At 39.4% G+C, this 72089-nt stretch overlaps 2 protein-coding genes and 2 pseudogenes across 2 annotated transcripts; 1 reads left to right on the forward strand and 3 right to left on the reverse strand.

Moving 5' to 3' along the window:
- Positions 1-6879: 6879 nt before the first annotated feature.
- On the reverse strand, positions 6880-7898 carry LOC101547369 (olfactory receptor 10Q1). The gene has a single exon (XM_004620460.2). It carries the CDS (start codon positions 7840-7842, stop codon positions 6880-6882), a length of 963 nt encoding a protein of 320 aa, XP_004620517.2. The 5' UTR covers positions 7843-7898.
- A 17795-nt stretch (positions 7899-25693) lies between these two features.
- On the reverse strand, positions 25694-26641 carry LOC101547634 (olfactory receptor 10W1-like). The gene has a single exon (XM_004620461.2). The coding sequence runs from the start codon at positions 26639-26641 to the stop codon at positions 25694-25696; it is 948 nt and encodes a 315-aa protein (XP_004620518.2).
- An 8013-nt stretch (positions 26642-34654) lies between these two features.
- LOC101556493 (dynein light chain 1, cytoplasmic-like) lies at positions 34655-34923 on the forward strand (annotated as a pseudogene).
- A 2715-nt stretch (positions 34924-37638) lies between these two features.
- On the reverse strand, positions 37639-54119 carry LOC101547907 (olfactory receptor 10W1-like; annotated as a pseudogene).
- Between the last annotated feature and the right edge of the window lie 17970 nt (positions 54120-72089).

Genomic DNA, 72089 nt, shown 5'->3' on the forward strand with positions numbered 1-72089 from the left:
CCGTTTATTCCATTCTCTCCACGTGCCTGTTCCAGTCTCTCTGAGCTCCCCATTCCTCATCTCTCCTCTGTCTCCCCCAGCACTCTTCCTTCCTAGCTCCTCATTCCTGCATCCCAGCTCTCTGGATTCTCCTCCTGCTCCACTAGTCTCTCCCCCTACTTGTCTCTCTCCACCTTGTCCTCTAGGCTACACATAGGCTGGTAGCAAAATCAACATAAGAAAGCCCTTCCTGAAGGCCGCCAGGTTCAAAGGAAACACCACCTAGGAGCATTCCAAAGCCCTTCCTGAGGGCAAAATACCTCTTAACCTGTTTTTCTCCTTTCCTCAGTCTAAAAACTCCATCAACATCTCAATACTAGTTATTTTTGTATGGACACAGTAAGAGATACATTGAGGCTTGCAGGGCTGCTCTCCTGGGAACATCTTGCAGACTCAGAGTATACCGCTCAGGCCAGATTAATCACTCCTAACCCTAGCAGGGTCCGAATCTAGTGATTATATTTTGGATCATGACAGCATTTGTCCATGACCAAGCTCTTAACTTATAGTTAAGCATTAGGCACTTTGGCCAGACCCATCTCGATGCCAGGGTAGCACATAACTCACTGCTTGCCCTGGGTCCATCCCGTCGTCCCTCGTCGGGACCCTGCTTTTGGGGTTGCTAGGAAGTAAGGGCAGCTGAGGCTTAGATGAAGAGAGAACAGATGCCCAGGAAGAAAATAACATGTAGAGTCAAATGACTCCCAGGTTACAAAGCATAGCATTTGCTACAGTCTTCCTGTGCCCATAGAAAAGGACATGGCTCTGAATAAACTATGCAAAGGACTCAAGGAGAAGAGAAAAACAAGATTTACAGGTCAACAGAACACTAAGAAGGAAATTACAAATAAACATAGAGGAAAGTTTCCAATGAACCTAAACTACCTGAGGCTATGTTATCCTACAAGGGCCTAGCTTTTTTATGGAAGAGGGAGGACATGAAGAGGAGAAGGAAATACATTGACCTAGTGACAGAACTACTTACTAAAATCCCTGAAAAAAACGGAAGATTTCCAAAATCATCTCACGACATGTGTCAAATTACCCACGCTGCCTGATTTGGGGTTCTTTCATGTTTCCTCCTTCCTCTGCAGGTCTCCATGCTACCTGAGCTGAGGAGGGATGATGCATGCTTTGAAGGATGTGATACTGAAATTTTAAGTTGGGCTGTTCTTTAGAATTTATGTAGGTGGGTCTTTGATACTAATGAAAATTTGTTTTTCTGTCATAGAGGCAGGTTTCAGGGGTAGTGTGGTAATGGTGGTGGTGTGTGTGTGTGTGTGCGGGGGTGGGGAGGTAGTGCGGATGAAAGGAAAACTGGCGACATTGGTGGTGGGAAATGTGCCTGGTGAATGGATGGGTGTTGGAACCTTGTATGGCTGAAACTCAATCACGAATGACTTTGACACTGTATATGTCACTGTGAATCAGTTAAAAAAAAAAACAAACCCAAAGTGACCAGAAAGCTATTGGGACCTCCCACAATATTACCCAGAGGTGTGGAAGTGTAAATTAGATGGAAGCTTGCTTTCCTGGTGGGGAAGAACTTTTTTCCAGCCTGAAAGAACATTAGCTTGAGAGCCCAGGAGTGTGGTCTTCCTACTCTTCCAGACATGCTTCTCTCTCATTTATTCTCTCTTCTACTTGTCTCCCAAGTCATTGGTCTCTCAAAAATAACAGATTCAAGTCCTTAAATAGTTGCCTGTCCAGGAAACAGGAAACACACCTGGGATTCTGGATACTTGAAGGGTAGTGGATACTGGAGTTGGAGTGCTGGACTTATTTTGTCCTTTTTTTTTTTTAAAAGCCTAGCTTGCAAATCAGAGAGAAGGGGAAATAGATGTAGAAGAGGGACTCCAAAAGAAAATTAAAATGAAAAAAAAAAAAGAAAATTAAAATGAGATAAAGAGCTAGACTTATGTATATCTAAATCTCAGGCCAGGATTTATTTTCACTTTAGATACTTCTATGATCTCTCAGACCTGGACTGATGTGCAATTGACTAGAAAGGGAAACTGTAGTTTATCTTAATTTTTATTTATCTGAAGATTTTTATTTATATTTTTATTTTAAATAACTTATGATTCTTTTATTGATTGAGAGTCTTTGGCTTGCAATATAATATGCAAGAACTCTATTTTTAAAACAATAATGCCAATATTGTTATTATTATTATTTTGAATGTTCAAGGCTGCTTCATTTTGTCCTTGAGCAGATTGTCAAAGTCCCTCCACCTTTGCTAGATCCCTTTCCCTCACCCCCTCAACACAGTTCTGTTGGTCTTATAGTAGGCTTGGAAAACTGTAGTTTTTAGCTGACAGTCTTTAATCTCACCTTCTTTTCTACTCTCTTTTCTATCAGCACAATTGTTCTGAGTCCCTGAGACCCCTTCTTACCTGGTTAAGTGCAACATTAACATCTTTTTTTTTTTTTTCCTCTTTGGGTCACACCTGGCAATGCACAGCGGTTACTCCTGGCTCATGCACTCAGGAATTACTCCTGGTGGTGCTTGGGGGACCATACAGGATGCTGGGAATTGAACCTGGGTCAGCCTTGTGCAAGGCAAACATTCTATCACTCCAACCCCAACAACATTAACATCTTAAAAGGCTCACCTCCAAAAGCTGGTGGACTCTGGAAGTTTCTGGAATTCAGACTCATTGGCTCCCTTGTTTCCTGACGAGAGGGTAGGTAGCAATGGGAGTCTGAGAGCGGTTCTTATGTGTTTTCCAGATCAAGACTCTCTCCCCAAGCACCAGAGTTAATAGTCATGGTACTGAGCTCAGATAGGATATTTAGCTCTTTCTAAGTCTCTTGAGATAATATCCCCACAGTGTTTTCCTCAAGACACAATTGTTTTCACATCCTCAGATTCAATGAGGTAAATGGGGAATAGGCAGGCAACTCTGAATTTTTTTTTTCCCCTCTCTTTTTTTCTTTCAAGTGCCTCTTTGGTTAAATTCCTACACTCGGGATTTGGGCTCCAGAGAGAGGCTGTTTCCAGTGGAAAGGGATCTTGAGGGCCTCCTGTCCTCAAGAGCATTCATCCAATGCCGACATTCATTTAAATGAATGAATAAACTTTGGCTTTTTAATTTGTAAAAGATATCAGGCTGTTCACAGATCTGTAGGGAAGGCTGGAAAAACAAACCAGGAATAAGAGAAGTGAAAAATTCTGTACAGTCAGAGATAGAGTAAAAAACAACACATCCCTTCTGATGGTTACATTCGAATGCTACGAATATGCCCACAAGGCAGTTTTCTACTATATGGTCTGAATGTATGTGTCTGTCCCTTCTTTATCCACGTATTTATAGCTAACTTCCTGCAGATGGTTTTGGAAGGTCGAGCCTTTGGGATGTGATTAGGTCTTGAGGAAAGATACCTCATGAAGGGGGGCTGCAGCAATAGCACAGTGGGAGGGCATTTGCCTTGCACACAGCTGACCTGGGTTGGGTCCTGGCATCCCATATGGTCCCCTGAGCACCACCAGGAGTGATTCCTGAGTGCAGAGCCAGGAGTAACCCCTGAGCATCGCTGGGTGTGACCCAAGAAGAAACAACAACAACAAAAAAAACAAAACAAAAAAACCTTCTTGAATAGGATTAGTACTGAGAAAAAAAAAAGTCACAAGAGTTTCCTTGTTCTTTTCCACTATGAGGACATAGAAGAAAAGAACTCAGGAAATGGGTGCTAATCAGATACTGAATCTTCTAGTGTCTTGGTCTTGATCTTGAACTTCCAGGCTTATTAGATTTTTATGGCATTTTGCTTAAAGGGACAACAAATACTGTCTTAGCCTGGGTCTTCTAAGAAAGCAGAGCTTAAAGCAAACATTTAAATCAATATTTTATTTTGGTTTTGTTTGGGGCTCACACCCAGTGGTGTTCAGGACTCCTAGTTCTGTGCTCAGGGATCACTCCTGGTGGTCTTGGGGACCATATGGGATGTCGGAGATCAAACCTGGGTTGGCCCTGTGCAAGACAAACACCCTACCTGCTGTACTATCACTCTGGCCCTTAAATCAACATTTTATTTGCAAAGTAATAATAGATAGGAAGTAGAGAGATGGGAATAGCAAAAACTGAGAGTAGGCTAGATGCACAACAATACAACGTAGTGCCTAAGTGATAGAGTGATGTTAGAAGCAAGCATGGATGGGTTAAATGCTTATATACCCAGCACACCTGAGCCTCAGTTTAAACCACTGTGAGGTTTGATTGCTTATTTGAATTTTGTTCTTTTTCTCCCATGTAAGTGGTTTATTCTATGAACTTCCTTGTTTGTAGTGTGTCCTACATGAGCTGAAAAAAATCACATCTTTATTCTTGTTTCCAGACATTCTCACTTATCCAAGAAATGTTTAATAGTAGGTTGTTTAGTCTTTGCGTTTTACACAGAAGATATTCAGCTTTCCTTTAATGGATAATTTCTACCTTCACTGCACTGCACTTTGAAAAGATCTCTGATATGATTGAAATCTTTATAGCTTTATTGACTCTTGTTTGCGCCCCAGCACGCAGTCTATCCTGGAGAATATTCCATGTGCACTGGAGGAGAACGTACATTTGGCCTTTTGGGGATAAAGACCCTATAAGTGACTATTTAGCACAGTTCTTTCAACTCCTTATTGATTTTTTATCTTGTTGTTCCAGTCAATGAAAAGAGTGAGATGATGAAGTCTCTTACACTGCTGTGCTCTTGTCCATGTCTCTAGTTAGGCCTGTTGAGTTGCTTTATAAATTTTGATGCTTCTTGATTTGATGCATGTATGAATAAATTGGACTGGACTGATAGCACAGCGGGTAGGGCATTTACCTTGCACGTGGCAGACCCGGGTTCGATTCCTCCGTCCCTCTCAGAGAGCCCGGCAAGCTACCGAGAGTATCTCGCCCACATGGTAGAGCCTGGCAAGCTATCAGTGGCATATTCGATATGCCAAGAACAGTAACAACAAGTCTCACAATGGAGACGTTACTGGTATCCCCTCGAGCAAATAGATGAACAATGAATAAATTGAGGCTCCCATAACCATGCCTCCAGACTCCACACTAGAGGCTGTTTCCACTCAGGGTGCCTGAAAGGGGGGCGTGTGAGAGCCCTTCTTGCCCCAAGGGACCCAACTCTGGCAGCTGACTTCTAGTACCCAATCATCTCCACGCTCCAGGCTGCTTTCCACATGCTCGGACCGAGCCTCACGCATAAATGAACATATTTCTGGACACATCATAAGACGCTTCTTACCCATTTTCCATAAAATTATAGAGGGAAATATATATATATATATATATATATATATATATATATTGCCTCTTGGAGAGTTCAGCAAGCTACTGAGAGTATCGTGCCTGCGCGGCAGAGTCTGGCAAGCTCCCGTGGCATATTCAATATGCCAAAAATAGTAACAATAACAGGTCTCATTCCCCTGACCCTGAAAGAGCCTCCAATCATTGGGAAAGACGAGTAAGAAGAGGCTGCCAAAAATCTCAGGTCTGGGACGAATGGAGATGTAACTGGTGCTCGCTCGAGTAAATCAATGAACAACGGGATGACAGTGATAGTGATATAGTGATGACTATTGTGTTCTTGATGTATAAAAACCTTAATCTTGATGTCATAAAACCCTGCTTATGACCATTTCTTGAATTACTTAATTTTTTTTCTGATATAGATAATATAGCCATTCCTGCCTTTTTCATATCATTTGTCTAGATGATCATTTTTCCTTCTCTTCCTCACTGGAAACTCTGGGACACACACACACACACACCACACACCACACACACACACACACACACACACACACACACACACACACACACACACACACACACACGTGCAGCAGCACTGGGGTTTAACTTGCAACCAGGCAGTTACTGTGAAAACACATTAAAGTACCACTGAACCATCTTCTGGGCTAGTTTTCCGGTCCTTATATGATCATTTGTTAACTATTGGCCTTGAGCCTGTACTTAGCATTGACATTCCAGTCAACTGTGAGCGCCAGAGAGGCGAGCTTACTCTCCTTGAGGGTTCACGCGTGGCCGCTGCCCAGGTATGGAAGCCAGACTGTCCTGAGATGGAGCAGTGGCGCCACCTGCTGAAGGCACCTAGGAGCAGCAGTGATAAAGAACCTGCTGAGTCAAGACTACAAAAGCCAAGTCAATTCCCTAGCATAGTCGGCACACAGTAGGTGCTTAGCCAGCGAATATTAATTCCAGACCGTTTTCTGGCACTCTGAGTGAGAGAAACTAAAACTGCTAGTTGGGCTGGAATTAATGATAGTTGGGTTGGAAAAGGACAGAAATGGATACCTTTTTTTTTTTTGCTAATATAATTTACACTATTTCCAATAGGATAAAAAAACCCAGATGTTTTACTTTTAATGTGATAATAGAGACAGGCATACAGGTGTCTCATTTGAACAAAGCAGGCACTGGTATATACACACAATATAATACGACTTTCTTTTTGGCCATACATGTACATCTAAAACAATACCAAGATCTACCCAAGTAAAATATAGCTTTATAAACCGTCCTTAAGGCCCATTTCAGAGGATGGAATTTGATCACGGTCCCATCCCTGATCATCATCACGGATGCAGGAGGCAGAGTGTCTATGAAGGTGACGGTGGTCGTTCCGATTGAGCAATTTCTAAGAGCCTCGCCCAAGTTTTCACATCCTAGTCAGGAAACTGAGTATAGAGGGTGTTGATAAACGTGGCCAAACGCGCGGTATCAACCGCAGAGCGCGGGCAGCGGAGAGCATCCTAGATTTATCCTTTGGAGCACCTCCTTGTCAGAGCAAGGAACTGCCGGGTGCCCGCGGCTCGGCCCCTCAACGCAGGTCAGAGGCCGCTTTGCCCACGACCGCGTTCCTGAGCGCGCCTTTGACGTCCTTGTTCCGAAGGGTGTAAATCAGGGGATTGAGCAAGGGGGTGACGAAGGTGTAGACCAGGGCGATCTGGCGGTCCTCATCCTCCGTGGCGCTGGAGCTGGGGCGCAGGTACACCAGGCTGCAGCAGCCGTACTGCAGCAGGACCACGGTGAGGTGCGAGGAGCAGGTGGAGAAGGCCCGGCGGCGGCCGGCGGCCGAGCGGATGCGCAGGATGGCCGCGGCGATGAACACGTAGGACACGCAGATGAGCAGGAAGGGCAGCGTGAGCACCAGGATGCCCACGGCGTAGAGCACGGCCTGGTGCACGCGCGTGTCGGCGCAGGCCAGCCGCAGCACGGGCGGCACGTCGCAGAGGAAGTGGTTGATCTGGCGCCGGCGGCCGCAGAAGGGCAGGGTGAAGATCAAGGCCGTGAGCTGCAGGGAGAGGAAGAGCGCCAGGCCCAGGGCGCCCGTCACCAGCTGCACGCACAGCCTGCGCGTCATCAGGAGCGTGTAGTGCAGCGGGTGGCAGATGGCCACGTAGCGGTCGTAAGCCATGACGGCCAGGAGGAAGCAGTCGGTGCTGCCCAGGGTGACGAAGAAGAACATCTGGGCCCCGCAGCCCGCCAGGGGAACGGGCTTCTGCGGCCCCGAGAGGTTGGACAGCATCAGGGGCACCACGGCGGTGGTGTAGCAGATCTCCAGGAGCGACAGGTTGCACAGGAAGAAATACATCGGGGTGCGCAGGGAGCTGTGCGTGCAGACCACCGCGATGATGGCAGTGTTGCCGCACAGGATCAGCAGGTAGAGCAGGAGGAAGAGGAGGAAGAGGAGCGCCTGGAATTCGGGCACCAGGGTGAAGGGGCGGAACACGAACTCGGTGGGGCCCGACTGGTTGAGGAGGGCAGGACTCCGGGCGAGCATGTCTCCTGCGAGCCAAAAGCCAGGACAGGGCTCAGGGGACCACACAGGATGCTGGGGATCAGATCCAATTGCTTGCTGCCTACCTGGTCTGGTCGTGTGTGTGTGTGTGTGTGTGTGTGTGTGTGTGTGTGTGTGTGCGCGCGCGCGCACGCGTGCATGCGTGTGTGTGTTTCAAGATAACAAAATAATCCTAACAATTTTCTTTTCAAAAACATTTTTGAAAGAAAGAAAAGGGAAAAAGAAAAAAAGACAAAAGCCAGGAAAAGGCAGAGCTGCTGGGATCGGGAGCTAGATTCAGGGATTTAGAATTTGAATTTGGAAGGAGCCTACCCAAATTTCCAAGAGCGATATAGTTAGTCTCCCATCGCAGTGCTGGGGAAATGAATTGACCTTGGTATATTTTTCCATGGTCAATGATCTTCAGGAATTGGAGGAAGGCGCATCTGAAAATGTTTCCGGTTCTAGTGGAAGGACTTTTTCACTTTTTAACATATTTCCCCCCCCCCCATCCACCCAATTTGAAACTTTTGTATTTATTTGCGTGTTTTAGTCTACTGTCAGTAAGATCATGTGTCATAATTCTGTTGGCATGTTTGGTCTCGGTGTACACGTTTTGGCATTTTTAATCCAAATAATAAAGCCTAGATCTTTATTTGTATTTGATTACATTAAAGAGCGTACATATTTTCAAATGGATACATGGATGTATTTTTTTTGTAAGCAGAACTGTAACATGCAGCTAGAAACGTAAGGATGTAACTTACTTATTTTCTACACAGTTTAATTATATATATTTGTCTCTAAGCTTTTTACTTTAATTTTATTTGGACTTACAACAAAATTAGGCCAATGCCTCATTTCAATCATGTCTGATATGTATTCATTATATATTCCCTCACATTTGAATACTGTTTTCTAAATTTGCAACCATGAGCCTACAGTTGAGGACCTGAACAAAATCATGAGAAAACTACTAGGAAGGCAGGTAAAAATTAAAGTGGCTCAATATTAGATAAGAAGAGGTAAAGGATGCTAAAAATGATATAAAAGTAGGCATTAAATAAATGGCCTAATAAAAGTTTTGTAAGCACCTTAGAAAAGAAAAAACTTTAGTTTCAGCATAAAAATCCAAAAAACAGTAAAGCAAGATCTTCAAAGTAATAAGGAAAAACACGTTCTTGTGAAAGCCTGCTACATATAGACTTGAGTGATTTATGTTTCAAAGCAAAAGGAGATATTTTCTCATTTACAAGGGCTTAGGAAATAGATTATTCTAAGTATGCCAAAAGCAATTTCTCAACAAGGAGTAATATTAGTGAATTGGGAAAATAGTAAATACAGCAAGAAAAGCATTTGCTTTGCATAAAGCTTACCTGGTTTTGATAACTTGACCCACATATGGTCCCTTTGGGAAGCACCAGGAAGAAAACCTGAATACCACTGGGAGTGGGCCCAAACCAAAATAAAAAAATTAATAAAATTAAAAGGAAAGTTGATACTATGAGATGGGTATATGATATGGTAATGTATTTTAAAGAGGTGTGAAATGGACTCCTATAGTCACAGTCTTATTAACTAACATTACCTCAATAAAAAAATCAATAAAATTTGCTAGATGATCAATTGTAGGATATACAATTCAAGATTGGCAAAGTTGTGATATAAAATTTTATATGAATTATCAATTCAATCTCGATTTAATATGAATTTGCAAAAAGCAAAAGTATTCAAGAACAATTCTTAAAAACATGAAATATGAAAGTTAAAATTAAAAATAATTACACATAGTGATAGTACAGCGAGTAGGGCATTTGCATTGCACGAGGCTGACCAGGGTTCAATTCCCAGCATCTCATATGATCCCTCAAGCACTACCAGGAGTAATTCCTGAGTGCAGAGCCAGAAGTAAAGGGGTAACCCCTGAGCATCGCCGGATGTGACCCCCAAAGCCAAAAAAAAAATTACACATATATAAAAATCACAAAACTACTTAATTGGGAATCCGGGAAACTTATAATGGAGAAAACTGCAATATATTCCTCAATCGATGTAATAAAGGATTCAAGAACTATCTAGGTGGGACTAATAAATTGTTAACAAAATGAAGCATAGCATGAACATTTCAAATGATATGTTTAAACATATTTATATAACACAAAGGGCAAAATGGTGAAAACAAAGGAAAGGATGAGCAGGAATATAAAATACAGTGACAAAATAAAGAAAGAAAAGTAACTTTTTATCATGCCATTTGCTGCAACCTGGTTAGAATTGGAAGACATAATGTTGAGTGAAATAAGGCAGAAGGACAAACACAGGATGATCTCACTTATTAGTGGGATATAGAGTAACTAGACAAAGAAATGTAATATTGTAAAGGGGGAAGTATAAATTATCCTTGACTCCAGAATATCGGGAGGACCAGGACAGAGAAGGAAAGAAATCAAGGGGAGAAGGAAGGAAGGGAAGTAATTAGGAAACAGGGTTAAGGGGAATTGGCTATACCAGTGTGGTATAGCCATAAATCCAAAGCCCAGACTCAACAACACTGAAAACATGAGATCTACACTATAACCCAGAACTGTGCTGTCAAGGTGGGGTGGGTTGGGGTGGGGTCGTGGGAACACTGGTGGATGAAAGTTTACACTGGTGGTGGGATTGGTGTTGAGTTTTAGTTTCCCTAAAACCCAACTATTAATAACTTTGTAAATCATGGTTCTTTAACTAAATAGAAATTAAAAAATTCAAATAATTTATGGCAATTGACTTGGAATAATGTGTGAATTTCATGCAATTGCCATGAAAATTCCTAGAAGAATAAAGAAATAAAAAGACAGAGAATTTTTTTTTTTTAAGATTGCTGCAATGGAGCACAGCTTGCAGCTTGCACTCAGACAAAAGTATATAATGAATAGTTTATATTATAAAATATATCATAAAATGGGTTTTATGTATTTTACAAAATGTATTTTATAAAATAGAAACAGATTTATAGCACACTAGAACAGAATCTTTGTTGATGATTATTCCATAATAATTATCCAGTCAGACATTATTCTATGCATTTCATATTTATTAACTCATTCCATAATGACATTCTAAACAATAACTCTTTTTTAAGATTTTATTTTGTTTTTTTGGGTCACACCCGGTGATGCCCAGGGGTTATTCCTGGCTCTATACACAGGATTTACTCCTGGGTGCTTGGAGGTTCATATGGGATGTCAGCGATTAAAACTTAGTCAGTTGTGTGCAAGGCAAATGCCCTACCCACTGTACTATCACTCTGGTTCCCCAAATATTAATTCTTAAACTTGTTTTATGGGTGAGAAAATTGAGACACAGAAGTCAGGTAACTTGGGACTTGAGAGATAGTACAGCAGGTAGGGTCCTTGCCTTACGTGCTACCAACCAGGATCAATCTCTTGCATCGCATATGGTCCCTGGAGTAACACTAGGGGTGATCTCTGAGCACAGAGCCAGAACTAAGACCTCAGCACAGCTGGATGTGGCCCCTAAACAAAAATGAACAAACAAACAAACATCAAGTGATGCTCAAGATCACACAGTTAGCAAATTTTGAAATGGGAATTTGAACACAAGCAGCCCATCTCTAGTCTTTTCTCTTAATCACCATATTAAGTTGTCTGTCTACAATGCACACTGATTTTATTATCTATAAAATGGAACCAAAAATACATGTACTTACCTTTTAACATGAGACTTAAATCAATTTGTGAAATTGTGAAATTGTTTAGATCAGAGTATGCATCCAATGTCTATTAACTATTGTCACTATCTTAAACCAATGAGAAAGAGTCAGTTTCCTAATTATGGCAGTAAGATAAGACATATCATTAAAAACTTAGCTCACTAGTACACTATATGTCTAAATTTGTCTCTGAACATTTAAGATTAAAATACTATTCAAGGTGAAAGAAAATGAAAAGACAGTATGTGAATATTTTTTGAGATCTGAGGACATCACCAAATGCTTTGCAATCAAATGAGCAGAGTTCATTCAGTTGTTAATATTTTGAAAATAAACCACTTAATTTACATGGATTAAAAATGAAATAAGAGACTGGAGTGATAATAAAGCAAGTTGGCCTTCTAAACCAATTTAGATCAAATTGGTTTTGATCTCAGTATGGTCCCTTGACCTTGCCAGGAGTGATCCCTGAATGCAGAATCATGAGTAAGCCCCAAGCATCTCCAGGTGTGGCCAAAACAAAAGAAATGCCCAAAACAAAAACCTTAGAAAATAATATTTTACAATATGCAAAAAGTAAACTGATTTTTAGAAAACAAAGAATCTGAAAGAACAATTTAAAAATCAAATATATAAAAGCAAATGACTACAGAGAAATCCAATGAGTATCAAATAAATATGACATTAAACAAAACTGAATATTTTTTGTTCACAAAGTGACAAGAATAGAAATATTAAGGTTAAAGCATTAAGAAGAGGCATATTTCCAATGTTGCTTGTGGAAGTATAACATGCCATAAAAATTTACGGCTTATATTATAACACTGGAGACTACAACAACCAAACTCAAAAGTGTCTGCCACATGATGGGAGAACTGACCTATGCAATTGAGTGTGTGGTGAAGTGTGGTGGGGTGTGGAAGGAGAGGGAGGGGTGTTGGAGGACTTGGTGGAGGGAGATGGGTACCCTGGTTATGGGTGTGGTATAGAAATTATATACATGAGAAACAATTATGGATAGTATTATCAATTATTAATGAATGAATATCAATGAAAAAAATGTGCCTGCTAAGGAGGCAAGCTGAGTGGTGGAAGGCAACCTGGGGATACTGACAGAGGGAAGTTGACATTGGTGGTGGGATTGATGTTGGAATGGAACACTGTATATCTCAAAACTCAGCTATCAATACTTTGTAAATCACAGTGTTTCAATCAAATTAAAAAATTATGGGTTTATAATCTGGCAGCATGCATTAAGAATGAGATATGCGGACTTTATTCAGCAAAATTGTCTTAAGGACTATCTTATTACCAAAAAATTAGCAAGAGGCTGGAAGATAGTAGAGCAGTTAGGGCACAAGCCTAGCATGCACTGGACAGTGAATCCCTGGTACCCCATAACTCCTGAAAACCACCACCACCTTTAGCCCTGGAGGCCCCTGAGTATTGCCAGGTTTGGTTCTTATGGTCCCCTAAGCACTATCAGTGTGGTCCTGGTGGGCTGTGGCAGCACCACATCCTTGGACTCTAGAACTGAACTACCAGCCGGTGCGCTGAGTATGCAGGATGTGGACCCCAGTCCCCCTGAACATTGTTTAGAAGGCTACTCCTTAAATGACAGTAAGTATATACATAGAACTTTTTTTTTTTCTTTTTGGGTCACACCCTGTGATGCACAGGCTTTGCACTCCTGGTTTTGCACTCAGGAATTACTCCTGGCGTGCTTGGGGGACTGTATGAGACAATGAGGATAGAATTCAGGTAGGCCATGTGCAAGGCAAACGCCCTACCTGCTGTACTATCACTCCAGCCCCTATACATAAAACTTTTGACAGGAATGTTCATCATAGTTTGCAATGCAATGAAAAATTTAGGTAGAAATTTGATCTATCTAAATATCAATAATAAGAAAGGGCATAATAAATTATTTCTACTTATATGGGATGGGACAAAGCAATGAGAATTGTCCTCAAAGATGTTCTTTTAATAATGTTGCATAAGTAGACTTAATAATATCTGGAAGGTTCATGAAAAGTATATAATAAAAAGCGTTAATTATAGCATTTGTAAAAATTATATCTACTCACAACATCCTGGGGTTGAGATCTTCAAGCCAGCTTGGATTGGGATTGGGCCTCTTCCACCCAGATACCCCATTTTCCTGTAGCTAGGCAGTCCCACCCACAAACTTCCCCAGGTGCCATGTAATCCCATCAATGGCCAACATCCAGAGACTATAAAACCAAACTCCCAGAAGCATCTGATAGCCTAGTTCTCCCTTTCAGAGAACCTAGCAAGCTACCGAGAGTTTCTTGCCTGCATGGGAGAGCCTGGCAAGCTCCCCGCGGCATATTCATATGCCAAATACAGTAACAATAATGGGTCTCATTCTCTGAAAGAACCTCTTATGAGGTATTGTTGGGAAGGACGAGTAAAGAGAGGCTGCTAAATCTCAGGGCTAGGATGAAGGAGACGTTATTGAGACCGCTAGAGAAAATCGACGATCAATGGGATGATAGTGATAGTGACTCACAATATACCTCAAAATATTGCCATTAGGTATATGGGTCAGTGAAATTTAAGATCTTTTTTATTTGTGGCTTGGGTATGTCTTGCAGTGGTATAATAAATTTTGTAATAAACTATAAATAAATATACTAATGTTCTTTATCCTTTGGAATTTTAGTATAGTATTGGGAAGGAAAGATAGTAAGATTTAATCCCTTGATTTTTTGTAGTTTCTTAGATCTGGGTTTGATAGCTAGTCCTCTCATTTGCTGAGGTTTTCTATTAATGATGTTATATAATAAATCTGGACTTTATGGCCTATGATTAGAGATGTGAGCCTGATAGGGCATTTCTGGAGATTAAATTTTTCAAAAATGCAATATGCCCAGGATTTAGCAGATGTCCAATAACCATAGTCATAACTTTCTGCATCTCTTTTTTTCTCACCCTAGGGAGTTCCCTTGGATATTTACCCTTCAGTTCTTAAGTTTTCCAGAGCAGACAATGAGGATAATTTCTCTGGAGTTGCGTCCTCCGTCACCTTGTAACTGCTTTGCTAAACCTTATATCAAAAAAGATTAAAAAGACAAGGAAGAAATTTTTTTTAAATGAGAGGTTTCAGTAAACTAATTGTAATTAAATATCATCAAAATAAGAAATTCGGGAAAACATTGAAAAATGATGCTGTCTTATTGAGCATCAAATGAGTGCATAAGTGTCAGTAAGACTGTAGGATAGAAAATGGGCCAGAGCAGGGAGGGCCTTTCCCTTGCTTGTGGATGGATGACCTGTATCCCATACGGTCCCCCGACCTGCATTCCATACGGTTCCCCAAGCACTGCCGGGAGTTTAATCCTGGTTGCAGAGCTAGCAGTAATCCCTGAGCATTTCTAGGTGTGGTCCAGACATTAAAAAAAAATCAGAGGGCAGAGCAATAGTACTGTGGGTAGGGTGTTTGCTGTGCACAAGACAAATCAATTTTCCACACCGGGAACCCAATTGGGTTCCTGAGACTGCTAGGAATCCAGTCAAGAATAAGCCCTGAGAAGCACAGGGTGTGACCCAAAAGCTAATCAAATATAACAAACAAAAAACCAAAAACAATCAAATAAAAAGAAATAAATTCTTGTGACACCCCAGAAACGAAAGCTTTACAGTCAGGTTTGAAAACCTTGAAACATTTCTCAGGAGCAGCAAGTCACAGAAACCCAATAAAGTTCTGAGATCATTATATAAGCAGACAATTTAATTTTCTGTATTTTTTTCAAAAATGATGTACCTTGAAAAATGCTTTTTTACATTATCACATGATTCCATTAAACTGCTTATGATACATGAAAAAGAAATCCTGTGACTTTTGGATAGATCAGTGAAAGAAAATTGAAAGAAAAGGCAAAAACTCCAAGTTTCACCCCAGTTTTATACTGATATGATATTTTATGGTGTGAAATTTATTTATTTATTTTTTATGGTGTGAAATTTAACCATTTGATAGATTTCCTTTTTCTCTATCTATGAAAATAAAGAATAATGTCTATCATCTACTCTATAACTTCTGTTTTCTTAATATTGACATATTAATATTTTTATCTAATTAAAAAATTAAAGCACCATGATTTAAAAGTTATTTGTATTTAGGTTTTAGACATAGTATGTTCTAGCTCTAATCCCACCACCATTGTCTTTCATCCTCCAGCTTCCCAGGTTTCCCCTTCACCCCCCAATATCCAGCCTGCAACCTTGATAAGCACCTTTTAAATTTTGAAGTTTGGATCTCTTGTTTTCGGTGTTGGGCTGGAGCAATACCACAGCGGGTAGGGCATTTGCCTTGCACTCAGCCAACCGGGTTTGATTCCTCCGTCCCTCTCAGAGAGCCCAGAAAGGTACCGAGAATATCCCGCTCTCACAGCAGAGCCTGGCAAGCTACCTGTGGCATATTTGATATGCCAAAAACAGTAACAAGAAGTCTCACAATGGAGACGTTACTGGTGCTCACTTGAGCTCAATGAACAATGGGACGACAATGCTACAGTGCAGTTTTCAGTATTGTTGTTGACTGTGTAGTTAGGATATTTAGCTATAACCTTCCTCTACACCATCCATATATTCAGATCCCCAGGGTCCCCCTGTTCACTCTTGTTTTCTGTCTACTTCTCTCCCCTGCCCCACTGACTTTTTTCCTTCTCTTCTATCCCCCTCCCTATACTATTTTCCCCCAATTTTAAAGCATTACAAAACATTTTATTTTTACTGTTTTGAGAAATAAAAATAAAACCCAAGAAATGAAATCTCTTTAGATGTTCCCTTACCATCTTTGAAATTTTGTTCATCCCATCAGCCACCTAAGGAAATTCACTATGGAGGAAGTTAACTTTTTTTAAAAATGAGATGCTGATTTCTGTCTTCAGGAAAGAGAACTCATTGAACCTTACAGACTGAAATAGAACAAGGGTTGATGAAGTTCAGTATCTCTAGGAAAGGCCAAGAAGATAGTATAACCCCATACTTCCAGGCGAGAAAGATTTAAAAAAGTGTTCTTTGCTAAAATTCAGAAGAGACACCTCTTAGAAAGTTGTCATTAGGCAGAATAGTGTGAGAGAGAATTAATTTGGAAAGATGATAATATATTTTAGTTCTAATTCAAGTTCTGAATAAGAAGACCAGTCTTTTCCTTAGCAATAGAAGACAGATTCAGATATATCCACCTAGGGTCCAGTCTTTCCTGATTTAGTAAGAACATTGAGTGTCCTTTATGAAATCTCTTAAAAATAATGAGTCCCAAAAGATGGGCGATTTCCCTAGTGGTTCTCCTTAAACTGAACTCAGTTCGATAAAATATTTGAGAAAAATTTCAAGATAATCAACTAAGCAATTTTAACAGGCAGCCTTGTGTGGTCACTGTAAATAATGATATCAGGGAATTCCACTTGGGTCTCCTAATTCCTTTCCTAAACCCAGCAGGGGTGGGTTTTGTTATTGTGTTCCAGACATTCTCCCAGTGAGTGTAGTTGAAGATTCATTTAAGTTTGAGCTCATGGAAAATTTGTAGTGAACCAACTTAGGAATCTGTAGCTCTGAAGTCTAATTATGGCTCTGCCATGTCATAATTGCTGAAGCAAAGCAAGTTGTGAAGCTTTTATATGGACTTGTCATCTATGTTCTTATTACAATAAAAACATTTTGAAAGTGAAGCAAGATATGAATCTTTAAAATATTAAGGTAATGTTTCGAAGAATCAACTTTGAGAAGTTCAAGACATAAATTTGCCAATGACAGCATCTAACCAACTCAATTATTATAATGCTAAATAAATGATCATTACAAACTTATTATTACTAAGATTCCATGACTAAATCCTAATTCCTTGTGTCCAGCAAAATTAGTCTTGACAAGTTCAAAAGTTTTCTCACCAGTAACTGCAGTGACAACTAATCTGAGCCTAGTATCAGAAAGACTACTGTCATCAGTAATTACAAATCAGTGATTTCAATAACATTGCTAATATTTTTGGAGTGGCTAATCTATGCCAGGTAATTGCAATCATTTAAAATATATTAAAAACCACAGTACTAAATGAGATTACTTTTATGGCTTGGATTCAAAGGTGGCATAATGTGCAAGTGATTATAAAACCTTTAATTTTGTATGCTATTTGTTGATGTGACATTGAAAAATACAAATTCAGAATTGTGGAGGATTGTAAAAATGGATATGAATAGTAGGGGGGAGTTTTATTTGAGAGAACACTACCATAGCAATTTAATTTTGTTTTCTTTTAAAATTATTAATTTATTAAATTGTATTATATTGGAGCCATAGCACAGTGGGTAGGGCATTTACCTTGCATGTGGCTGACTTGGATTGGATTCCTTCGTCCCTCTTGGAGAGCCTAGCAAACTACGGAGAGTATCCCACCCACACAGCAGAGCCTGGCAAGCTACCTGTGGTGTATTGGATATGCCAAAAACAGTAACAAGAAATCTCATGACAGAGACGTTACTGATGCCCGCGCGAGCAAATCGATGAACAATGGGACGACAGTGCTATAGTGCAGTATTATAGCTCAGGAAAATATGGTTATGATAGTGCTAAAGTATATAGTATTTCTGTGCAAAATTACTCTACCACCACCAAAGTGGTGATCCCCTTCCATTCTCCTTATTATCATAATTTTCCTAGCCACTGTCCCCATTGTCACTTGTATCACTTGTCATCCCGTTGATCTTTAATTTGCTCGAGCGGGCACCAGTAATGTCTCCATTTGTCCCTGTCCCGTGCTAGTGTAGCTGCAATGGTATCTGCTCACTCCAGGAACAGGTAGAGCCTCAAACCATTCATTTAGGGTTTTGATGAAGAAGTCTGACCATCTTGTAGGTGGGTGGCCACGCAGTCTTTTGACATTCTGTGGAATCCAGTCGGTTACAGCTCTAGTCCAGCGGTCATCTCAAAAATTGCATTAAGTGTCCGGCAAGTCTGAATCGCATTACATGCCCAGCCCATCTGATTTTCGATGCCTTGGCAAATGAGACAGCATCCCTGATTCTTAACCATTGAAGAAGTCGGAACTCTGGATTCCTTTTCTCACTTGAGTGAAATGTGATACTCCAAGCATAGCTCTTTTGATTCCTCTTTGGGAGACCCGAATGACGTACTCATCCTATTTTCTTAGGACCCAGGTCTCTGAGGCATATGTTAGTGCAAGAAGAATGGTGGAGTTGAAAAGATGTGCCCAGAGCCCGCAGTTCTTTGTCCTCTTAAACACTTCTTTGACGCTCTTGAAGGCTGCTATTTACCTCCTGTGCTGTTTTGGCACCAAGTCATTCCTCATGTTGAGTTCTCGACCCAGGTACACAGAGCTGTTGCATTCGGAGATGTTTGTTCTGTTGAGAGCAAATGGAACATCAGGAACTAGTTCATTTTTCATGAGCATTGTTTTGGTGAGATTCAGCTGCAGTCCGACCTTTCCATACTTGAGGTCGAAGTCGGCCAGCATTTGTGCTACTTGGCTAATGTTTGGTGTTATTAGAACGATGTCATTAGCAAAGTGGAGGTGATGTAGTTGCCGACCATCTATCTTCACTCCCATTGCTTCCCATTCCAGTTGTCACATGATGTTCTCGAGGGTGGCACTGAAGAGTTTCAGTGAAATGGTATCACCCTGCCCAACCCCTCCCTTCACGTCAATGATCACTTCCTTGTAGAATGATGAGATCTTTGTGGTGAATCTGTAATACAGTTTGAGGAGGATCTTGATGTACTGAGTTTGAACGCCCTGTTTGGCTAGGGCTTCTATGACTGCTTCAGTCTCAACAGAATCAAAGGCCTTCTTTAAATCGATGAAATTTAGACAGAATGGCATCTTGAACTCTCACAAAACTTCAATGAACTTGGTCACTGTATCACTGTATCACTGTCATCCCATTGCTCATCGCACTGTATCACTGTCATCCCATTGCTCATCGATTTGCTCGAGAGGGCACCAGTAATGTCTCCATTCGTCCCTGTCACGTTCAGGGTTGGGGAATGAAGCCCATTATTGTTACTGTTTTGGCATATTGAATATGCCATGGGTAGCTTGCTAGGCTCTGCCGTGTGAGATTCTGCATCGCTCCCCAGTTTTCCAATAGTTTGGCAGTCACACCCACAAACTGCCTCCAGCGATTGGTCACCATGTGGATATGGTCGATTTTGCTGAATCCTTTTCAGAACTCGGCTTGCTCGCATGGTTGTCCTTCGTCTAGTGTTCTGCCTATTCTATTTAGGATGACTCGAGTGAACAACTTGTAGACGAGGACAACAGGCAGCTTGGGCGATAGTTGCCAATGTTGTGGATGTCTTCTTTCTTGTACAACAGAATGTTCCTGCTGGTTTTCCATTGGGATGGAAACTTGCATTCAAACCGGTAGCGTGTGAAGAGCCGAGCCAGTGTATTGATGAGTACTGGCGGCAGATTCTTCAGGTATTCGCGTCTGACCTTGTCTGGACCGGGTGCTGTACTTGTCTTTACTGAAGGAATGGCGTGTCAGATTTTGGAAGGGAGGACATTGGGAATGACATATTCATCCTGTGGAATTTGAAATGTGAGCAGGTAGATGTGGCTGTCAAAGAGATCTGAGTAGAAGTCGTGAATAATCCTCTCCATTGCCCTTCTGGAAGATGTGATAGATCCATCAGGACGTTGGAGGGCAGTCGTCTTGATCTTGTAGTTGGCAAAGGACAGGCAAGTGTTACGAATACTTTTCCTGTCTTCTGCTGCATCGGCCAATACTGTTGTTCTTCTCTCTTTGAGGTCTTCCTTTATCACTTCTCTGCACAGCTTTACGAGCTCGAATGTTAGCTTGTGGTTGCCTGAGGCTCGTGCCAAACCACGTTGGCAAATGAGCTCAAGAGTTTCCAAAGACAGCCGTCTGTTTGTGGCTTTCCCACTCTCAGCATTCTTCGAAGTCATGGAGGTGCTGAACCAGTCAATCGTATTTTCCTCGTTGATGTTGTCAATGACAGCATCTTCCCACGTTGTCGCACGCAATAGTGCCAAAGAGCTCCCAGTTGGTGGCCATTCTGGGAGTTCTCTTCTTAAACTTAAAGTTTGCCGTGCTTTCTCCCTGCTCTGTGAAGTAGAATTTTGCATGAAGGAGATGGTGGTCCGATCCCGTTTGGAAGTTTGGGACAACAGCTATATCGGTCAGGCAAAACCTTCGATTGAATATGATGTGGTCAATTTCATTGTGGAGCTGTCCACCGGGAGACTCCCATGTCCAACATTTAGATTCGGCCTTCTGGAACCGTGAGTTACCATGGATGGTCTTGGTCAACATGATGAACTCAGATAGTCTCTCACCCTGATCGTTCCATTCTAGGCCATGGGACCCAATGTGGAGTTCTTTGGGCAATCTTCTATCTTGGCATTAAAATCACTGACAATGATCTGTAGAAGGTGTGGTCTTCTTTATAGAACTTCTCCAGCTCCATGTAGAACTTCTCAATTTCTTCTTCGTCATAGTTGGATGTTGGTGTATAGACGACGAAAATAGAAACTGCTGGCAGTGAGCCACATCTATTCATGTGTAATCATCCAATTCGGGTTGTTATGCATTTGAATGAATCAATGCTTATTGCCAAGTTCGTTTTGACAAGGACACCGACACCACAGATACCTCTGTTGTCGCATGTTCCAAGGAACAGTTCTTCTCCAGTGTCGAAATAACGTGATGTGATTGATGCCTTCTCATTTCGGTCAGACTAATGATGTACTTGATCTTCTGCGCTTGCACCATCAGGTCCTCGATAGATGCTTCCGATGCCAGAGTACATGTGTTGAAAGTACAGACAGTTATTTTAGTCTTTCTTTGTTTTGGCAGTCTAGTTCGTCCCTGAGATTTTATCAGCCTCTCCTTGCTAATCTTCCTTAATGCTGCCGTATTGGGGGCTCTATCGGTGTCAGATGGATGAGGCCCATTGTTAATGTTTTTTAATCCAAGGTCAAGGGTTGCCATTGTTTGATAATGTCTATTACCTTGCATTTTTCTCTCTATTTTATAGACGGTGAGATCAACCAGTATTTGTTCTTCTCTTATGGATGAATTTTTGCTACATCCATGTTGCTATGAAATGCATTATGTTATCTTTTCTTATAACTGCATATTATAGCAACTTTAAATGAATAAGTATGACTATTTTTATTTATAGAAGACGCGATCATGCACAGAGAAAATAAAAAAGAATTTTCAAACAAACAGAATGAATGAATGAATTTATATATCCTGATAGAATGCAAATGAAAACTAAAACAAAACATATATTTACTGTAGTATTTAAAACTCCCAAATCACCTGTGGGGCAGAGAGATAGTACAACAGGTTGGGCACTTGCTTTGCATGTGGCAGACCTGGGTTTGATCCATGGAAACCCATAATGTCCTTTGAGTCTGCCAGGAGTGATTTCTGAGTGCATAGTCAGGAGTAATCCCTGAGCATAGCTGGTTTGTGGCCCCAAATATATTTAAAAAAACATAGCATGCTGTTATACATGTAATGAAAGACTATAAGATATAATTATACAAAATTATGACAAGTTAATACCACTAATAAAATGCATTATGATAATGCATTAAAGTGTCAATATTATTAAGATAGCAATTATATTTCAATTTGTCTCTAACGAATGAATGAACACTACCAGAACCAGAGTGTTTATGACCCCAGAAGCAACAGCAGAGGTGAGGGCGTTGGTTGGTGATCCCCTTGGCAGAGGGGTTGAAGAGTGGAAAGATAAGTGAAAATTTACCCAGACCTATAGACTAGAGATCTTATTGCTTTTCATTGGCTCCAGGTCCTACAAGGAAAGACATCCATGACTAGGAGGAAAAGTTAAAGACTAAGATATACAGAAGGAACATGCTGATTACTATCTGGTCTGTAGTCAGCAAAATGGTTGACCACAAAATATTTGGGCTGTAGACATACCAAACTCCAAAGGCAAAACATACATCCAATCTGTTTTGTTATAACCCTCTTCTTTCTTGGAATATGCTTCCAAATATAGCCATGGGGGCATTTCTGGAAAGAGGAAGCAAAAACTTGTGCTACTGTGCCAAGTTATGGGATAAAAAAAGATCTCTAGTTGTCAACTTGTTGAACTGATGGAATAAAAATCAACAAAACTTTACCTAAATAGAAAAATTGTTCATTACTTCAAACACACTAGCAGTTGCAGATCTCAGCAACATCATGGAAAAATCATGCTACTAGGGTATCAGCAAAAGAAAACGACAGTTCTGCAGCAACCAAACTCAAAGTCATCAAAGATCACAATCTAAACAGTCAGAGAATTAAGAAGAGGAGTTATGAAGAAATCTGGCAAATTACATAGCAAACAAATAAAAACGAAAACTCCTTAAAAGGGCAATTCAATAAAATTAGAAATTAAGCTAATAAGTTTATGAGAAGAAACTGTACTCTCAAAATGAACCAAATAGAACCTCTAAAGATGTAGCAGTCAATAAATGAGATAAAAATTAATTGAAATGTTATGGAAATGGAGTATATAAGATGGAAGACATGACAAATATTACAGAAGACAGGAATCTAGAATTGATTCAGATTAAAAAGGAATCAGAGCAAAGATTTATTTTTAAGTTAAGAGCTTTACAACATTAATCAAACTCCATTAGGAGAGCCAAAAGAAGAATAATACGGATACCAAAAAGAGAAGAGAAGGGATTGGAGGAGTTACTAAAAAAAATAGGAAAATAGCTGAGAATATTTCAGTACTGGGAAAAGTCCCCGAAACGAACAAATCGATGATCTCAGTGTAAACAGGCTGTTTCAGAGATACATTATGGAAGCCATTAAAAGTCAAAATTGAAAACTCGGACGATTGACTATATCAGAAGACCTAAATAAAAAATAGAATTAAAAATTGACAGCATGCCAATTATCTCCCCTAACTACAGAAGACACAGTCACATGGAAAATACTCCATGTTCATGAATCAGAATAATTAATATGATTAAAATGTTCAGATTACCCAAAGCTCTCTATGAACTAGTGAAATTCCCATCAAAATGTCAAACACATTCTTCTAAAAAAGAGAAAAATAATCATAAAATTTGTGTGGAATAACAAAAGATCTGAAGTATCCAAAGTATGCACAAAAATAATAGAACAGTACTGAATCATGTTTTCTTATTTCAAACTCTACTACAACGGTAGAACAAAAAGCATAAAAATGGGCGTAAGAAAGGGAACATCTATGGAACACAACAGAAAACCCAGAATATGGAGTAGAATAGAAAACCTAGAATTAAATTCTGACATGGATGGCCAACTTGAAAATGGAGAAAAAAAATTCAACAGGGTAAATAGATTCTCTTCAACAAATGTAAAAACAAGGATATTTCACACCACTAGCAGGAGTTGTTCAAAACGGATCATATATAAACATAATATCTGATAATAAAACATTGTTAAAATTTAGCTTTTGGAGCACACTTTACAGTGTTCAGTCATTTCTCATAGCTCTGTGCTCAGGGGAGAGCTTGGGGTACCATGTTGGATGCTAGGGCCTAACCCTGATTTGGCCACATGTGAGACAAATGCCCTACCCACTATAATATAACTCCAGCCCCATGAAATCATCATTTTTATTTAGAAGAACGCATGAGAAAAAGGTATAAGAAAAAAACTTATTGATATTAATCTTGGCAATGAATTATTTTGGAAATGATGCAAGAAGCACAAAGAAAGTAAATATCAGCAAATGAGACTTTTGTAATATAAAACAGTCACACAGATTTAATGTACAGTATATTGAACATCATCTACAATGTGTAATAAGTATATAACATGATCTATTACTTCAAGAAACATTATAATATTTTAATATATCAAAGCAATATGCTGAATACATCAAATTTACACAATTCTACTTTTCAAACTTATCCAATAAAAATCAATTAAATAAAATCCAAAGTAATTGAACTTACTATATCCTCACTTTTTAGATGAATTTTAGGAATAAATAATATGACTTCTAGTGGCAATATCATAAACTTAATAAAATTTTGGAGACTATATTTTTAGATTCAAAGTCAGAAAAAAAGTTATACTAGTTTAGATAGATTCTTGTTGCTACACTAAGGGAAAAAATCATCAGTCAACTGAAAAAATTTGCAGAGCTCTCTTTTACACACATATACACACTCTCTCTTTCTCTCTCAACTTCCATTAATTAAAAAAATTCAACATTAAAATTAAAATGTGATGAACAATTAACACTGAAGGAACTATATGTAGTGTATAAAATGAGACTAGGTCCTAAAATAATAATGCTTTAGAAGAAAGCATAAAGCAGTCCACACTTAGTATGATAGCCAGGTTGTGGAAACAACTCAACTGCCCAACAAAAGATGATGGATAGACAAACTGTGGACTATTTACACAACTTTCTTATGTAAGACAAGATCTTTTAGCTTGCTACATTTTTTTTATATATATCTAGTTCTCGTTGGTCATAGATTAATAAATAATACTGTATCCACATTTTGAGATCTAGGGGTAATAATGCTTTCCTGAAAGTTTTAGTATGACGTGCATTGCCATATAAAATTTTAGTATGATGTGTATTCCCAATAAGTGTATGCATTCATACCTGTGTTCATAACTCATTATTGTGTTTTATTTCCACTAAAGCCTACCAAATGAACATGAGTTTCCAGAACATACTTGAGACATCTTATACTTTACAAATGTCAATCAGAGTGTGCTTATTTGTTAGTTTTCTCTCTAGAGAGAGATCACTGAGCAAAAATGGTATAAGAATAAGTTCCCTGAAAACATAAAGAGTATACAGATTGTCTGACCATTAAAATTTTATTTGATTTTTTTTTGGGGGGGGGATGGAGGAGTTGGGGCCACAACCAGTGGTGTTCAGAGGCTCTTTCTGGCTCTCTATTTAGAGACCACCACTTCTGGCATTATTCTGGGGATCCAATCAGCTTCAGTTACAAGCAAAGAAACTCTCTCTTCAGCCCTACCCCATTTTCACAGGCTCAGTTTCCACATTGGATGACAGAAATCCAAGTCGCATGGGGAGTTTAATGAGCCGGAAGCAAAGCTTAGTTTGGACCCCCACCTACTTGTCCTCCTGGGAGACAGAATTCTTTGTTAGAATCTTCCCCAAGGTCCCCTTCATCTCGTTGTTCCTCAGAGTATAGATGAGCGGGTTGAGCAGCGGGGTTCCCAGCGTATACACCAACGAGATGAACTGATCCTGCTTGGGGTTATAATGGGAGTTGGGGCGCAGGTACATGAAAGCGCAGCAGCCGTACTGCAGCAGGACCACCGTGAGGTGGGAGGAGCAGGTGGAGAAGGCCCGGTGGCGGCCGGCGGCCGAGTGGATCTTGAGCACAGCGTTCACGATGAAGGCGTAGGAGGTGGCGATGAGGAAGAAAGGCACGGCGATGGCCAGCGTGGCCGCCACCAGCACCGAGAGCTCGTGGAAGTGACTGTTGGCACAGACCAGGCGCATCACAGGTGGCACGTCGCAGAAGAAGTGCTGGATCCCTCGGGCCTGGCAAAACGGCAGAGAGAAGATGAAGGCCACCAGCTGTAAGGACAGAAAAAGGCCAATGACCACCGAGGCCACCACCAAGCGCACACAGAGGGTCAAGGTCATGATGAGAGGGTACTGCAAGGGGTGGCAAATGGCAGCGTACCGGTCGTAGGCCATGGCTGCCAAGAGGAAGCAGTCGGCACTGCCAAGGCCAATAAAGAAAATCATCTGCGTGGCACAGGCCAGTAAGCCGATGGTCTTCTCTGACAGTAGGATGTTGGTCATGATGTGAGGCACCACCACTGCTGTGTAGCATATTTCCACCCCTGAGAGGCTGCCCAGGAAGTAGTACATGGGCGTGTGCAGGCGAGCTTCTGTCCACACGGCCACCACGATGAGGACATTGCCGGTGATGACAAACATATAAACCAGCGTGACTCCTAGGAAAGACAAGACACACAGCTCTCGGTTGGAGGGATAGGACAGGAACACAAATTCCAGCCACAGCGAATGGTTTTCCCAGGTCATTGGCTCAATAGCTGGTCTCTGTTGAGTTAGAGACAGAAGGAAGAATCAGATCGACAGGTTCTGGCTCACACTCATGAATCAGATGTAATCAGAACTGAAGTTAGAAAGCAGGAAGATCAGCAAGGATTGATTATTTGAAATTTGGCTTGGGCCAAGTTTCTACAATACGAATCTCACAGTATCCCATCTAAGAATTGGGCCAAATTATTTAAGAAATGACGGATCATAAGAGGCTGAGGGACTTGGTGCCATTCAGCAATTATTTTTCAGAAGAGGAATTAAAATTAAGTTCTCTCAGTGAGTTCACAAGAAATTATCAGGAAGCTTTTGGAATTCTTGGGAGCCGAGGTCATTTAGATAAAATTAAAAGTTATTTAAACTTCTTCTTTCTTCCCTTCTCTTTTTTTTTTAACTGACTCTCCACTTTTCTTTTTTCTATTTCATACTTATGCAGAATGTTTTCTTGTGTACTAAAAACTTATGTAAAACCGAAGGGATAGTAATGCGATTTAAATTGAAGAGAAAAGCAGCATCCCAAAGCACAGAATTTATAAGCACCTAAAATTGACTATATTTTTTAAAAAAGGACTCAGAAACAAAACCCACCAAATTCCTGGTTTCTCTACCCATATCCGATTAGGGTAATATGGATTTTGAGCATCAGGGCTCCTGTCGACTTTGGGAGTCTTGAGATCTATGTGATCATAAGCTGAAAGTCTGAAAACCCTTCCTGTGAGTTTGAGGATTATTCAAAAAGACCAAGCCAGTTCATTTATTTTCCTCTTCTGAGGTGCTCAAGTGACATCCTGCAAGGAACCTAGATTCCTTGAAAGCCTTGTAATGAATAGACACACACTTGACAGGACCCACTCTACTATGATGAGATCATCTCAGCTTCAAGACGCTGGAATAGAGGCTACGATGACCTTGTTTAACTTGTTTAATTCTCAAATTTATTCTTCAACATGCTCCTTGAGAAGAAATCTCTATAATAAAGCAACACTTCTAAAAATCACTCACAGAAACCCACTTCAAGCTTAGGGAGAAACATGATTAGATGTTAAGAACAAAATGTCACAAAATTTAAGAACATTGAGGACAAGTGTAGACATCTGCGATCTTTCCAATTGCTAAAAAGTGATGTCCGTTTTACTCACTGGTTTTTCCTCTTCCTACTTTCTTTTTTAAAAAATTTTTTTAATTGAATCTCCGTGAGATACAGTTACAAAACTTTCATGATTGACTTTCAGTAATACAATGATATCTCTTTGAATTTTCGATAACACTTTGAATTATTTCTAATGTCACAGCACAGTCAGCATCTTATAACACACCAAGGGTCAGCGTATTACTGTGAAATCAGCTTTGAAAGAAATAATATTTGAATAATCCCACCTCCTGATTCTGTGAAGCTAGTTAGATAATATGTAATATCTGAGTTGCAGGTTTTTTTAAATTATTATGAACAAGTAGGGATGATAATATTACTTCAGAAATGGAATAAAGGGTTTTTGTGAAGTTTAAATGAAATCATAATTTAAAATACCTTTCCTAAAATATAAAGTGCCTTCCCTAAAATGTAATTCCTAATCCATTATAAGACATACAAATAGTACTTGCAAGCTTTTATTACTTGAAAGTTCAGAGGGACCAATCCTTTCTTTACAGATCTTGGACAGATTGTACAGAGGTTGAAGTATTTGTCTTGCCTGTAGCTGACCCTAGTTTGATCTCCAGCAGCATTTACGGTTCTCCTAAGTACCCACACTGGTAATCTCTGAGCAAAAGAGCCAGGGGTTAATCACTTTCTCCCTATTCACAAGACATAATATCCTCTGATATTCCTTTATTTTATTTCAGGGTTGTGGGGGGCGGTCTCTGAAGTGAAACTGGGACCATCAGATGACAATGCTTAGGAGACCATGTTGCTAAGGATATAATCTGGGATCCTGTGGGTACCAGACATGTACTCCAGCCTTTTCTTTATATTCTATAAAAATAATGAGTTCCTCTTATTTAAGAGAATATTAAAAAAAATATGCGATTTTGTATCTTCATTATTCCTCCTGCAGTCACCCACTTGTTTTTTAATTAAGTTCTAAGCACTGTATACAATGAGAATCAAAACAGCATCTTTATACCCTAGTGGTTATATAAACTAATGAGAGATGATATTAATTAAAAAATCTGGCATATATATTCGTTATGTAAGTATATGGATACATATTAAAAAACTGTAATTAAAATTGTATATCATGGGCCTTTCTCATACTTTGTGATTCAGGGATTCTGAGAAAAAAAACTTAGCAGAGGAAATAAATTATTTTTTAATTAAATCACTGTGAGATGGACTCTTACAAAGCTGCTCCTGATTAGGTTTCAGTCATATAGTGTTCAGGAAACAAATTTTAAGCTTTTATCTGAACCTGAAAATTTATTACAAAATGAAAGGTAAATAGAGTCGTGAAGTAATAGATAAAATAATGGTTCAACTAGAGTGAAATTCATGATAGCAACATATCATCAACGTGCGATTCTAAGTTGTCATTATATGTGCAGCACAGATGAAAGGTGAAATAACATGTTAGCAGAAAGACCTAGAAGTCCGTCTCTCATTTCCTAAAACCACACCCGCGTCAGTGCTTCTAAGTCAAACTCCACAGCCTTGTTTTCTTACCTCTTACCTCTCCAATCAGCCCAGGCCCACTTGACAAAAAATGTTATGAGAAACACTATTCATTCTGGAAATCCAGGGAGCCAGAGAAGCTCTCTGGCTGCCTAGTTAGCACCGAGCAAAGAAATGCATTAATGGATTTGGCAAAGAGAAGACACAAGATAGAATCTCAATTTATTATTATTATTGCACTATTATTATAATAGCATTATCTCCTGGCAGATAACCTCATGTTAATTTAGGTTCCTCCTGTTAAAATATGTAGTAATACTTACCTAATGGAGTTGAGATTAAGTATTTAGAAGACCTTGATGTATCAGTCCTATCGGAACAAATGTTAACTCTTCCTGTCTTTCCAATCTTTTAAGGAGATGACAGCAATAATATCTTTGTTTCATGGTAAAGGATAAAATAAAGCCCTTGATAAGTAAAACATTTTTTATTAATCTTTACATTTCACCCAATTGTACATTAGTCCTCCTACCCTTAGGTTGAGAATAGTTACTATACGACTCAGAAAAATTGGGCTTCCAAGTGAATTCAGAGAGACACCGTATGTCATGGACTGGATTAGTTCATAAATCCTGAAGTATCTATTTATGAAACCATCTCTTACTTTTCTAATACAGGAGCCGTGGGTTCCTTCTGTGCTGTATATGTTGGAAGTAGAAAAAGCCCTTTGCGGGTTAAGAGGGATAAGGCATACTAAGAGGTAGACTTACCTTCGGCAAGGAAGGGAGAGGGAAGAAAGAACGAGACTTCTCAGTTATTTTTATAAGAAATAAGACCTTGCAGATGCTCTTGTATAGAGACAGAGTTCATGAGTCTGGAGAGACTGCCTAGCGGGACTGAGACTTTATAGCACCCTCCTAAGCAAAAGACATGAAAGGAATAAATTGCTTTGCTATCTAGAGTCTTGCCTCATAGTTCCCATCTCCCAGAAGAAGACAGCACAGTTATTGAGGATCATCTCCCCCGTTGCCGGATAATTAGTCCAAGCTGAAACTGTGTCTCCATTTAGAATCCCCTGTCAATGAAGGTCTGGTGCATGCTTGACGAAATCAAGGCAAGATTTGAAAAATAAGTTTTTCCCTCTTTATCAGGATGGTTTACAAAGTTATTCATGATACATTTGTTGGAGTCATTCAATATTCCAATCCCAATCTCACCACCACTGTCACCTTCCCTACACCATTATCCCCATGTCCCAAACCACCCCCAAGCCTGCCCCCATGGCAGGAACAAAACAGTTTATTTGATATTGTTTGTTACAGCTAAATGACTAATAGAATTATCAAAAATACTTCAGTAAAAGAAAATTTGTGAAAATTATTAAATCTCATGTTGGGGACATTAAATCTTTGTAAAGACAAACCTTAACCCTTTATCAACAGTCTCAGTGTTCCGAATGATTTTCTGAGTACACAGTTTTCCCATGCTCTAGCATAGAGCTGTATATTTAACAGGTTCTCAATGTGTGATTTTCAAGTATTTTAACTTCTCGGGTATACTATGTTTAAAACTCTTTAAGTAGCAGCACTCCTGCAGGTTGTAGTAATTAGCTTCATCCATTTATATGTCGATGAAAGAGCATACATGCCTATATGCTCAATTTTCTTTACAAGCATCTCCTTGGCACAGATCTTGGGTGGTTAGTATGATTGTGTGTGTGTGTGTGTGTGGTGTGTATGTGTGTGTGGTGTGTGTGTGTGTGTGTGGGAGAGAGAGAGACAGACAGACAGACAGACAGACATAGAGACAGAGACAGAGACAGAAGGATAAGCTACCTCAAATGTTAAAGACTGTCACTGTCACCTCATTGCTCATCGATTTGCTCGAGCGAGCACAAGTAACGTCTCTCATTGTGAGACTTGTTGTTACTGTTTTTGGCATATTGAATACACCATGGGTAGCTTGCCAGGCTCTGCCGTGCAGGTGCGATACTCTCCATAGCTTGCCAGGCTCTCCGAGAGGGACGGAGGAATCAAACACGAGTTGGCCGTGTGCAAGGTGAATGCCCTACTGCTATGCTATATATTAAATATATTTAGTGTCAATAAGTAAAGGATAAAGTAGCAGAATGGGCAAAAAGCAGAATATACCATCTACTTCTAACAAGTATTATAATAATTATAGCTCTTGTTTAACTTAATGTAGTTCAAAAATCTGATTTTTGACACCTTGGCAAACGAGATAGCGTCCCTGATTCTTGGTCAAGGAGGTCAGAACTCTGGATTCCTTCTCTTACTTGAGTGAAACATGATACTCCAAGCATAGCTCTTTTGATTCCTCTTTGAGATACCCTAATAGCATTCTCATCCTGTTTTTGTAGGGCCCAGGTCTCTGAGGCATATGTTAGTGCAGGAAGAACAAAAAGATGTGCATGGAGCCGGAGGTTCTTCATCCTCTTAACCACTTCTTCGACGCTTTGAAGGTGTTCCACACTGCTCTCTTCCTCCTGCGCAGTTCTGGTGTCAAGTCGTTCCTCATGTTGAGTTCTTTTTTTTTTTTTTAATTTATTTTATTGAATCACCAAGTGGAAAGTTACAAAGTTCTCAGGCTTTTATCTCAGTTATACAATGCTCAAACACCCATCCCTTCACCAGTGCCCATATTCCACCACCAATAAAAACAAAAACAAAACAAAAACAAAAACAAAAACAAAACAGTATACATCCCACACCTCGTCCCCCAACGCCCCCCCATGCATGAGTGATAATTTCACTTCCTTTTCTCTTTACCTTGATTACTTTCCAGATTTCAACACACAACTCACTATTGTTGTTAGAGTTTCAAAACAGACTCACTATTTTTGTTGAAATTTATCCCCCAAGAATATAGTTCTATTAACAAGGAAATATTTGATAATAAGTTTTACACTGATGAGAATGAAGAGATAAAATGTCGCACGGCCGCGGTAGTGGCCGTGCGGTTTACAATTTCTGTATTATAGTAATTAAGTCCGCGGAGATTTAAGTTGGAAAATGAATCATTTCCCTTCCTGGAACAGCATGTAGCAAAAGCTTAGTTCACAGTCTCCATACATGGGTGCAAGCACTTGCTGGAACCCCAAATCCTAAAGCTGTCTCTGGTTCTTGCTCGTTCCACATCCACTGGCTGTGCAGAGGCATGGGCACCCGGGCCGAAACTCGGCCGGAGCCGAGCACCGGCCCCAGCTGGGACTGCTCGTGTTGAGTTCTTGACCCAGATACCCATAACTGCTGCATTTGGAGATGTTCGTTCCATTGAGAGCAAATGGAATGTCATGGACTACTTGGGATATATTAACTATTTTTATTTTAACAGTGACCCTACGGACCCTATGGAAGAGATAATATTGGTGTCTCATTAAAAAAAAATATTGTCTCATTTACAAGTACAAAGTTATTATTTTCTTTGATTTATTGTGGAAAACTCAAAGGTAAAATACTGATAGAACGTGATTTATTTTTCCATGAAAAGATGCAGCAAAAACCAAAATAAAATTTTTACACAACTGTAGTCTTACTTTATATGAAGCTCCTTGCAGCCACATTGCTATTAACATTTCTGAAAGTAAAATATAATTCATGACAAAGATGCCTCATAATTTTGCTTAGAGAACCATGGAGTTCTCATCCCTACTATGTGCAATTTCCTCTTGACCCTGCATGGTGACCTTGTTTTTTTGCAGTCACCCTCCATGATTCTTCGTACCATGAACCTTCGCATATACTGTCCACTCTGGAGTGAGCTATGTATTTTCTTTCTACAAAACTGTCTCTTATTTGTCCTTCATCCAGTTTTGTTCCAATTCCCTCTGGGAAGATTCATCTGACAGGTTTTCAAGCCCAAACGCACTTTCATTTTATTTATTTATTTATTTATTTATAATTGACTCACCATGAGAAATACAGTTACAGAGCTGTTCATGAATGGTTTTCTTTCTTTCTTTCTCTTTTTTTTTTTTGGCTTTTTGGGTCACACCCAGCAATGCATAGGGGTTACTCCTGGTTCATGCACTCAGGAATTACTCCTGGTGGTGCTCAGAGTACCATATGGGATGCTGGGAATTGAACCCGGGTTGGCTGCATGCAAGGCAAATGCCCTACCCGCTGTGCTATTGCTCCAGCCCATGAATGGGTTTCATTGTGCCAACATACATCCCTCCACTAATGTACATTTCCCACCATCAACCAATGTCCCCAGTTTCCCAGTTTTCCAGTTTCCTATAGCTCTAGCCTGCCTATATGGCAGGCAGTTTTCTCTTCTCTCTCTCTCTCTCTCTCTTTCTCTCTCTCTCTCTCCCTCTCTATCTATCCCTCTCTTTCTCCTTTTGTGCATTGTGGTTCTCAATGCAGACACTGAGAGGTGATAATATTTGTTCCTTTACCTACTTTCAGCATACAGTTCTTATCCAGAGTGATATTTTCAATTATCACTGCCATAGCGGTTCAATCCAAATGCACTTTAAAAAATATTCATTTTGGGGTTCCATGTACTTCTCCCTCTCTGCCATGATGAAAATTGAAACTCTACATGCCCTTGTTTGCAGTTTGATTAACTTGTATGTTCCCAAGTATGTAATACGCTCAAGGAGCAAGGACTGAGTCTTTATGCTGTATGTGGAGCAAAAGGGTTTTATACCTAACACTGTTGACATTTTGGTTTGGATGATTCTATAGTGAGAGGCTATATGTCTTGTAGAATATCTTGCACTATTCTAGATTCTACTAACTAGATAATACTAGCTTCTGACCTTAGCTTACCAACTGATGGTGACTACCAAAACTTCTCCAGATGTTAGAAAATGTTACTTTTGTGAAAATTCCCTCAACTGAGCACCAGTGGGTTCTAGAAGGAGTTTGTTTGCTGAATAATTGAATAAATAACTCAATATTTATTTATCCAGAACCCTTTGAGAAGAAATCACTAATCAGATGGGCCTATATTTTCTTTACTAGATGAGTGCCCAGGGCTGGAGCGATAGCACAGCGGTAGTGCATTTGCCTTGCACGTGGCCGACCTGGGTTCGATTCCTCCGCCCCTCTCAGAGAGCCTGGCAAGCTCCCGAGAGTATCTCGCCCGCACTGCAGAGCCTGGCAAGCTCCCCGTGGCATATTCAATATGCCAAAAACAGTAACAAATAAGTCTCACAATGGAGACGTTACTGGCGCCCGCTCGAGCAAATAGAAGAGCAACAGGATGACAGTGACAATGACAGTGACAGATGAGCGCATTTAAAAAAATATAATCATCATATGTGCTACGGCTTTGGGAGCGACGGTGCTGCTTGCTGCATCTGAGCTTCACCAACTCCTCCCCCAGGAGACCGCGGCAGCCCCTGCTTCCCGGTGACCATGTGCGACACAAAGACGGTGATCAAACATGAGGGTATGTCAGACGAGACGCAACGGGACTCCGTAGAGTGCGTCACTCAGGCTCTGGAGAAATACAACATAGAGAATGACATCCCGGCCCCATTACAAAGGAGTTTCACAAAAAGTACAATCCCACCTGTCACTGCATCATGGAGAGGAACTTCGGTAGTTGTGTGATGCACAAAACCAAACACTTCATCTACTTCTACCTGGGCCAGGTGGCCATTCTGCGGTTCAAGTCTGGTTAGAGCATGAACTGTGACACGCCCAGTGATCCATCCAAAACAAGTACTGCAGCCTAAGTTCCAAATAGCCAGCCGCTGAAATCTTCAGCCTTGCCTAAGGGAACGCCCCAATCTTTGAACCTTGATTGTGTTGTTTTGTACAGGGCCAATTCTCTGTACTGATTTGTCATGGTTATAAAACAATTAGCAACTCAGCTTATATTTGTATTTATTTTCTGTTCCATACCTCACTGCCCATGTTTTTTCTCTTTAAAGTTAGTTCATTCCTTTCTAAAAACAAACCTGTTGGGGCTGGAGCAATAGTACAGCGGGTGGGGCATTTGCCTTGCACGTGGCCAAGCTGGGTTCGATTCCCAGCATCCCATATGGTCCCCCGAGCACCACAAGGAGTAATTCCTGAGTGCATGAGCCAGGAGTGACCTCTGTGTATCCCTGGGTGTGGCCCCAAAACCAACCAATCAAACAAAAAAACGCAAAACAACTCTGTTGGAGAAGTGAAAAAAAATCATCAATGGCAATTTTTTTTAAACTTTTTATTAAATCACCATGTGGAAAGTTACAAAGTTCTCAGGTTTATATGTCAGTTATACAATATTCAAACACCCATCCCTTCACCAGTGCCCATATTCCACCACCAGAAACCCCAGTATACCTCCCGCCCCCACCCCCTACCCCCTACTGTATAACTAATGAATTTCACTTCATTTTTTCTTTACCTTGATTACATTCCATAATTCAACACAAAACTCACTATAGTTGTTAGAGTTTCCAACCAAGAGAGACAGACCTACTACATTTGATAATTAGTTTTTCATTGCTGGAAATGAAGAGATATGTAGCCCCACTGCTACAAGTACATAACTCTTTCTCTCTCTCTCTTTATTTTTTCCCTTTTTTCTTTTCCTTTTTTTTTTTTCCTTTTTCCCCCTCATCCTCCTTCCAGCGCCTCATTGTATGGTGTATGCCACGCCGCGTCGGCCAGCATGGGACTTTTGCTTAGTTCACAGTCCAGAGAGGTGGCTGCTACATTAAAAACCTTCAATATTTCAACAAAAACTTACTGTTATTATTTGGAGTTTCCCCCCCAAGTCAGACCTGTTCAAAAGGAACCGTTTCACATTGCTGACAATTATAAATGTTAAGTCCGCGCGGTTTTGGATTTCTGTATAAAGTCCAGGGAAAATTCTGCCAGATGCTGAAACCCCAATTCCTAAAGCTGTCTCTGGTTCCCGCTCGTTCCACATCCACTGGCTCTGCAGAGGCATGGGCACCCGGGCCGAAAACCCGGCCGGCCGGATCATCAATGGCAATATTTCCTGGGAAATCAAATCATTTTCCTCTCAAGCTACTTTGGTGACATTGAAAGATTTTGTTTAATAGGTTGGCTGTTCATTTGTTAGGGCTTTCATAATAATGTTATGTGGACAGGGTACCTTAACAACAGAAATTAATGGTTTCCCCTAAAGATACTTAATTAGAATAAAAAGATATTTAGAATGAATTAAAAATAGTTGGAAGAGTCAGAGTATTATTTTCTCATATTATTTCTAAGGAAACACCAGCAATTTCCCTATCAACTTTTCATTTTGAATAATACACATTAATTCATGTCTATATTAACTTTTTTTTCAAAAGCAATTTTTTCTATGGACCTTTGTTTGGGAGAATAAGTGAATGATTATATAACAGAGAAGAAAAAAACTCAATTGGGGGCATTAGTTGGGAAAAGAATTATGAGTGAAAATATTCTAGACACATATACACTTGAATAGTTTTTCTCTTTGTCCCGGTACCTTTAGGAGTAAAACAAGGGTACAGAATCACAAGGTTAAAATATTAGCCTGCTACTTCATGAATTCAAATAAAGATCTAGAGAGTATATTATGAAATAGGAAATTGCATAGAGTTATTGCAAAAATCACAAATCAGATGGGCATATATATTCTTTACTATATGGATGAGCTTAAAAAATGTAACTTTTAATGGTAATATTTACTGAGAAATCAAATCATTTTCCTTTCAAGCTACATTGGTGGCATTGAAAGTTCTTGTTTAATAGGCTGGGTGTTCATTTGTTGTGGCGTCCATAATAATGTTACTTAGGCTCTCAGCAACAGAAATTACCTTAACAACAGAAATTAATGTTCTCAGATATGGAGATTAGAAGTGTGAAAGTGAGATGTGGGTAAAGTTCATTTCTTCCTGTACTCTCTCCTTGGTATCTTTTCTCTGTTTTTTCACTCTAGTCATAGCTGAGTAGAGCCCAAAGCAATAATTTGGTTTTAACTTAATTATAGCTTTGAAAGAGTATGTTGGAAAATATAGACATTTCTTTCTAACTCTTCTCCATTAAGTCTTCTATCTGTCTAGAAGTATTTTTATCTTTCATCCTATGCACACACACACACACACACACACACACACACACACACACACCATTACAAACACATCATAGCAAAATATGTTTATACTTTCACTTAATGTTGCCCTGGATTTCCATCTGACTACAGATACATGTGAAAGCATTAGTGTGCTAGGCTTAGTGTATTAGTGTAGCTATGGTCCCTAGGTTCACGCATACTTTCATTTCCTTTTTTGTAAGGGGAGTTACACACTTGGTGGTGCTCAGGGATCACTCCTGGTAGTGCTTGGTGACCATATGTCTTTTGAGGATTCAACTGAAGGTCGTGGCCAGCCACATACAAGGTCTCCTACCTCCTATTCTATCTTTCTGGCACCCACATTCATCTTCAGGGGACAAACCTAGAAGTAAAGGAAGAAAAACTCAGATATTTTATTAATTAAAAACGTTTGTAAAGCAACTATTGGTTTATATGATAGTGATGGAATGGAAAATTTGTTGCTACAATAATTCTATTTTTCCCCTCTGATTTACAAGGACAGGATTTAATTAATCCCAAAGGGAATTTAGTTGAAGAAAATAAAGTCTATTTTTTTTCCTTCTTTAAGAAAACTGATATTTTCAAGATTAGGCTTAGAAACAAAAATTTGATAAATTGGAGATATTGTTGAGGTTATCAATTATCATTACATGTAAAAAACTAAAGCTTGCCGAAGGGCGAGTGCACTCGCGGGCTCTCCGGGCGGCTCTGTCTCACCGCCTGCGTTCGGTGCCCTGGAACCACAGTGTGTGGACTGGATCGGGACGGCCGGTGGTCAAGGACAGGCGAAGGAAGAATGAGGACCAAGCTGGTTGCTGATTAGTTACCGTTTATTCAATCTTCCGTCTTTCTCATCTCCTGCACTCCCAGCTCCGGCCTCTCTCTGGATCAACTGCTGCCTCTTGATCAACTCTGTCTCTCTCCTACTTGTCTCTCCCACCTTGCCCTCTAGGCTACACCCAGTCAGGTAGCAAAATCAACATAAGAAAACCCTTCCTGAGGGCAGGGCATTCCAAAGCCCTTCCTCACTCTTAAGGTTTTTTTCCTTTCCTTAGTCCAGGAACTTATTAACATCTCAATACTAGTTATTTTTGGATGGACATAGCAAGGGATACATTGAGACTTGCAAGGCAGCTCTCCTGGCAACATCTTGCCACAGGCTCAGACCACAGCACTCAGGCCAGATTAATCATTCCTCACCCTAGCAGGGTCCAAATCTAGTTATCACTGTTTGGATCATGACAGCATTTGTCCATGATCAAGCTCTTAACTTATAGTTAAGCATTAGGCACTTTGGCCAGACCCATCTCGATGCCAGGGTAGCACACAACTCACTGCTTGCCCTGGGTCCTTCTGGTCCCATGTCGGGGACCCTGCTTTGGGGATGCTAGGAAGTAAGGGCAGCTGAGGCTTAGGTCAAGAGAACAGATGCCCTGGAGGAAAATATCATGTAGAGTCAAATGACTCCCAGGTTACAAAAGCATAACATTTGTTAAGTCTTCCTGTGTCCATACAAAAAGGACTTGCTCTGAATAAACTATGCAGAAGACTCAAGGAGAAGAGAAAAACATTATTTATAAGTCAACAGAACACTAAGAAAGAAGCTACAAATGAACAAAGAGGAATAGGAGCACTGTAACAGAAGTAACCCAATAAACCTAAACTACTGAGGCTATGTTATCCTACAGTTACATAAGAATTTCTGGTAGCATTCCAATATGATTTATTATTAGGTACACTAATGCTATGGTAGAGCTGGAGTGATAGGGCGTTTGCCTTGCACACAGCCGACCCGGGTTCGATTCCTCCCTCCCTCTCGGAAAGCCTAGCAAACTACTGAGAGTATCTCGCCTGCAAGGCAGAGCCTGGCAAGCTACCCGTGGCATATTTGATATGCCAAAAACAGTAACAACAAAGTGTCACAATGGAGTCGTTACTGGTGCCCGCTCGAGCAAATTGATGAGCAACGGGACAACAGAGCTACAGTTATGTTATGTTATGTTATGTTATGTTATATTTATTATGTTATGGTTTAGACAAACAAAAAGGAAAAATAAAAAATCTGTAGAGTTTTCCCAAAGAGTCGCTGGGGATATGACCACAATAGTTGAAGGCTAAGGACTACTAACAATGATACAGGAGGATCTGCAAAAAGAGTTTGTATCTAAATGTGTGTCAATATCAAAAGATTTAATTCACAATTTTTTGGCTTTTGGTTTATGCCTGGAAATGATTATCAACTCTTGATGATGCTTGATGGGGTGGGGAAGGCATATGTGGTATCAGGAATGAAAATGGGGTTTGGCCAGGTGCAAGGCAAACTCCTTAACTAGTGTATTATCTCTACAGCTCCTGATTTGCAAATGTTTTATGTATCAACTGGTTTACATAGAATCACTGTATATTTTTCTCAAATGAGTATTTATCCATTCTTTGCAGAAGTTTAGTGGTATGAAGTACATAGTATGAAAACAATCTCTGGGGACAGGGATTGATTATTGGTATGAGTTTTCCAGTCAGGCAATGATTCTGATGCAGGAAGCTGGCTGATAGACCTTACGAATAATCTGCTCCAGAGAAATTCAAGTTTGCACAGATACCTGTTTATTGATTCCACTATTTTGGTTCTATTTTATTTTTTATAATAGTTATAGTTTAGCATAGGTACAATAAGACTAACTTTTATGTTTTTTTACGTACATTGCAATTGTCCCTCACCACCCCAAAATTACCCAAGACGCTTCGCCACTGTCTTTGTCATTTCTAGTCTGCTTCTTTCTTCCCTCTCTCTTCCACACCTGCTGCTTTGCAATCTCAGTTATGTTATCAAAGGACAAGGCTTTGTCATTATTTAGTATTGTCTATAACCTTTGTTTCTTTATATACCAGTGATGTATGAAGTTTTAGTATTTGCCCTTTGCCCACTGACTTTTTTCAATGAACATAATGTCCTTTCAGCAAACAACAAGAATTTATCTCTTTAGCTGCATAAAATTCCATTCTGTATATATATATATTTAGAAATAAATATATATTTACAATTTATAATATGATGGGTCTCATTCCCCTGACTCTCAAAAGAGCCTCCACTGGGGCACTGCTGGGAAGAATGAATAAAGAGAGGCCACTAACGTCTCAGGGCTAGGACATATGGAGACATTACTGGAGCCTGAGCGAGCAAATTGATGATCAATGGGATGACAGTGATACAGTGATATATTTATAACAAATATAATAGATATAAATATATATTCATATATATCACTATTTTTATATAGTTATTGGGCATTTATTTTGTTTAACATTCTCAGGGATTACTCCTGGCTATATGCTCAGGAATGACTCCTGGTGAGGCTCAGGGGATCATATTGGGTGCCAAGAAAAGAATCTTGGTTAGCCATTTGCAAGTCACCCACCCATCAGCTGTACTGTAACTCTGGCCCCTGTAGCTGTACATCTGAATTTCTCCCCTAGCCTGGCTGTTGTACTTGGTGCTGCAATGAACAGAGGCTTGCAGATATCTTTTTGAAGTAACATTTTTATATTTAGGGATATATAGCAAGAAATGGAATTGCTGGGTCATATGGAAACTCTACCTTATTTATTTGTGAAGTCTCCATATGACTTTCCATAGAGGATGAACTAGATAACATTCCCACTAATGTCCCACAAATGAACATTCCATTTCACCACATTCTTACCCAAACTTGTTGTTTCCAATTCTTTTGATATATACCATTCTCACTGTTGTCAGATGACATCTCACAATAATTTTGTTGTGCATTTCCCATTGCAGTGAACATTTCTTTCATATGCCTGCCGATCATACATATGTTCCCTTCAGGGAGATTGTATGTTGCTCTTCTATTTTTGATGGGGTTTTCAGGGTTTTATTTTTGGTTGAGCTCTGTGTTTCATGTATTTTAGATATTAGCCATTTATCTGATGTCTGGTGTGAAAATATTTTCTCCTATTCATTATACACTATCTAATTTTAGCCTGTTTCTTTTGTCATTTAGAACCTTTTGGTTTTGATGTGGTCTCCTATGTTCATTTTTGTCTTTGTTACTTCAGTCAAATAATTAAAGATACCTCTGAGTTCTCTATCTTGCAGAGTTCTGCATATGTTTTCCTAAACATATTTTATGATTTCTGGTCTAATACTAGGCTCTTTAATTTACTTAGAATTAAATTTTGTATTATGTAAAATCCAATTTCATTTCATGCTTTATTTAAATTTTGTGCATTATTTGAGATTCAGTTTAATTATATGGTTCCAGATTAATGTTTTCTGCATGAAGCTGTCCATTTTTTCCAGTGCCTCCTGTTGCCAGAGGCTTTCTTTGATCAACTTCATTTTACCCCACTTCTTTATCAGATATTAACATCTAGTATCTATGAGGATTTATCTATGGGATCTTAATCCATTGATCTGAGATTGTCAATGTCACTACCACACAGTTTTGATTACTATTGCTTTACAGTATGATTTAAAATTGGGAGATTTAATACTTCCCATCCCTCTCTCTATTGCTATTATATCTTTATCATTTGTTTATTTATTTTAGTTTTTGGGCCACACCTGACAATGCTCAGGGTTTACGCCTGGCCCTGCACTTCTCATAACTCTTATCTATCTGTATCATTATTCATTATGGTGCAAGTGATTTAGCTCAAAACAATACCCAGATTAAATTAGATCTATGTTAACATTTAATTTTTTTATAAATAGAACAAATAACATTAGCATTTGAGAGGAATAGCAAAAGACACTAAATAGCCAATGTAGTTTCAAGGAAAAGAACAAAAACAGAGGTATCATGTTCCTTGCCCTCAAACTGTATTGCAAACAAATAATAATAAAATAAGTGTGGTATTGGAATAAAAACAGACACACAGGTCATTGGAATAGAGTTGAGGATGCAGAAATAGACACTGGTATGGGTGACAGCTAATTTATGACAAAGGAATAATGACTTTGGGGAAAAGCACATTGGGGAAAACAAAGTATCATTAACAAGTGGTGTTGAGAAAACTAGATAGCCACATGCAAGAGAAAAATCATAAAACTCTCATACAGCATACATAAACAAAATTTTCAAATAAATGAATATGATACTTACCATAATTTATATAGGAGAAAACACAGTTATGAGAAAATTGGGAAATTTCAAACATCTGCATGCTAAACAGTATGATTTTTTATGAGATAATTAGATAAGAAATAAGAGTTTCTGGGCATAAATAAGATGAAGACACAAATTATTAAGCATGGGAAACTGCAAAAGAAGTCCTAAGTGGATAGTGCATAGCATTAGAAGTTCATAAGGATCAAAAAATTCTCCTCAACCCAGCCTGCTCCGCGGCCCTGAGCACCCCGGGCTTCCCTCCCCTCCGGACTGCCGGCCGAGTGGCCGGCACGCCACCCCCAGCACGTTGACCGCTGTCGGGTTGTGGGAAAGGGGCGTGGCCTAACCACCAGGGGGCGTGGCCTAAGAAAAGTGGGCGTGGCCTCATTGCCAGCGGCCAAAGCTCACGTGGCGGCAAGTAGTTTCCTCAACATCCTATCCAAGACTAACATCCTAGCTATTCGCAAGCAGTAGGACAATAAAACACAAGACTTCACATAAGAACTGAAGGAAACATCTCAGTAGGAGACCAGGTTCTACAACCGGCAAGTAAAAAGACAACCACTATTAACTGGGCCTATCCACAATCCTTTTTCGCAACAAAAGGAAACAGGGACACTCATCATCAAGGGCCCTCTTTCATATCACCACAAACAACATGAAGAAACAGCGAAAATTCCCATTGCAACCAGAGGACGATCAAAGGAGTCCGGAAACCTCAATGGGCGCTTCCTACAAACTTGACCTCTCTGAGAAAGAATTCAGACTTGAAATCCTCAACATGTTCAATGAACTCAATGCAAAGATGGACAACTTCAAGGAAGACCTGGCGGAAACAATACAACAGACAGCCGACAAAATACGGGAAGAAATGAGAGCAAAAATAAAAAACCTTCAAAAAGAAATGAAGGATTCCGTACATGAAATCAAAAACTCTCTGACTGCCCTCAACAATAGGATGACTGCAGCCGAAGACAGAATCAGTATGCTTGAAGATGAGCTGCAAGAGGCCTACAGGCAACATCAAACCATGGCAAGAGACCTCAAAATAGCTCTAGCCAGAATCAGAGTCCTAGGGGATGAATTCAAGAGGAACAACATTAGAATCATTGGACTACCAGAACCACAGGGAACCAACCCCAACGAAAAAGACGCAGTCAAACAAATCATTGCGGAAAACTTCCCACAGCTGGACAATGCGGGCATCCAGATTCAAGGCGCCCGAAGAGTGCCAGCTAAAAGAGATCCTAACAGAAAAACCCCAAGACATATCATAGTTACAATGATGGACATCTTCCAGAGAGACACAATACTCCAAGCAGCAAGGTCCAAGAAGGAAATCGAATACAAAGGAGCACCCCTTAGGCTCACAGCAGATCTATCAGAGGAAACCCTCCAAGCTCGAAGGCAGTGGTGGGATATAGTGAAAAAACTCAATGAAATCAACGCTTCACCAAGAATACTTTATCCGGCTAAACTCTCATTCAAACTAGAAGGAATCATACACTACTTTGGGGATAAACAACAGCTCAGGAACTTCATAGACTCAAAACCAAACCTAGAAGAAGCACTAAAGGGGCTACTGTAAGACAAGAACAACCTCTACAAGCACAACAAACCCTTGCACAAAGACGGCACAAAATCCTATAACAATAATCTCCCTTAATGTCAATGGTCTGAATTCACCAATTAAGAGACACAGACTGGCAAAATGGATTCAGAGACTCAACCCAACATTCTGTTGCCTGCAAGAAACACATCTGAATAGCCAGAACAAACACAGACTCAAAGTCAAAGGATGGAAAACAATCCTGCAAGCAAACAACTCCCTCAAGAAAGCCGGAGTGGCTTTACTAGTATCGGACAACATAGACTTCAGGTTGAAAAAGATTAGAAGGGATAGTGAAGGCCACTTTTTATTAATCAAGGGATGTGTACATCAGGAAGAAATCACACTCCTAAATGTCTACGCACCCAATGAGGGACCAGCTAAATACCTACAACAGCTGCTAAGAGACCTCGAGAAGGACATCTCAAGCAACACAATAGTAGTTGGAGACTTCAACACCGCACTGTCTCCTCTGGACAGATCTAGAAGATTAAAACTCACCAATGAAATACTGGCTTTGAAGGAAGAAATAGAAGAGAGAGGGCTAATAGATCTATACAGGGCTTTATATCCCCAAAAAAAGGAATACACATTCTTTTCCAGTGCACATGGAACATTTTCCGGAATAGACCATGCGCTGGGCCACACAACATACCTCAACAGAATCAACAAGATAGACATTGTACCAGCTATCTTTTCAGACCATGATGCACTGAAGATAAAACTTAACTGTGGACAGATGCAGAAAACCAAATCAAACACCTGGAAATTAAATAGCTCGATATTGAACAATGAGTGGGTCAGGAAGGAAATCAAGGAAGAAATCAAAAGGTATCTAGAAACAAATGAGAATGAAGACACGAGCTACCAGAACCTGTGGGATGCAGCTAAAGCCGTTTTAAGGGGAAAATTTATAGCTCTGCAAGCATATCTCAGGAAGGAAGAAAGGGCCCACATAAATAACTTGACTTCACAGCTCCATACCTTAGAAAAGGACCAACAAAAGGAGCCAAAACCAGGCAGAAGGAAAGAGATAATAAAACTTAGAGCAGAAATTAATGACATGGAAACCCAAAAGACAATCCGGAAGATCAATGAAACCAAGAGCTGGTTCTTCGAGAAAATAAACAAGATTGATAAACCACTAGCAAGACTCACAAAGAAAGAGAGAGAGAGAACCCTTATAAGCCGAATCAGAAATGAAAAGGGGGACATCACAACAGAAACCAATGAAATTCAAAGGATCATCAGAGACTACTTTGAAAATCTCTATGCCATGAAACAAGAGAATCTAGAAGAAATGGATAAATTCCTCGACTCCTATAATCTCCCAAGGCTGAACCAAGAAGACATGGAGTACCTGAATAGTCCAATTAACATCAAGGAAATTGAAATGGTAATCAAAAGTCTCCCCAAAAACAAAAGCCCAGGTCCAGACGGATTCACTAGTGAGTTCTTCCAAACATTTAAAGAGGACCTTTTGCCAGTCCTTCTCAAGCTCTTCCAGGAAATTGAAGAAACAGAAACCCTCCCTAACAGTTTCTATGAGGCTCATATCTCCCTAATACCAAAAGCAAACAAAGACACCACAAAAAAAGAAAACTACAGGCCAATATCCCTGATGAACACAGATGCAAAAATTCTCAATAAAATATTAGCAAATAGAATTCAACAACTCATCAAAAAGATCATACACCACGACCAAGTGGGATTCATCCCGGGAATGCAAGGATGGTTTAACATCCTGAAATCAATCAACATAATCCACCATATCAACAAAAGAAAAGATAAAAATCATATAATCATATCAATAGATGCAGAGAAAGCATTTGACAAGATCCAGCATCCGTTTATGATGAAAACACTAGCCAAAATAGGTATAGAAGGGACCTTCCTCAATATAGTCAAAGCCATTTATCACAAGCCTATGGCAAGCATTGTCCTCAATGGGGAAAAACTAAGAGCCTTCCCTCTGAGAACAGGGATGAGACAAGGATGCCCACTCTCTCCACTTCTGTTCAATATAGTACTGGAAGTACTTGCAATAGCGATTAGGCAAGAAAAAGACATTAAGGGCATTCAGGTAGGAAAGGAAGAAATCAAGCTCTCACTATTCGCAGATGATATGATACTATACTTAGAGAACCCTAAAACCTCTACCAAGAAACTCCTAGAAACAATAGACTCGTACAGTAAAGTTGCAGGCTATAGAATCAATACCCAAAAGTCCATGGCTTTCCTATATGCAAATAATGAGAGAGAAGAAAGTGACCTGAGAAAAGCAATCCCATTCACAATTGCGCCTCAAAAAATCAAATACCTCGGAATCAGCTTAACAAAGGAGGTAAAGGACTTGTATAATGAAAACTATAAAACACTACTTCAGGAAATAAAAGAGGACACGAGGAAATGGAAAGACATCCCCTGCTCATGGATTGGAAGAATTAATATTGTCAAAATGACAATTCTCCCCAAAGCATTGTACAAATTCAATGCGATCCCTATAGGGATACCCTTGACATTCTTCAAAGAAATGGAGCAAGCGCTCCTGAAATTCATATGGAACAATAAGCCCCCACGAATAGCTAAAGCAATCCTTGGGAAAAAGAAAATGGGAGGAATCAACTTCTCCAACTTCCAACTCTACTACAAAGCGGTAGTCATTAAAACAGCATGGTACTGGAACAAAGGCAGAGCGGCAGACCAATGGAACAGGGTTGAATACTCTGACATACACCCCCAAATATATGATCATCTAATCTTTGATAAGGGAGCAAGAAATTTGAAGTGGAGCAAGGAAAGCATGTTTAACAAATTGTGCTGGCAAAACTGGACGGCTACATGCAAAAAAATGGGCTTAGACCTCCATCTATCACCATGTACAAAAATCAGATCAAACTGGATTAAAGACCTCAACATCAGACCAGAATCCCTAAGGTACATTGAAGATAAGGTCGGCAAAACCCTCCACGACATTGAAGCCAAAGGTATCTTCAAAGCTGACACGCCACTGGCTAAGCTAGTGAAAACAAAGATAAATAAATGGGACTATCTCAAACTAAGAAGCTTCTGCAACTCAAAAGAAACAGTGACCAAAATACAAAGACAGTCTACAGAATGGGAAAGGATATTTATGCAGTACCCATCCGATAAAGGGTTGATAACAAGGATATACAATGCACTGGTTGAACTCCACAAGAAGAAAACTGCCAACCCGATCAAAAAATGGGCTGATGAAATGAACAGAAACTTTTCCAAAGAAGAAATCCGAATGGCTAAGAGGCACATGAGAAAATGTTCAACATCACTAATCATCAGGGAGATGCAGATCAAAACAACAATGAGATATCATCTCACACCACAGAGACTGGCCCACATCCCCAAAAACAAAAGCAACCGGTGTTGGCGTGGATGTGGGGAGAAAGGGACTCTCCTTCACTGCTGGTGGGAATGCTGACTGGTTCAGCCCTTTTGGAAAACAATATGGACGATTCTCAAAAAGTTAGAAATTGAGCTCCCATTTGACCCAGCAATACCACTCCTGGGAATATATCCCGGAGAGGCAAAAAGGTATAGGAGAGATGACATCTCCATTTCCATGTTCATTGCCGCTCTGTTCACAATAGCCACAATATGGAAAAAACCAGAGTGCCCGAAAACAGATGATTGGCTAAAGAAACTCTGGTATATTTACACAATGGAATACTATGTAGCTGTCAGGAAACATGAAGTCATGAAATTTGCATACAAGTGGATCAACATGGAAAGTATCATGTTGAGTGAAATGAGTCAGAAAGAAAGAGACAGACATAGAAAGATTGCACTTATATGTGGAATATAATGTAACTGAGAAGTACAAGTTGGCAACGATGCAACTTCTGGCAGATATCTCTCTGGACTTAGTTACTAAAATACTAAATTACAGAAACCCAAAACTGAGAGGCCGCTAAGTGTGGTCACTCGACCTCATACTTCTTCATCCTCAGCAATGGAAAACAAATTATCTAATGCTTCCTTTTCAGCAGGTCTGACTTTAGGGGAGAGACTCTCCAAACAATAATAGTGAGTTTTGTTGAAATATTGTATGCAATCAAAGTGAAAGTAAAGTGAAATTTATTAGTTACACAGGCGGGGGGGGGCTTAGGGTGGGGGGTTAGGGGCGAGGGGGGGTTTGGGGTGTGAGGGGGCGGGGTGGAGCTATACTGGGATACTTGGTGGTGGAATATGAGCACTGGTGAAGGGATGGGTATTCGAGCATTGTATAACTGAGATTTAAACCTGAAAACTTTGTAACTTTGTAACTTTCCACAATAAAAAATTAAAAAAAAAGAAGATAATAACATTAAAAAAATTCTCCTCAAATAAAAAATGTAACCTTACATTTATGGAGGGCTGGAGCAATAGCACAGTGGTACAGCGTTTGCCTTGCACGCAGCCGACCCAGGTTCGATTCCTCCGCCCCTCTTGGAGAGTCCGGCAAGCTACTGAGAGTATCATGCTCGCCTGGCATATTCGATTTGCCAAAAACAGTAACAACAAGTCTCACAATGAGACGTTACTGGTGCCCGCTTGAGCAAATTGATGAGCAATGGGATGACAGTGATACAGTGATACATTTGTGAAGCTACAGAAAGAGTAACAAATTAAACTCAAGGAAAGGAAAACTAGAGTGGGAATAAGTAAAATTATAAAAAGCATGAAAGATAAGTAAAATCAAGATCAGATTCTTTCAAAGAATAAACAATATTGACAAAACTTTAGTTAGACCCACGAAGAAAAGGAGAGAAATCTTTTAAATATAATTAGAAATGAGACACAAATCAAAACACATATAATAGAATGAGAAACAGCCATTAGTAAACTGCTGTGAAAAACTATATGTCACTAGGATGAAATGACTGCATGAATTTTGAAAGCTTACAACCTCCCATGACAGACATAAGATTTTTAAAAAGTGAATAAATTTATGAGATTTATAGGACACCATTAAGAGATTCAAAAGATAAATAATTGTATTTAACAGAAAAATACCAGAAAGAGAAGAAATATGTTTGAGTGATTATTTAAAGAGATAGTTTAGTTCAGAATGGGAGATCATGTCAGGGGTGATCCCAAGAAAAGAATCATACATATAAGTTCATGGAGCTAATTGATAGCCTAATAACCTCAATGAAAACACTCTCAGGGACACATTATAATTAAGTCACATAAAATTCATGATAAATAAAATGTATTAAGATACTACAGAGCAAAGGGAAAACTAACAAACAAAATAATATTTATTTAACTATTAGCAAATTCTTTGCAGAAATTCTACAGGCCAGGAGATAATTGAACGACATATTAAAAGTACTAAAATAAAATTTTTCAGCCAGCATTTTCTATTTGAAAAAGTTATTCAATAGTAAAGGGAAATTTCTAGATAATCCTTAACTCCTTAATTTCTAGATAAATAAATCCTTAATTTTTATACAATCCTTAATCCAGAGTATAGGTGGGAGGACAGAGAAGGAAAAGAAATCAATAGGACGTAAGACAAGAAGAACAGAAAATCCCAAGTGGTAGGGGCCAAGGGCCTTGGATACATCAGTGGTGTGGGGGAAGGGTATAGTTATGTATTCAAACTGGAGAGTCAATAACAGTGAGATCCAAGCCACAAAATCCAGACTTAAAAATATTTCTGTCAAAGAGGCAGGGTGGGGGATTCAGGTGGGAGGTGACACTGGGGACACTGGTGGAGAGAAGTTGAAGAAGTTGATACTGGTGGTGGGAATGATTCTGGAACATAGGATGCCTAACACTCAATTAAGTATAACTTTATAAATCATAGTGCCTTAGTAAAAAAGTCATCATTGAGATATAGAAAAAATGAGGATTTTCACAGACAAACAAAATATGGGGGGGATTTCAGTGTCCCTAGATCTGCTTATAGGTTGTCTAGAAAGAAACTCTTATTTATTATTGAATCACCATGAGATATATTTACAAAGCTTTTATGATCAGATTGCAGTCACACAGTGCTCTATCTATTCACCAGTGCACATATTCCACCACCAATATCACCCATATCCCTCCTGCAACCCCGCCCCCCTGCTTGCTTCTATGGCCAACATGTTTATTTGTTCTCTCTCTCTCTCTCTCTCTCTCTCTCTCTCTCTCTCTGTGTCTTTCTCCCCCTCCCTCCCTCTCTCTCTCTCCTTTTGGGCATTAAGGTTTGCAATACAGGTAATGAGGGGGAAGGCTGGGTGGTGGGTGAGAAACTGGGAAAATTGTGGAGGGAAGTTCACACTTGTGGTGGGATTATTTAATGCCTAAAACAACTGAATTATGAACAATTTGGTAAATCATGGTGTCCTAATAAAAAACTTCAAAACATTCCGATAGCAATTTATATTATCATCCAAAATGATAAAATACTTATGAATAAATTTAACCAAGGAGTACAAAATTAATCACAGAGATTTAATGCTCAGTGTGTAGAAAACAATATTGTGTTATAAGTTTATTATGTTACAAATATTATTACAACAGACATTGTAATATGGTAATGTATGAAAAAAATACACTGAACATATTAAACTTACACGGTGTTACATTTCAAGTTTATCCAAAAAATTAAATACAATGTAATCTAATTATAAAGCATAATATCTCTTCACTTTGTAAATTTGAGAAAAATGAAATTGCTTAGAATAGCAATATAAACTAAGAAATTAAAATACGGTTTGGAAGCCTATGTCCTTAGATTTCAAGACATATGAAAGTTAAATAATTTAGAACCTTGACAAGATAGAAAAATCTATCAGTGGACCAAAGTGGACATTTCAGATATAGACTTTCATTCTCTCTCTCTCTCTCTCTCTCTCTCTTTTGCTCTCTATCACATACACACACACACACACACACACACACACACACACTCACACACTATACACAGTTAGGTTCCACAGGAAGTTACAAAGTAATTCAACTGAAAATAACTCTCATTTAAAATAAATGACATTAATATAATGACATTACATAATAGACATGTAAATGGAAAATATTAACATTGGCCTTTAGATTATACAATACATGAAAATTAGTGTACTGTTATTGCTATAAATGTGTTGAATAAGACAAATAAAATTCCAGGGAGAAGTATAAGAAAGTATATTTCAAAGATAGGTAAGTCACACATTTTTCAAATAAAACCCAAAAGTTATCACCATACTAATTTAGAAAATCATAAATTAGACTTCATTAAATTTTCTTGCTTAGCAAAAGACATCAATGAATAACTTAAGTGAAAGTAAGTTTAAAATATTGGATAAAATATATCTGTCAAAAGGATTAATTATATCCAGAATATACAACAAACTCAGGAAAATATGAAAATGCAATTAAAATGGACAGAATCTTAAAAGTAATTCACAAATAAAGACATCAAAAAGGCTAGTAGGGGCTGGAGTGATAGCACAGCGGGTAGGGCGTTTGCCTTGCAAGCAGCCAACCCGAGTTCGATTCCCAGCATCCCCTATGGTCCCCCAAGCACTGCCAGGAGTGATTCCTGAGTGCAAAGCTAGGAGTAACCCCTGAGCATCGCTGGGTGTGACCCATAAAAGCAAAAAAAAAAGGCTAGTAAACCTACAAAAAGTTTCTCATGATTATTTTATCAATAGAAGAAAATAAACCTCGTCTCTGAAACCAAAATCACTGAATTAAAATTTGAAATCACATTTTAATCACAGATGAGCCGAATGACCCTACACCAATAACTTAGCCTCATCCTTAGAAATTGGATAACATTAATCCATGAAGATATACAAACACCTACATTCATTACAGAGATACCTACTGTGACTGAAATCTGGAAACAAACCACGTGTTTCCAGATTTGTTTCTTAATATACTTTGTTGTATATTAGTATATTAAGACATTCTGTCTTGGAGGTGGAGAGATAGTTTAGTGGGTAGGGTGCTTGCTTTGCAAGTGGTGGATTAGATTCTTGACATCCCGTATGGTCCTCTGAGCACTTCGAGGAGTAATTTCTGAGTACATATTCAGGAAAAGCCCCTGAGCATGGTCACATGAATACACTCCCCTCCCCCCAAAAAGCAAAACAAAACTGAAGAAGAAATTGTTGTTTATGTACATAGCACTCAAGTATTTAAGAAATGATGAAATCTTGCTCATTGCTTCTACTTGAATGGAACTGAGGATATCATATGAAGTGAAGTGAATCAGCGGAAATCACTGTATCACTGTCATCCCGTTGCTAATCAATTTGCTTGAGCGGGCACCTGTAACGTCTCCATTGTGAGACTTGTTGTTACTGTTTTTGGCATATCGAATACGACACAGGTAGCTTGCCAGGCTCTGCTGGGTGGGCAGGATACCCTCGGTAGCTTACTGGGCTCTCCGAGAGGGGTGGAGGAATCAAACCTGGGTTGGCCGCGGGCAAGGCAAATGCCCTACCTGTTGTGCTATCGCTCCAGCCCTTAACAGAAATACGAAAGCAGAAATACAAATGCCAGATGATTGTGGTCACATATAGGGTATGAAGAAACAAGGTTAGGAAGCAGACAATAACCATTGAAAACAAACTCTGAGATACCAATAACAGAGCAGGGAAGCCAATAGGGGGCCAGAGTGATAGTACATCAGGTAGGAGATCCCCCAACCTGCCAGGGAAGAGGGGTGACCCCTGAGCTGAGGCAGGAGTAGGTCCCAAGCACCACCGGATGTGTCCTCAAAACCAAAATTCATAAAATAAAATGGCCCAAACGATTCGAGGTCTCTTTCTAGACAGGTAAGTAATATACCACTGATTTATACCATTGGTAAAAAAGATTGGTTTAAATTTGTAAATATCACAGTCACACGGGGATTTGCAGGAGATGGAAACAAACTCTTTTTTTTTTTTTTTTGCTTTTTGGGTCACACCTGGCGATGCACAGGGGTTACTCCTGGTTCTGGACTCAGGGATCACCCCTGGCGGTGCTCAGGGCACCCTATGGGATGCTGGGAATCGAACCCAGGTTGGCAGCGTGCAAAGCAACCGCCCTACCCACTGTGCTATTTATTGCTCCAGCCCGGGAAACAAACTCTTCCTTGAGTGTTTGGATTTCTACCTACTTGTACTGGGAGAAGCATTTCCTGGTGAGAATTTTGCCTATTGTGCCCTTCATCTCACTGTTCCTCAGGGTATAGATAAGAGGGTTGAGCAGCGGGGTGACGAATATGTAGATCAGTGAGACGAATTGATCTTTCTTGGGGTTGAAGCTAGACTTGGGGCGCAGGTACATGAAAGCGCAGCAGCCGTACTGCAGCAGGACCACCATGAGGTGGGAGGAGCAGGTGGAGAAGGCCCGGGAGCGGCCGGCGGCCGAGTGGATCTTGAGCACAGCGTTCACGATGAAGGCGTAGGAGGTGGCGATGAGGAAGAAAGGCACGGCGATGGCCAGCGTGGCCGCCACCAGCACCGAGAGCTCGTGGATGTGACTGTTGGCACAGAGCAGGCACATCACAGGCGGTATATCGCAGAAGAAGTGCTGGATCCCTCGGGTTTCGCAAAAGGGCAGAGAGAAGATGAAGATGGCCAGCTGCAAGGACAAGAACAGGCCTAGGGTCACCGAGGCCACCACCAAGCGCACACAGAGGGTCAAGGTCATGATGAGAGGGTACTGCAAGGGGTGGCAAATGGCAGCGTACCGGTCGTAGGCCATGGCTGCCAAGAGGAAGCAGTCGGCACTGCCAAGGCCGATCAAGAAAGTCATCTGCGTGGCACAGGCCAGTAAGCCGATGGTCCTGTCCAACTGCAACATGTTTGCCATCATGTGAGGCACCACCACAGCCGTGTAGCACACTTCGAGCCCGGAGAGGCAGCCCAGCAAATAGTACATGGGCATGTGCAGGCGAGCTTCTGTCCACACGGCCACCATGATGAGGGCATTGCCAGTGAGGAGAAAAATATAAACCAGGATGATGCCTAGGAAGGTCAGGACACCCAGCTCTGGGGTGGAGGGATAGGACAGGAAGACGAATTCCAGCCACAGGGAGTAGTTTCCCCAGCTCATTGTCTCCACAACGTTCCCCCTGTTGAGAGTCACAAAGACAAGACGGGTTGGCGCTAGCACTTGGGAAGCAAATCTAACCCAGAGCTGGAATTAGAAAGCAGAAAGATCAAGAATGATGAGTTTTGTATTTTTTTTTTAATCATAAGATCTCTAACTGAATACCGGATTCTAAGAGTGAAGCCAATTACATGAGACGATTGAGCATAATAGGCAGAGGAAATTGACAAAATTCAGAGAGAAATTATCTTCAGAGTTGCAATGATAATTAAATTCTCTGAGTTCACTGGAAAGTGTCAGGAATTTGTTTTTTAAGTTCTTGGGGCAAGTATTATTTAGGTGAAATAAAAAAAAATAACTTTTTCTAACACAGCAGATAGGGCATTTGCCTTGCACGTGACCCACAAGGGTTCGATTTTTTTCGTCCCTGTCCGAGAGCTGGCAAGCTACTGAAAGTATCCTGCCCACACGGCAGAGCCTGGCAAGCTACCCATGACATATTTGATATTTCAATTTTGAATATCGAATATTGGATATTGAATATTGAACAAGTCTCACAATGGAGACGTTACTGGTGCCCCCCTCGAGCAAATCGGTGAACAGCTGGAGGACAATGCTATAGTGCTACATCTTCCTTTGCTTCTGTCTTTCTCCTTTGCTTTTATTACCCTCATATTTATTTCTGTACAACATAACCTGGGTATTCACTATATATAAGCACACAACACTGAATGATGCATTCTAAAATGAAGAAAGAAAACAATGCTCTTAAGACAAGAGGTAATAAGAATCTAAAAGTGACTGTATCTTGGATAAGCATTAGGAAATTAAACCCATTGAACTCCTGGTTTCTCTACCCATATCCTATCAGAGGTGGGTCTGAGTGTCAAGGTTCCCGTTGACTTTGGGAGTAAAGGAAAATATGAATGAGCTCAGAAGTAGTTGGAGATCTAAATAGCAATGTGATCACAAGTGGTTACAGGTCTAAGAACCCTTCCCCTGCGTTTGAGGATAAGCAAGAAATACAAAGCCAACTTCATTTATTTTCTTTCTCTTCTAAGGAGCTAAATTGAAATCTTGGAATTTTTGAAACCTTCTACATTGCTTGAAAACTTTCAAGTGAATAGACATAATACTCAGGCAGTATCCATTGCACTTCAATTACAATCTTAAATCAAATTTTAGAAGCTGGGAAAGAGGCAACAATGACCTCATTTTAACATTTTCAATTCTAATATTAACCATTATTTATCATGATCCTTGAAGAAAAACATCAATTATAGAAATAGCACTTTTACTAAGAATCATTCACATAAACCCAGCTGTCACACACACAGGGAAAAATGTGATCAGATATTAAGAACATCAAGACATGAGTAGATCTTTACTGTTTTTCATCAGCTAACAAGCGGTATCTATTTCATTCATTGTTTTCTCCTCTTCTAACTTTCAATATTGCTTTAAATTATTTCTAATGTCACCACAGTCAGCTTCTTATATAAGGGGGCAGTATATTGCCATGAAATTGATTTTTGGTATTAAACTATATGGTTTGAATAATCCCACTTTCTGACTTTGTAAAGCTAGTTAGGTAATATAAAAAATATTTTTAACAAGTGGGGATAATAATTCTATTTAACTATCAGGATTGTTGTGAAATGTAAATGAAACCATAACATAGAATATTATAATTAATAATCCATAGTAAATTAGACTAATAACAGAGAACCATCATCATTATTATTTGGAAGTTCAAGGGCACCAATCATTCCTTATTGTAATTCTAATGTTTTATATCACCAAGTCTAAAATGTATACTTTGGGGTCATTCAGTGAATACACATGACCTGGATAAATATAACGTGAAGAACATGTTATGTTTATGTTATGTTCTTCATGTTATGTTTATCATGTTCTTTTAAATTTTTCTCATTTTACTTTTACTACTGTTACATAATAAAATCACTTGTGTAAGATTCTTTGTGGAAAACAACTTGTCATCATTAACATTTGGGTTTATTTATGAAAAAGTTGTCTTTACTTCAGAGCCATAACACAGAGATTCTACCACGAAAAATGTCTAAAGATCTTCTGCCAGTTTTATTATAAAAGAGGACTTTAAAATCTATGTGACAGTAATAACTTCTGAGTATTTTATTCAATCCTACTCTTAATGATGTCCTCTAGGATCTATAATACAATGTTTGCAATATAATTTTCTGTGGATCATGGCTTGTTAGTGCCAGAAAGGATCTTAGGAATATTCTGGTTCGGTTACATGGTAGACACTTGATTCTCCCAGGCTTTTTCCAAGTATCAGGGGATCTTAAATGCACGGGGAAATTCATTGCTTTTTAGATACTCATACCATTGTGGGCTGGAGTGATAGCACAGTGGGTAGGGCGTTTGCCTTGCATGTGGCTGACCCGGGTTCGATTCCTCAGCACCTCTCAGAGAGCCCGGCAAGTTACACAGCAGAGCCTGGCAAACTACCCATGGTGTATTCGATATGCCAAAAACGGTAACAATAAGTCTTACAATGGAGATGTTACTGGTGCCCACTCGAGCAAATAGATGAGCAGTGGGTGACAGTGACAGTGATACCATTGTGGCATAACATCTTTCTGCAAAATTTCTTTTTTGTAGTACCCCCAAAATGTATCTGTATTACTTATATACATTCATTTTGTTCTCTCCTGTGGGACCATTTCTACATGAAACACTTTAGAAACTAAAGTGATATACTTCATGCCATTCACATCACTTGATTAATCTTACCATTTTAGCCCCACAAATGCTCTCATTTGAAAAGCTTACTTTTTTATTGTTATTTTCAAATAACTTATCTCTAAGTATACTATGTGAAGCAGATACCCAGTGAGGTCAACCATAAAATAAAAATAGGTTGTTACAGAGGTGTATTTGTTGCTGTATGTATATTCAATCTAATAAAAATCAGATTAGTTCTCAGACTTCTATTTTATTATCTTATCATTCTTCTAAATTGGACTGTTATGTAACTCTCTGAATACTAAAATGTTAATCACTCTTTTCCCACAAAATGAAACATCCTCTATATCACAAAATTGGTTCATTTCTCTTGTCTATGAGATTGACATTAAAAAACTGTAAACTGTAATGTCCCATCTTGACTACACCTACTAAACTCACTCAAAACTATTTTTATTAAGTACTAAAAAAAATGAGAAGACTGTATTCTGCAACCAAAATGACACAGTTGTATTCTAATGGTTCTATACACTAATAAGAAAGTATTAATCATAGAATCTAGAATATAATATATGCATTTATGTACTTAGAAGGAGACATAGCACAAAACTGTGATTAAGTGCTACCATGAAAACAGAATTATAAATTATATGTCATGGGACAGTCCCAAAGTTTGTGATTACAAGAGTCTGGAAATTTTCTAGATGAAGCAAAATTTAAATTTAGATTATCATGGGAAATGAGAGACAAACAGAATAGTAAAGTTCATATTTTGCATAAGTAAAATAATATTTTATAATTAATCCAATAAATAAAATTTATTTTAGCAATTTACCATCATCTTTATGCTCTAAATTATTATTAAAATATCTTGTACAGAATAGAGGTAGGAAAGGAGACATTAGAGTAATCTACAGAAATCAGGCTCTCATTTCCTAAATTCATACCCATCTCATTGCCTCTAAATTCTGCCAATCATACCTTTATTTTAGCATTAATGCTATGAGAAACATTTATATGCACTCCAGAAATCCAAAAAGCAAAGGCTAGAGCAATTTTCCAGCTATCTGGTTAGCACTGGAAAAAAAAAAGTGTTAATGCATTAGCAATGATAGACAAGACAGAAACTCAACATATCCCAGTGTCTTATTTTTATTATGATCTAATACTAATATAATAAAAACATCATATCCTGAAAGATGACTTCACATCAACGTGTTTCCTCAAGTTCAAAGATATAAGCAATAAAAAGAAAAAAAACCCAAAGATATAAGCAATAGTACTTACCTATTTAGAACAGAGACTAAATGAGATCAATATTTAAAGCATTTTGTTTGATATATGTCCTTTTAAGTTGTGGAACAAATGTTAATTTGTGTAACAGATGTTAATTCTTCCCATAATAAAACTGTTATTTCTAGCAGTCTTTTAAAGAAATGATATGAATAATACCTCTGTATATATGAAAGGGGAAAAAGCCCCTTTCGAGTAAAATATTTTTATTAAACCTTAACCTTTACTCAATATTATACTAGTCATTTTCTCAGAAAAACTTTACTTGCAGGTGAATTGAAACACTGCCTCATGGGCTGAATCCGTTCAGAAATCCTGGTTCTCAGTTTACAAAGTCATTACTTGCTTTTCTAATCTAGGGTCCATTGGTACGTGATGTTCTGTTAATCTAGGAGGTAGAGAACGATTTTCTCTTAATAGCAAGGAAGAAGACAAAGGAGAACACAGCACCAGTTTTCTCAGTTATACATACACAACAGGACCGAGAAGATGAGGTCTCTTAGATAGAGGCAGAGTCCATGAGTCTGGGGAGACTACCCAGTGGGACTAAGGCTCTATGTAACTTCTAAACAAACAGCATGAAAGGAGTAAATTGCTTTGCTATCTAGGGCCTTGCTTCCTAAGTTCTGCCTCCCAGAAGTAGAGAGTGCAGTCACGGTAGCTCTCCTCCCCTGCTACCAAGCTGATTAGTCTAAGCTAAAACTGTCTCTACATTTGAAAACCCCTGTCAACGAGGCTTTGGTGAATGCTTGTCAAACTGAAGAGCAGATTTAAATCTTTATGAACATTCTGAGTGTTCACAATAATTTTCTGAGACATACAAAGTTTCCTTTTTCAGAGTCTAATCACTCCTTCCAGATTTTCATGCCAAGTTCGCTGGAAGTCCTAAATATTTATGTTCCTGGAGAGTTGAGACCATATTTCATATTTATTTTTGGTTCACTGGATCCCAGCATGGTGTAGTTCACTTAGAAGATTCAATGAATATTTTTAGATGTTTCGTTTTTGAGGCTTACAAGACCATGAAGGACTCATTCATTCCTACTAGCTTCTAGCTTCTTTCTGACCCCGTTCAGTGATCTTGTTTTTCTTGCAGTCACTTCTCTCTAAGATTCTTCTTACCACAAGGACTTTGAATTTCCTGTCCACTCTGCTTGGAATGAGCTTTGCCTTTTTTCTTACTCAAACTACCTCCTATTTATCCTTCATCCATTCTATTTGAACTTCTTCAGGAAAGATGTATTTGACTTTAGACTTTCATGCTCAAATCATCTTTTAAAATGTTCTTTTTGGAATCTTTTATTTTTTGGGGGGGCCACATTGAAATCCCTGAGTGATGCTCAAGGATTACTCCTGGCTCTATATTCAGGAATTACTTCTGCTGGTGCTGGGGGGCACCATATGGGGTGCTGGGGACCAAACCCGGGTCTGCCGCATGCAAGGCAAATGCCTTACCTGCTGTACTATTGCTCCAGCCCTCTCTTTGGAATGTCATTACCCCTTCCTCACTGCAACTATGAAAACTTCAATTTTACATTCACTTTTCCTCTGTTTGATTAATTTCTCTCTCTCTGGTGGTGTGTAAGCTGTAGTCAAAGACTTAGTCCTATTTTATAATTTATGTACATTATTGCAAATATAATTGTTTTTATACCTGGAATTTTGAATTGAAGGACTCTATTATACGAATACAACTTGTAAAATATCTTGTAATATTCTAGATTTTACTTATTAAATGACTCTGGTACCTAACCTTACCAACTGGATCATTTGGTGGTACCAAAACTTTCTCCAGGCATTGGCAAATGTTTTCTGAGACAAAATTACCTCACTTGAATAATTTCCTTAGTTCTAGAGAAAATCCCATCAGTTCTAGAAGAAATTTAAAATAATTTGTGGAATAATTGAATAAATATCTCAGGATTTAAGTCTAGAATCTTTCAGTTCTAAATAGAGGTTAGGAGGTTTGTAGCTAAATTTAAAATAGTAATTACCCGTGTTGTATGTGTTTAAGTTGTCTCTATGTCCCTTTTAAGAAAATGGATATTTTTTACTTACTGTAAATATACTTCAGTAAAATGAGTTAGAAATGGCTGTCTAAAATCAGAATATTTGGGGGTAGGGCGTTTGCCTTGCACTAGGTCAACCCGGGTTCAATTCCCAGCATCCCATATGGTCCCCTGAGCACCGCCAGGAGTAATTCCTGAGTGCAAAGTCAGGAGTAATCCCTGTGCATCGCAGGGTGTGGCCCCCAAAACGAAATAGATAAAATAAAATCAGGACATTCTTTTCTGATTTAATTTCTAAAGAAATATCAGCAATTATTTCCTGTCAACTTTTAATTTTAGATAACATTTATCAATTCATTTTTATATTAACATTTTCATCAAAAGTAATGTTTTGGGGGCTGGAGCAATAGCACAGCGGGTAGGGCGTTTGCCTTGCACGCGGCCAACCCGGGTTCGATCCCCAGCATCCCATATGGTCCCCTGAGCACCGCCAGGAGTAACTCCTGAGTGCAAAGCCAGGAGTAACCCCTGTGCATCGCTGGGTGAGACCCAAAAAGCAAAAAAAAAAAAAAGTAATGTTTTGTATTCTTATTTGTGGAAAGATGGTTAAGTGAGTGGTTGTACAAGTTAAAAATCAAGTTCTTGGAATAGTTAGACAAATGAGTTATGATCGGTAATATTCAAGTTCCTTTTTAGCATCTTTTCTAAAAATTTATTTATTTATTGAATCGCCATGTGGAAAGTTACAAAGCTCTCAGGCTTATGTCTCAGTTATACAATACTCAAACACCCTCCCTCCACCAGTGCCCATATTCCACCACCAAACCCCCCAGTCTACCTCCCAACCACCGCCCACCACCCCCATCGCTGCCTGCGTAATTGATAAATTTCACTTCATTTTCTCTTTACCTTGATTACATTCCATATTTCAACAAAAAACTCACGATTGTTGGAGTTTCCCCCCAGGAAAGACAGCCCTACTGCCAAGGAAGCATTTGATAATTAATTTTTCATTGCTGAGAATGGAGAGATATGAAGTCCCGCTGTTTCAAGTACATAAATTTTTTTTTCTCCTTCCTGCGCCACCAAGTTTGTGCCTGCTTAATAAATGGTCCTCATAATATGGCTGATGCCGCGCCGCCCGACGAGAAAATATTTTCCATCCTTGGCTGGCGTGGGGCTATGGCTTAGTTCACAGTCTAGGGACATGGCTGTAAGCAGTTTCTGGAACCAAAAGTAGTCTAGTTGGCCTCCAGATTCTGGCTGATCAGCAGCAAAGCGGCCGCACAAAAGTGTGGCCACCCGGGTCGAATCTCTGCAGAGCGTGCGGTGGTATCAGCCCGAGACTGCCCAAGCATCCCACTGTTCCAAGTACATAGTTTTTTTTTCCTTCCCCTTCCCGCACCACTAAGTTTGTGCCTGCTTAATAGACCTCATAATATGGTGGACGCCACACTGCATTTCTCCTTGAAAAGGGAAAAGAACCGAGAAAGGAGGATATTTCCTCTCCTCAGCTGGCGTGGGGCTTTGGCTTAGTTCACAGTCTAGAGAAATAGCTGCTACTTTGATTACCTTCAATATTTCAACAAAAAACTCAGTATTATTGTTTGGAGTTTCCCCCCATAGTCAGACCTGCTAAAAAAGGAACCGTTTCACATTGCTGACAATTAAGAGATATTAGGCTGTTGGGGCCGCGCGGTTTTGGTTTTTTGTATGAAGTCCAGGGAAAATTCTGCCAGAAATTGCATCACTGCAAGCTTTTACTTCCATTTTGTGGTGCTTTTATGACGGAGAAGCCTGGAGAGAGAAACCCTTTCCCGCTGGCGAGCGTCCCGCTGGTACCTCCATTTTGTGTTCTAAAAACCGGCAATCGCCACGTTGTGCCCAAGAAGGAAGGGTTGAGAGAGAGGAACCTTGCCCCGCTGGCACCGCATGGGGCCATGGCTCAGCTCACAGTCTGGAGGCATTTCTGTGAGCTGCTCATGTCCAAAGTAGTTCAGTTGCCTCCGGGACCGTGCTCGGGCAGCAGCGGAGAGCTCCTTTTTAGTATCTTGAATGTTTTATTACCCGGTACCTCTACCTATGAAGCAAAATATGATGAATATCTAGGTTAACATTCTTGGCTTATTATTTCCCAAAATTGTGTCCAAAATATATAATGGAATAGTAAATTGTGTAGAATATAGAATATATATATATATATATGTATATATATGTGTGTATGTATTACATGTATATGTCACAAAACAGATTGGGGGTATAATTATTTAACTATATGTCTTCTAAAAAATGTAGCAATATAATGGCTGTCTCTCTACTACAGGATAAAAATATTTCCTTTTCTAGGCTATACTGGTGAGAGCGTGGCATTGCAAGTTTTGGCTTAGTAGATTGTGAGGGATTAGTTTGTTAGAGATCTTATGAGATATTAGTTAAACTGTGTAGCCTAAACAACAGAAATTAACATTCTCCATAACAAGGCTAGAGGTACAAGAGTGAGGTGTTCACAGTCCTGTCTTCTGAGTCTTCTCTCTTGGTTTCATTTTTTCATTTTGGCCATCTTTTCCCTGTTTTTTTTTTTTTCACATGGTGGATCCTCTGTAAGAGTCTGTATTATCGTTTTTTTTTCATATTCAAACACTAATCATAACTGTATATGGCTTACCCTCATTTTAGCATAATTATATCTATAAGGCATACTTAAAAATGCAGCCTCAGTCTGAGATACTGAGTGGTTAGAATTTCAACATGTGAATTTTTATTCTTTTTAAGGGGCTGCAATATGACTGTTAGTCACTGTCACTGTCATCCCGTTGCTCATCGATTGTTCGAGCGGGCACCAGTAACATCTCCATTTTAAGACTTGTTACTGTTCTTGGCATATTGAATACACCACAGGTAGCTTGCCAGGCTCTGCCGTGCGGGTGAGATACTCTCAGTAGCTTGCCAGGCTCTCTGAGAGGGGTGGAGGAATTGAACCCGGGTCGGCTGCATGCAAAGCAAATGCCCTACTGCTGTGCTATCTCTCCAGCCCCATGACTGTCATCGTCTCACGACTGTAGTAATATGAGATAAAATATGCCACATATGAGGACAAATGCCAGTTTATGTGGAACTTTTCTCCACTAAGTCATTCATCTGTCCAGAGGTATCTTCGTCTTTCATACTATACACATGAGCAGGTACACATATGCACACATAATAGCTGACCACAGCAAGATATAATAAGCTTCCACTTTCACTTAACCTTGCCCTGGGCTTCCATCTGACCCTGGATCCATCTATCTCTAGGGAACAGGCACTCAAAGAAATGGATCAGAAAAACTCAGATATTTGGTTAATTAATAATGTATTCCTCATGTCCCTCATTATATAAAGCAGCTCTTGGGTCAGACTGTAGTGATAGAATGGATAAATTGTTGCTGTGGTATCGCTACATCTTTTGCTCTGATTTACTGGGATTGGGTTTAATTAATCCCAAAGGGAATTTGAGTGAAGGAAATCAAGTCTACTGATTTTCCTTTAAAAACTGATGGTTTTAAAGATTAGACCTAAAAACAGAAATTTAGTATGTTGAAGAATATAGGTGGAATCATCAATTAATTATCACTGCAGAATAATTCTCTGTGGAGTTCCTATATAGAACATTTTCTTAGAAACTTTAATGTTCTAGTTAAGATGAACACAAAGAAAAAAACACAGAATTCATAAAGAGGCTGCACAGATGTTCACTGGGGATGTGACCTCAATAGCTGAAGCCTCAGAATTACTAATAATGACACAGAATGGTCAGAAAAATGAATTAAAATTTTTGTATCTTAGTGTGGGTCAATACTTAAAAAATTTAATTTGCAAATGCTTCATTACAAACTTTTATATAGAGTCACTGTGTGTTTGTTTAAAGTAGGTATTTCTTTATTCTTTGCAGAAGTTGAGAGGTACTAAGTATAGTACTCTGGGCAACAATTGGTCACTGGCATGATTTCCTCAGTAATTATAGTGATTCTGTTGCATAAAGTGAGCTAAAAGTCCTTAGAAATAATCTGCATTATGGGAACTAGGTTTTATCAGAACCCTTGTTTGTTAATTCCATTATTTGGCAGAGTTTGTATTCCTGATAGCCTTAAATCCTTAAACCCTTTACTCTAAGAAGTCAGTGTCCAAGACAGTTAATACACTGGGTATTTTCCTAGGACAAGCTAAATTTATTTGTCTATATTTTCCATGCTTACATTGTACACAGCAAGTCGGTGCAAAGTATTGTCCAAATTAAAAAAAAATTCATGACTGACAACAACCTCTGTAGTAAACCCCTGCAAAATTTATATTGAAAATGGATCCAATGCTTAAATATAATATTTAAGCTATGAAATACACAGAAGAAAACAAGGTAATAAACTCATTGACATAAGCCTTAAAGATGTCCTTGGGAATTTGACTCCAATGGCAAAGAGGAAAAAAAAGTAAAAGTAAAAATAAGCAAGTGGAACTGCATCAAACTAGAAAGAAAAAGTGAGAACTAAATGCCAAAACAAAAACAAAACAAACAAACAAAACACCACCAAACCAAAAAGGCAATCTTCATTTGGGGAAGGTATTTGCAACTCATGTATCACACAAGGCATTATCCATGGCAGATCACTTACTGGGACACACACACACACACACACACACACACACACACACACACACACACACAAAGAGATGATAAGTTCATAACGGTTAAAATAATGTATCTTTTCAATCACAATGCTAAAAAGAAGAAATTAATCTTAAAAAATTTAGAAAATTCAAACTTTTTTCCCTCAATTTATTTAAATACCTGATAGCACAGCAGGTAGGGTGTTTGCTTTGTACATGGCTGACCCGGGTTCGATTCTCCTCTCAGAGAGCCCGGCAACCTACTAAGAGTATCTCACCTGCATGGCAGAGCCTGGCAAGCTACCCATAGCGTATTCGATATGCCAAACACAGTAACAACAACTCTCACAATGGAGACGTTACTGGTGCTTGCTTGAGCAAATCGATGAGCAACGGGATGACAGTGACAGTGATTTAAACACTATGGTTAACAAAGTTGTTCATAATTATTTGTTATAGGCATTCAATATTTCAACCCCATCCCACCACCACTGTCACCTTCCCTCCATCATTGTCTCCATTTTCCAATCACCTTTCAAGCCTACCCCTGTAGCAGGCCCATGACAATTTATTTTATATTGCTTCTAACCACTAAATGGTTAATGGAATAATTAAAAAATATTTCCATAAGAAAATGTGTGACAATTGTTGCATCTCACCATAGGAATATTAAGTGCTTATCCGAGGGGTTACTACGCTGTTGTTGCAAGTTAAGCCTTCTGTGCCAATGTCCTTGTTTAGTCGAGGTTGGTTGTCTTCCACATTACATTCTCATTCAATCTGGTGTGCTTCTACCGGGATGCCAGTATTGTAGAATTTGGAGATGCTGTCGAATTTGGAGATGATGTTCCAGAAAATCCAGAATATTTAACTGGGGATTCATGCTTGAGGTAGGACTGCTGCTTTGAGGTGTGATTGCAGCTGCCTTTGGTAGGGCAGAACCCATCCCCACTCCTGAAATCACCCTAAATGTCTCACTCTTAGAAAACTTTGCAGCTTTTTGATCTCTTTTGGGATTTATTCATGTGTCTCTGGAACAAGGCTGGTAGAAGAGCTTTCAAAGCTGCAGTGGTGGATGTGGGTGTGGCAGCCTGGGCTTCCAGAATGGGAGAGTGGGTGAGGTCACCCATCCTGGGTCCAGTAAGGTCTGGAGTTTTCAGCCAAAAAGAAACCCATGTACCTTAAAATTTCAGCAGATTAGCATCTTTGTGGAGCTTAGTCCTGAAGTTATAGAATGTGGCCAGAGGCATGACGATGGGGTGGCTTTAAGGTGTCACTGTGACTGCTGGGACTTTGCTGGGGTGGGAGCTGACCCATGGCCATCTTTGGATTGTCCTGGAGGTGTTATCTGGAAATGGGTATCCAAGAAGTTTTTGTGGCTTGTTATCTCTCTTTGCAGAGAGTCTCTTACCCCTGAGCCTGGCTGTCTTCCCTGGAGTCCCTCAGAGGGGGTGGGTTGAGTTTCCCTCCCTGCCCCGAGCAGAGCTCCCACAGCTGAAGACCTCTGGAGCCTAGCCACAGCCATGCTCAAGGCCCCTCTCCACACGTTCAGATGAGCCTCACGCATAAAGGAACAGTCAGAGGAAGCCAGGTGTGTGGGACCCGGGGCTGAGACCTCCAAGCCTGCTCGGATCAGGATTGAACCTCTTCTGCCCAGATTCCCCATTTTCCAGTAGCTAGGTGGTCACACCCAGGGACTACCCCCAGGGCTGTGTAATCCCACCAATGGCCAACATCTAGAGTCTATAAAATTAAGCTCTGAGACATCTTTTTTTTTAAAAATTTTAAATTTTATTGAATCACCGTGAGATAGTTACAAACTTTCATGTTTGGGTTACAGTCTCACAATGATCAAGCACCCATCCCTCCACCAGTGCACATTCCCCACTACCAATATCCCAGGTATACCCTTCCTTTCCCACCCTACCCCTGCCTCTAAGGCAGACAATATTCCCCATACTCTCTCTCAACTTTTGGGCATTATAGCTTGCAACACAGACACTGAGAGGTCATCATGTTTGGTCCATTATCTACTTTAGGCATGCATCTCCCATCCCAACTGGTTCCTCTAGCATCATTTTCTTAGTGATCCCTTCTCTATTCCATCTGCCTTCTCCCCTCCACTCATGAAGCAGTCTTCCAGCTATGGGGAAATCCCCCTGGCCCTTGTATCTACCGTCCTTGGGTGTCAGCCTCATGTGATGCTACCCTACACTCCACAAATGAGTGCAGTCCCTCTATGTCTGCCCCTCTCTTTCTGACTCATTTCACTTAGCATGATACTCTCCATGTTTAATCATTTATAAGCAAATTTCATGACTTCATCTCTCCTAACAGCTGCATTGTGTAGATGCACCAAAGTTTCTTTAACCAGTCATCTGTTTTAGGGCACTCGGGTTGTTTCCATATTTTGGCTATTGTGAACAGTGCTGCAATGAATATGTAGGTACAGATGTCATTTCTACTGTACTATTTTGCATCTTCAGGATATATTCCCAGAAGTGGTATTGCGGGGTCATATGGAAGCTCAATTTCTAGGTTTTGAAGGACTGTCCATATTGTATTCCAGAAAGGCTGGACCAGTCGGCATTCCCACCAACAGTGAAGGAGTGTCCCTTTTTCCCCACATCCATGCCAGCACTGGTTGCTTTTGTTCTTTTGAATGTGTGCCAGTCTCTGTGGTGTGAGATAATATCTCATTGTTGTTTTGATTTGCATCTCCCTGATGACTAGTGATGTGCTCTCGGACATCTTATAGCCTAGTTCTCCCTCTAGGAGAACCTGGCAAGCTACCAAGAGTTTCCTGCCCACATGGGAGAGCCTCGAAAGCTCCCCATGGCGTATTCATATGCCAAAACCAGTAACAATGATGGATCTCATTCACCTGACCCTGAAAGAGCCTCCAATGGGGCACTATTGGAAAGGACAAGTGAAGAGAGACTTCTAAAATCTCAGGGCTAGGACAAATGGAGACATTATGGAGACCACTTGAGAAATTCGATGATCAACGGGATGATGATGATGATGATGATGATGATGATGATGATGATGATGATGAGTTATATCTTTGGAGATTTATTTATGAGTTTCTGGGACAAGGTGAGTAGATAAGCTTACAGAGTGGCGGTGATGGGATTTTGGTGTGACTGCCAAAGTTCGATATTTGGACACTCAGTGATGTGCTAATAAAATATTTGATTAATAAGGAAATCAAAGATAGATAAAGGGGTTTCTGGAAAAATGAGAATGAAGACACAAGCTATTAAACTTCTGAGGCACAGTGAAAGCAGTAATAAGAGGGGAGTTGGCAGAAACAAAGACATATCATGTGATTCATGCCCACCTCCCCACGCTGCTGCCATGGTGACTTGCCCACTGACCCTGATCTTCAGATTCATGATCCAAATTTCCAAGGAGATGCAAGCCAAGCAGCTGAAAATCATGAGTACACTGGTCCTCCCAGTAGAAAATTTCAGGATGCACTTGGGAGGGAGGCAGGCCATGTCTCCATCCTGCCCACGCCCTGGGCAGGATTACTCCACACTCCATTGCTCCTGCCATGCCAATGGCTTACGACGTAACTTCATGTCTTACTAAGAATCTCTGTGGACTTATCCCAATTCTACAGTTCCTGAAATTTCTGAACTGTGCTGCCATGGACTGTGAAACACCTCTGAATTCCACAGTACTGAAATTCCAGTCAGAGCCCATCAAATGAGATGAGAAAGTAACTCAGAAAACAATTAAGCTCAACAAACAAAAACAATTACACAGAAGGCTCAACTAGTATAAACATCTTACAAATACTCAGAAAAGACTCAACAACCCTGGGGTGGATATAACAATTTTCACAAATTTTCTTTTACTGAAGTATTTTGATAATTCCTTTAGCCATTTTGGTTAAAACAAATAATATAAAACAAATTATTGTGTACCTACTGAAAGGACAGGCTTTGGGGGTGGTTGAGAAAATGGGGACAGTGGTGGATGGAAGGTCACTCAGGTGGTGGGGTTGGTGCCGAAAAATAAAAGCTTATCACAGCTGTATTGTGTGTAAAGCTTTGCAAACCATTTAAGTTTAAAAATGTTAAAAATAAAGACATATCATGTAACAAGTAATAGATCAAATAAAATACATGATCTCACATCTTAAAGAACTACAATGACAAAATCCAAAGTCAGTAGAAGTAAGGGAGAAAATAGAGTGGAAATATCTGGAAAAAAAGTGAAAAGATAATACAGAAGGTCAATTAAGCCATCAGACTTTTAAAAATAGCAAGTAATACTGACAAAATTTTAGCTAGAATTATGAAGAAATAAGGAAATTCCAATTAATAGGATCCAGAACAAAAGAGTAGTTAATAGACTACAGAAATATAAACGATCATGAAACCACTATGAATAATGATATGCCACTAATGCTGATATGCCATATTTTTTTCAGAGTGGAGAATCTGAAAAAATATGATGTATTTTTAGAATCTTACAACTTTTAAACATAAATCAGAAGGAAATTGTAAATGTCAGTTACAAGCAAGTTGATAAGATAAAATATCTTCCCCAAAGAGAAGGTCAGATAGGTTTGGCAGTTAGATTATTTTTGGGGTGGGGGTACACTCAGCAGTGCTCAGGGATTACTTCTGGCTCAGTGCTCAGAAATAACTCCTGGCACTTCTCAGGGGACCAAATGGCTTCTTGGGTATCAAACCCAGGTCAATCATGTACAAGATAAGAGTCCTACCCATTGTATGCTCACTTGGCCCCTTGGCAGTGAGATTTAAGAAAATATTTTTATATTATAATTTAGGTAGCATAGTTAGAATAGTATTAAAGTTTATGGTGATGTTTGACAGTCACTGCACCGCTCTACCACCAAAGTTCTCACAACCCTCCCCCACTGTCCCTTTGCCATCTCTGGTCTGATCTGTACCACCTACCCTCCACCATTTATCTTCCTACTGCTTCTAAACCAGTCATAATCCATCACCAAGAGTTTGGCTCGATACTGTGTATTTCCCTATATTGGCTCTGAATAGTAAATAGATGACTGAGATTTTTCTAGTTTTGTTCCTCTTCCCTCTGACTTAGTTTGCTTAACACAATGCTCTTCAGTTCCATCTACAATGCAATTAACTGAGTGAATTTTATCCTTATTTTGCAATTTAACAATAACTGATCTCATTCCCCTGACCCTGAAAGAGCCTCCAATATGGCGTTTTGGAGAGGCTGCTAAAATCTCCGGGTTGGGACAAACGGAGACGTTACTGGTGCCCACTAGAGCAAATTGATGATGGGATGACAGTGACAGTGATGATGATTTTGCAATTTCATTTTACTGTGAGTTTTATCACAGTAAAATATTGAATTTTATCAAAACATCAAAGAGAATCTATTATCCATTATTTTCAAGTTCTTTTAACAGCTGAAATAAATTTTTCCAACAACATGATGATTATACAAATATGCCATAAAAATAAAATTACAAACTAATATTCTTGATTAGCAAAGATGCAAAATATTCAACAAATTCCTTAGGAAAAAAATTCCAACAATATTACTAAATTACAAATAGAATTGTATGCAGTAACCCAGTAGAAGTTATCAAGAGATATAAGGAGATTAAACATCTTTATACATTTTATGACAAATCAACTATTGTGATATACTACATTGCCAAAAATAAAGATGAATATCATAGTGCTAGGGGTGTGGTTAGTGATACAACATTTCTGTTACATATGTGATGCTCTAGGTTTAATCCTTAGAACTACAAGTATTCTCCAATTCCAAAACAAACAAAAAGTAACATACAATCATATTAGTATATTAAAAAATATTTTAATAAAAGTCAGCAGCAATTTATGTAAGACCATTTAAAAATTGGGAATCAAAGAAACTTACCTCACAGTTGATATCATACTCAAAAGGAAAAGCTGAAATTTTCTTTTAAGACCAGCCCCAATATATTCACCATTATTAGTCAACATAATATTGAAAACTTCCACAGCAACTAAGCAAGAAAAATAACTAAAAAGACTTCAAGTTGGAAAAGAGAAAACAAAATAGTTGCTATTTTCATATGGCATATATTTGCAGATAATAATATATACATATTAAAGCATCAGATGTCTCATTAATAAATCCAATATTAATTAATAAGTAGTAAGTAATTTTTGCTAATAAAACTAACAAACATTGACTTGTATCTGTAAGCGGGTATAGTATTCCTCCCCACCCAGACCCCCCAAAGTGAGTTTATCTCCCAGGTGCAGACATCCATTGGTACTTTTGCCAAAAACCATCCCAGCTCACTGCTCATGTGTATGATAATACAACCATCTAAGGAATGTGTCTGTTTCCTTGACTGCAAGTGCAGACTTATTCAGTGAGTGTACCACAGTAGAAGAGCTGGGTGAATCGGTTCACTGGACGTAGGCATGTATAAATACAGAAAGAAATTGAGGGATAAATGTCACAGATTCCTTTTTGACTTCATAGGTGATATTGCTATTATTATCTCATAAATAAACACTGGGCACAAATCAAATGCAGGAAATTTCAAACTCAGAAAAATTATCCAAATTACATCTCCATTGTCTTTATACTGAATTTGATAAGAATTTTTACCAGAATTTGGCTACTAGTCTGATTATTACCACTCTGAATATTTTTCTCTGCCATTTAAAATTGTATGCTTCTTGATTTCTATAGTTATACCAAAGCAATAAAGTATATATTTTAAAAATTCTTACCGTTCATAAATGGTAAGCAAACAGAGGGCTTACAAACTTCTTCATATTTCCAAATACGTTTTCTATTTGAACAGTTATTTCTTTTGCTTTCTCTATTTTTCTAATTCTGGAATTCTCCTACGAATAAATACGAAGATTCTCCATCAATTTTGCCTATCTCCTAAATGATTTCTGTGGAGTTTTATACTTATAAATAGCTTATCTTATTTGCTTTTTTGTTTGGGGGCTACATCTGGCAGTGCTCAGGGCTAACTCTGGCTCTGCACTCAGGTATTACTCCTGGCAGACTCAGGGACCATAAGGGGTGCTGAGGGTTGAATGTGGGTCAGCCACATGAAAGGCAAGCATGATACCCACTGTACTATTGCTCTGGCCCCATAAATCTCTAGCTTTATATGCCAATTTTATATGAAATTTGTTCTAATATTTCCTTCCAATGAAAAATTTATCCTTTTTTGTTTGCTACCTATTCTCTCTAGTGAAATAATTTATAAAATTTTGCCATACATTTCAACTCAATGCTCTTTTATTTCTTTTTTATATTTATG

The sequence above is a fragment of the Sorex araneus genome, chromosome 6, assembly GCF_027595985.1.
Source record: "Sorex araneus isolate mSorAra2 chromosome 6, mSorAra2.pri, whole genome shotgun sequence".
In the NCBI taxonomy this organism is placed as follows: Eukaryota; Metazoa; Chordata; class Mammalia; order Eulipotyphla; family Soricidae; genus Sorex; species Sorex araneus.

Coding starts and splice junctions, on each gene's coding strand:
- LOC101547369 (XM_004620460.2), bottom strand. CDS start 7,842: ATGCTCGCCCGGAGTCCTGCCCTCCTCAACCAGTCGGGCCCCACCGAG.
- LOC101547634 (XM_004620461.2), bottom strand. CDS start 26,641: ATGACCTGGGAAAACCATTCGCTGTGGCTGGAATTTGTGTTCCTGTCC.